At 43.0% G+C, this 60,948-nt stretch overlaps 1 protein-coding gene and 1 long non-coding RNA gene across 2 annotated transcripts; one reads left to right on the top strand and one right to left on the bottom strand.

Annotated features, from left to right (window-relative positions):
- The first annotated feature begins 210 nt into the window (after nt 1-210).
- asmt (acetylserotonin O-methyltransferase) lies at nt 211-52,683 on the top strand. Its single transcript, XM_034186231.1, has 8 exons — nt 211-703; nt 11,504-11,678; nt 11,913-12,042; nt 16,018-16,086; nt 19,600-19,718; nt 41,526-41,666; nt 51,931-52,053; nt 52,313-52,683. Exons 1-8 carry the CDS (start codon nt 614-616, stop codon nt 52,534-52,536), a joined length of 1,071 nt encoding a protein of 356 aa, XP_034042122.1. The 5' UTR covers nt 211-613; the 3' UTR covers nt 52,537-52,683.
- A 707-nt stretch (nt 52,684-53,390) lies between these two features.
- On the bottom strand, nt 53,391-54,207 carry LOC117524445. The gene is made up of 2 exons (XR_004564773.1): nt 54,152-54,207; nt 53,391-53,437 (listed from the first exon to the last, which is right to left on the bottom strand). It is a non-coding gene; the product is annotated as an uncharacterized LOC117524445 (long non-coding RNA).
- Between the last annotated feature and the right edge of the window lie 6,741 nt (nt 54,208-60,948).

Raw genomic sequence — 60,948 nt, 5'->3', positions numbered from 1 at the left:
CACCATATTTCACTCAAAAAGACAATCCCCTGCTTGATCTGTTATCTGGGTGTCATGGCGCATGAGGGGTTGGATTTTGATGCCCATGCTTGTTATTACTATATGTGATTAATTGAGGGCATTTCTGAATGCAACTGACTGAAAACGCGCACAAGCATAATGCTTTAGATTTAGTACATGCCAGATTTACCAACAGCTGATACTTGCTGATATGTGTACAAAAGGCAGACAAATTTTTTTAGTACATAAATGTATGCTAAATTTAGTTCGTACCACAGCATTTAGAACCTTTTCTACACACACAATTTGATAAATAATGGCCCTGGTGTGGGATGAGTCTATCGAAGAGAAGGTCTCCATGTTCCAGAGACTATAAACAAGGCGGGAGTGTATTGAGACTTAGTTATTTCTTTGTCTGAGCCTCTGGCTGTAATCTGGGTGTAATCAGCTTAGCCCACTGCTCCTCTGACCACTGCTGGGTGGGCACTTTCTGTCCTCTGGGGTTTAGTTCAGCCATCACTCTCACTAACTTGTACACCTGTTTAAGTGTTTTCAGAGGACAGGCGCTGTCAGCTCTGAGGTCGAGAAGTGTCTGGAGGGAGCTGCCCCGGTAATGGCGGAGCATCAAGGTGTGGGATTTGCTGCTGCCAGCGCATATCCCAAAAAGATTCTGGAATATATGGAAGGTTTCCTTATCTCAAAGGTAATGTGTCCTGTGTCCTGTGAACAAACATAATCTTTTAGGTTAGACACAGTCTGAGTCAGAATTATACAATGATGATTCTTTACCCAATATTTGCTAGATAATGTTAGATTATGTAAATGCTAACTTTAAGATGTAATTTAAGGGTAAAATTGAAAGCTAGTGTTAGCATTCACCCATCAGCACTTGACAACCTATTTCAGAACTTCTGAAGGTGTAGTATACGTATTGTACTATTTACAATTACAGGTAAAGAAGGACATAAAAATGCTTTTAACCCCACAAACTGTTGTTTTTTTAAACCTCTTTTGGGGATCCCAGTTTTAATGTGGGCGGTCAGATCCCCAGTACTCCCTGTAATTTGAACCATGGATGCAGTGATGGATTAGGAAAATGAGACCTATCATCAGGTCATACTACTTTATTTGCAGTTTTGGTTATATTTTTGGCCAAATGAATAAGTTCAGATTGTAACCTAAAATAAATAAATAAATTAATTAAATTAAACCACTGTTTTCAGTGAGTGTGTTGTCATTACAACCCCACAAACACGTTGGTGTAATGTAGGGTTCGGACAACTAATGAAAATCATTAGTCGACTAGTCGGGTACCATAGTCATTGTCTAGTCGGCAACTATTGAATGAATTCAGCCAATTTTGAATCTTCATGGTGAAACTCAAATGTGACATTTATTTGCACAAATACAAGCATAAAATCACAAATGCAAACATCAGCATTAGCATGAAGACAATACCTGTATTCATTTACTAGGTGTAGATGATCCGTTTGAGCTGACTAATTCACCTGCCAAGGTTCACACACTTTCTTCACTCAGCGAAGGAAGTGGTGGCAGCTCTAGCAGGTCTATTCTTTTAAGAGTTAAATGAATTTAATAAATGGCTTTCCACTAGTCAACTAATAAAAATAGTCAACTAGTTGGATGTCAGCCAGTCGTAGTCGTCTATTATGGCTAGTCGTCCCATCCCTAGTGTAATATAAGATCAGGACGATACAAAGCCCTATTGTAATAGTTAAAGAAAAATCATGACATGGAAAGAGAGAAATGAAATATAAATTGATAAATAATATGCATTTTAGGCTTTCAGTTTGTTTTTCAACATCATAAAATGACAAACTGATGAGTTCTTTGCTGCATGATCAAAATTCCAAATTGCTTTTCAAGAGCTCATCCACAATCACTGTGGAGATACAGTCAATTTATTATGCCAAATACCATAAACACAATGTCTGGATTATTCAAAGTGGTTTTTGTCAGTTTCATAATCCCTCTTATTTAAATTATAGGTGGCTCTATGGAGGGTTTGGTGGGGTTGAAGCTCCTCAAGTATTTCAGTAGCTCTACCAGAAAACTTACATTTGCAACTTGGACTACTGGTTTCGGCCTCAGTTTCTATCTTACCTCTAACTGATCTGATCACAGTTTCCACAGCAATCGTAAGACATTGTTTAAGCACTTCACCGGGATCCACTGAGAAACTTCACATCACTCACATTTATTTAGGTTTTTTTTATTTATTTATTTCATTATTCTTTTTGCTTTGGTATGCTAGTGTGATTAAAAATAGTTTTTCCTTGTCTCACAACTCAGTCCAGGAACCAGAACCTGGTCAAATTCAAACACAGGAGGACAACAGTCCAACATTCAGGAGAGTGAAAGAGAATAGTGGCACCTAAAGGACAGTAGCCTCCATCTGTTGTTTTATTGTTAGCTGTGTAGTTTTTTTTTTTTATGGTTTTAAGCTTGTATGTTTAACCAAATTATCCACATTTGTCTTTGTATCCTGTTGGAAAAGTAATTGTTATAATTTTTAAATAACCACAGTTGTTTTATCAGTTCTGTGCTGTTTGTGTGAATTAAAGTGTAAATAGTTGCCATTTGGAATTTACTTTAACATGCATATTCGCACACTTAGTACAAATTCTGTCACCTCCTCGTGAAAAAAATGCCCCCAAATAGCCCCACCCAGAAAAAAAAAAAAACCTTGAACCCGCCACTGGTTGAAGAGTGTATCAAAAGTTTAATTTGATCTTTTTTTTTATTTTGAAGAGACAAAACTATGCCACATATTACAAATTAAAGGAAGGTTATTGTGCAACCTTTCAGCATGCTAATGCAGGTTGTTTGCAAGTAAAAATACTCTGTAACACAACTGAAATTATTTCTAGTTTCTAAATATTTTCCTGTTATTGTGCCTGTTGCTTAAATAAAAAGGAGCTGGCGTTTGCTCTGCCCTCTTTTTGTTTGCACAGGTATGTCCTCTGTGTTTCTCCCATACATACTGTGTGGATATGTTGGTTGTATCTCACAGACCAAACAAAAATTCAGACATGGGCTCTTGTTACATATGTCACAGCAGCCTAAAATAAGTATTTTAAGGCAGAGGGTTTTTTTTTTTTTCTAGAATTGTAGGTTTTCTGGTTATTTAGCATGACACCCCTGCCATATGTAACTAAAAGATGATTTAAAAACATATTTTACACAGTATTTTTGTGAGATTTCTTTTCCAACCAAGAATGTTTTTCTTTCCATAAAAGCAGACAATGTCCAATAAAATCACACTTGACAGCAACAAAACATAAAAAAACACCAACCATCAGGACTCAGTCCCAGAGTTTTGTGCTGAAGGCGTCCATTCCCCTGTTATTTCATGTTGTAATGCTCCACAGGAAATCAAGACAAAATATTATTTCCACAAGAGAATTTCATTTTAAAATTATATTTCCTTCACTGCTCATTATCTCTAGACATTTTACTTTCATCTCGCAACCCCTGATGAGGGTCCTAACCCTCAGGGTTGAAACCAGTTGCGTAGCAACCTCAGCACGGGGCCCAGTGCAAGATATATTGATGGGCCCTACGCGCATATTACTAGTTATTATGCATAAAGTGCGACCACCCACATGCATGTGCCCACCCACATTATGAGGTGTACAGTATATAGATTTTTAACAAGTGTGCTGGATTTTACAATCAAATAAATGTCTTGGGATATTGTATTAGAAATTTTGTAAGAGGTCAAGAATCTAGATTTAACATCCCAGCTCTGAATCACATGTAGCCAGCCAACATACCTCATCGTTGCATCAGACAACAGGGGAGGAGCTGTCTAATTCATGGCGGTGCTGAAATTACTACAGGATCCTTCTTCTTGCAAAGTCAAGAGTGCACCCCTACATGATAAACCTTAAGACAAGAAGAGATGATAATAAAATGAAACCTATAGCATGACAAGACAAAAGAGAGATATTGGGTTTTTTAAAACACTTTAAAGATCTTCCAACCAAACAGCAACAGCGTAACGTGTGAAAAACACAGACCCGCTGTGAAACTGGCACACAGTGATGTTTCTCCTCTTTGCATCTCTTCTAATGAGTGGCAACATGGGAGCCCCTAAACAACTCTCAAATGACCTGAAAACCAAGATTGTTCAACATCATGGTTTAGGGGAAGGATACAAAAAGCTATCTCAGAGATTTCAGCTGTCAGTTTCCACTGTGAGGAACATACTGAGGAAATGAAAGACCACAGACACCGTGCTAGTTAAGGTCCGAAGTGGCGGGCCAAGAAAAATCTCAGATAAGCTGAAGCGAAGGATGGGGAGAACAGTCATAGTTGTTGGGAAAGTGTAGTGACACGGACCCACAACAGGGGGCATAAATGAGCGGACAATAGATGAGCCAAAAATACAACACTTTACTGTTGTGAAAAGTGCACAACGAGAATACAGACAAATGTAGAATTTGGATCACAATCAAAATATACAAGGTGATGTGTGGGTAGGCTCGAGGATAGGAGACGTCCGTCCTGAGTAGATCCAGATCCCACACAATTTCCACTGCCACCGAACCCGAAGGATACTGGAGCCGCCAAGTCCCGAGTCCCCAGGTGGTCACCGTCTCCGACTGTCGGATCTGGTACTGCTGGCAGGAAGCAGAAGAACAGATGTAATGAGTGTGTGACAACACACCCAGTAAACAGCAAGTTGTCTTTCCAGGTGGGAAACAACACCTCCACCTTTAACACAGAACACAGTTGTGCAGAGCCTGAGAGCTACTTATCATTTTGGCGTGAGGGTGAAGAACGTCACTCCTACACGGACCACAAAACGCAGCACCCAGCTGACAGCAGCTACAGAAACTCCTGCAAACACTCAGAAAAGAGATCACGTGCATACGGCACAGTCAAACGGCTGAGAGTTTACTGTAGAGGTAGATGATATCTCGACGACGAGGTTGAGATGTCGTCCGGCTTTTGTGTGTGTGGGTGATGACCTGGTGATTGGTGACAGCTGTCATAGTTGATGAGTGACAGCTGTCACCCCGGCTGTTCTTGTGAGGCGGCAGCGCCCTCTCGTGCCTGAAGCCCACACTTCAGGCAGGGCGCCCTTTGGTAGTGGGCCAGCAGTACCTCCTCTTCAGCGGCCCACACAACAATAGTCAATCCACAGATCTGCACCAAAGACCTACAACATGATCTTGCTGTAGATTAGGGATGGGTATTGAGCAGATTTGACCAATATCAGTACCATTATCGATTCCGCTTATCGATCCAATTCCTTATCAATTCCCTTATCGATACCTCCTGTGAATTTTCTGTGTACTACAAGTAGGTTTTTCAGGTTTTATATGTCAACAAAATTTTATTGAGTCTTAAAGTAAATAAATATGAAATTGGTCACTGGATCCTTGATCTCTGGACATAAATAGAAATAAACAAATCTGTAGTTTTTGTCAAAAGAATTTCCTTTCAGACATTAATGGCATGATTGTCTCTCTATACGTCTGAGCTGAGCTCAGCTGGCTGCTGGAGTCTGCAGGTCTGCAGCCATACAGTCTTGGGCTGCTGCACGTCTCATTTTGGGAGAAGAAAAACAACATTTTGATCAATTGCAGTTTATTGTTTGTATTTGGAAAGAGGTATCATTTGATTTAAACGGCGATTCGCTTTGAAGTTGAAAATTCGGAGGGGACTCGACTCAGCAGAGAGCAGCGCAGTGTTTGGAGCAACGGAACGGAGGACGAGTCTTGTTTCTTTCTCGCAAACAAGACAGGAGACCCAGTTAATCACTTTAATCCGCACAAAAGTGACTCATGATTGTGACATTTTGATGGTTTTGAGAGGGATTAAGAAGCGGAGTTGCCACTTCCAAAGAGGAGTGAAGCAATGAACCAACGAAGCAGCAGATCGAAGCACTGCTTCATTGGTTCAAGGTTCAAAGCAAAGCCACACTGCAGAAATGGTTGATTACAGATCCACTGCAGGGTCTGTAATCAATGTAGAAAAACAATCATTTTCTCCACAAACACCCTCTAAACAACAGGCGCTCTGAAGGACCGATAAGGAAATTGTTAAGCAAAAAGGCTATCAATGTCGGTGGATCGAATCATTTCCTAATGATACCTGAAAAGAACCGGTTCCCGATATTCATCCCTACTGTAGTGTTTCTGTGCATCGTTCAACTATACAGTGCACTTTACACAAGGAGATGTTGTATGATGCTGTAATGCAGAGGAGGCCTTTTCTGTGTACACACCACAAATAGAGTCGCTTAAGGTATGCTAAAGCACATTTGGACAAGCCAGCTTCATTTTGGAATAAGGAGGAATAAGAACTGATGAAACTAAAATTGAGTTATTTGGACATAACAAGGGTCAGTATGCATGGCTGAAAAAGAACACAACATTCCAAGAAAAACACTTGCTACCTACAGTAAAATTTGGAGGTGGTTCCATCATGCTGTGGGGCTGTGTGGCCAGTGCAGGTACTGGGAATCTTGTTAAAGTTGAGGGTTACATGGATTCCAGTCAATATTGGCATTCTTGAGAACAATGTTCATGAATCGGTGACAAAGGTGAAGTTGCGCTGGGGCTGGATCTTTCAACAAGACAATGACCCTAAACACTGTTCAAAATCTACTAAAGCATTCATGCAGACGAACAAGTACAATATTCTGGAATGGCCAACTCAGTCCCCAGACTTGAATATTATTGAAAATCTGTGGCGTGATTTTAAGCGGGCTGTATATGTTCGTAAATCAACAAACCTGAGTTGTTCTGTAAAGAAGAATGGGCCAAAATACCTTCAAGCAGAATCCACACTCTCATTGGATGTGTCAGGCATGGCACATACTGGGTGGACATCACTTGCAGACTGGAGTAAGAAAAAAGGTTTAATATAATGAATCAAGCAGGGATTCGGTACACAGCTGGTCCAGCAGCGAAGCAAAGGTACAGACAGGTGTAACACTGAGGCTTGGTCGAACACACAGTCTGAGGTCAAAATACACGGCACAGAGACAAAAACGTGGTCAAGGACAAAATAAGGTCTAATACCAGCAGACTGAATACAATTCAAAACGGTGTGAGGGCTGGAAAGTGAAAGACATTCAACAATTTGGCAGTGAGCTGTGAGACTGTGAGGGCTTAAATAAATGGTGGTGTAATTAGTGGAACAAGACGCAAGTGTTAGTGAAGATTCTGGAAGGGGGCATGACCAGGGAAGACAAAAATTGTGCACAGTGCAAGATAGTGAAGGCAGGAAAACACAGAGTGGACTGATGAAAGAGACAAAGACACATGAGCAGGTGCAAGAGCAGAAGTGGATGAAAGCACAGGGGAGAAAGAGTCATAGTGAGAGATGCGGACACAAGTGCTGGTGCAGGGGCAATCAAAGAAGATGAGGCAATAACAGAAACTGTGGACAGAATACAATACAACTCTGACCAGGAATGAACTAAGCATGAACATATGAACTGAAAAGTGAATCATCAAAATAAAAATAAAACTAGAATGGAAACTAATCATGGCTGAAGGAAGAAATGAAAGATAACCATGTGGCAAAACAAACTATTGGTTAAACAGCAGATAAACAAAACCGGTGACTACAAAATAGTGCAATAAATAAAAAGAACTAACTGATAAGCAATAAGTGACAAACGGAACATAATCAGAAGAAACACTTGAAGATAAATAAGAAGACACTTGAAGATAAAAGATAAATAATTGCCATGATTCATTGCTCATTCCACATATGACCTATTGTACTGAGGGGTGGGGAAATACCTATAAAAGTATTAGTAATCCAATATTTTTGTTGCAAAAGAAAGCTGTAAGAAATCACATTGTGAGCCAATGAATCCATTGTTTGCTTGTTTACATATTCTAATATTCTGGGACTTGACTGATTACATTACAATACAAATTATGTATGAAGTTAAAAATAAACTGCTCCCACAACATGTTCAGGATCTGTTGAAACTGAGGGACTCCAGTTATAATTTGAGAGGAATTTTATTTTTTAAGAAATCAAGGATCCAAACTACTGCAAAAAGTCATTGTGTTTCTGTTAAAGGTGTTAACATGTGGAACAACTGTCCTGACAATATTAAAGTACTTGGTACTTTAGTAGGCTTTAAAAGACATTACAAGAATAACAAAATTGCTTGCTATTGTTGAAGACTTAGGTCTATTGACTTGTTATTACTTTCAGGTTTGCGTGTTGTGTGCCAGTGTTTGGAAGTATTTTGTAAATTTGAGTTTGACTAACTTTGCACATTTTTTTTCTTTTTGGTACATAGATTTGTTTGTTACAATTGATCGTAAGATATGTACTGAAATTAGGTTTTTTTGTCAATTACTCTTAAAAAACACCAGATAGGCTTATTGCTACTACAGATGCTGAATATAAACTTGGGGTCAAGCAACATTTGGAGCCAAATTTCAAGTCTCTAGTGTTGTGTGGGCCGCTGAAGAGGAGGTACTGCTGGCCCACCACCACCAGATGGCGCCCTGCTTGAAGTGCGGGCTTCAAGCACGAGAGGGCGTCATAGCAACCGGGAGTGACAGCTGTTACTCGTCATCAGCACCAGCTGTCACTCATCCACATCACCACCACCATAAAGGCCGGACTGCAACTCCACCTCCCTGCCGAGAAATCAGCAACCTTGGAGGTAATTTTCTCTGCTAAACCGAAAACACTGACTAATAGTCTGAACTTCTTTGCAGCCGTTTTCCTGTGGGTGTTGCCTTATCTGTGGGATTGGCGTTTGGTGTGATCAGTGACGGCTTCGCTTCACACCCCAACCAGATAAGTGGTTAGACAGGAGCTGCACGAGTGTGTGACTGGAGGTGGAAGTGCTCCCTCCTTACAGAACACAGACTGTGGGATTACCGAGTGTGCGTACTCACACTCACCTGTGCTGTTTCTGTTCTCTGCCAGCAGTACCAGGTCTGACAGCTGGAGACGGTGACCACCTGGGGACCCAGGACTTGGCGGCTCCGGTGTTCTTCAGATCCGTTGGCGGTGAGGGCCGTGTGGGATCCGGCTCTGTTCTGGACGGGCGTCTCCTATCCTCAAGCCTGCCCACACGTCACCCAACGTGTAATTGACTATAGTCCCAAGCTGATTGTTGTCTGTATTCCATTGTGCACAATTTACAACATTAAATTGTTACTGTTTGGCTTATCCATTGCCCGTTCTTTTACGCCCCCTGTTGTGGGTCCGTGTTCCTACACTTTCACAACATCTAGGTGCAGCGGTTCTCATGATATGACATTTTTGTTGATATTTTTGGCGATTTTTGAACTCGATATCTTCACTGGCTCCGTCCATATGGGTTTTTGGAACCAAATGACCCAAAATTTATCCTGCTATGGTTTATTCTGTGTATATTTCCATATTCCATGCAAACATTTATAGATTTTGAAATAACACCCCTCCCTATTCTGAAATACCCCAACAGACATTTAGTTATTCTTTTAACTGAGTATTCTTCCTTGTAAATTTAGCCTATTATTCATTAAAAAACACATCAGTTTGGAATATATTGCACTTAACTAGTTCACCAACTGGGAAATAAGTCATAGACTTTCATTGTCGTAGGCTTTTGTTGGCCATAAAATTTTATTACAGAGATTAGAGCATGCCATAGGTATTAAAGGCACTGCGCTGCGGTGGTTTGAATCATATTTATCTAATAGATTACAATTTGTTCATGTAAATGGGGAATCTTCTTCACAGACTAAGGTTAATTATGGAGTTTCACAAGGTTCTGTGCTAGGACCAATTTCATTCACTTTATACATGTTTCCCTTAGGCAGTATTATTAGACAGCATTGCTTAAATTTTCATTGTTACACAGATGATACCCAGCTTCATCTATCCATGAAGCCAGAGGACACACATCAATTAGCTAAACTGCAGGATTGTCTTACAGACATAAAAACATGGATGACCTCTAATTTCTTGCTTTTAAACACAGATAAAACTGAAGTTATTGTACTTGGCCCCACAAATCTTAGAAACATGGTGTCTAACCAGATCCTTACTCTGGATGGCATTACCCTGACCTCTAGTAATACTGTGAGAAATCTTGGAGTCATTTTTGATCAGGATATGTCATTCAATGCACATATTAAACAAATATGTAGGACTGCTTTTTTGCATTTGCGCAATATCTCTAAAATTAGAAAGGTCTTGTCTCAGAGTGATGCTGAAAAACTAATTCATGCATTTATTTCCTCTAGGCTGGACTACTGTAATTCATTATTATCAGGTTGTCCTAAAAGTTCCCTGAAAAGCCTTCAGTTAATTCAAAATGCTGCAGCTAGAGTACTGACAGGGCCTAGAAGGGGCGAGCATATCTCACCCATATTGGCCTCTCTTCATTGGCTTCCTGTTAATTCTAGAATAGAATTTAAAATTATTCTTCTTACTTATAAGGTTTTGAATAATCAGGTCCCATCTTATCTTAGGGACCTCATAGTACCATATCACCCCAATAGAGTGCTTCGCTCTCAGACTGCAGGCTTACTTGTAGTTCCTAGGGTTTGTAAGAGTAGAATGGGAGGCAGAGCCTTCAGCTTTCAGGCTCCTCTCCTGTGGAACCAGCTCCCAATTCAGATCAGGGAGACAGACACCCTCTCTACTTTTAAGATTAGGCTTAAAACTTTCCTTTTTGCTAAAGCTTATACTTAGGGCTGGATCAGGTGACCTTATACCATCCCTTAGTTATGCTGCTATAGACTTAGACTGCTGGGGGGTTCCCATGATGCACTGAGTGTTTCTTTCTCTTTTTGCTCTGTATGCACCACTCTGCATTTAATCATTAGTGATTGATCTCTGCTCCCCTCCACAGCATGTCTTTTTCCTGGTTCTCTCCCTCAGCCCCAACCAGTCCCAGCAGAAGGCTGCCCCTCCCTGAGCCTGGTTCTGTTAAGAAGGAGGTTTTCCTTCCCACTGTCGCCAAGTGCTTGCTCACAGGGGGTCGTTTCGACCGTTGGGGTTTTTCCGTAATTATTGTATGGCCTTGCCTTACAATATAAAGCGCCTTGGGGCAACTGTTTGTTGTGATTTGGCGCTATATAAATAAAATTGATTTGATTTGATTTACCCACATTAAATAAGAAACTCTTCTTCTTCTTCAAACCGTGACAGAGATAGGTCTGCTTCAAGGCTATAAGGTAAGGAATCAGCTGTGTAATGCACATGATGTGTTGTGTGCAGTGTGTGTAAAAGTGTGATTCACTGTGATAATGTAAATTAGTCCCGATAAATTCACGGGCCCCTGTATATCCAGGCCCCAGTGAGATAGCATGTGCTGTACTGTCTGTCCCTACGCAACTAGTTGGAACCAGTGATTTAAATGTGTGTCCTCTTGCTTTCACTTCTTGTACTCTAGCGCCATAGAGTGTACAGAGATGACAGTGGAACACAGACAGATTACGCTGTGTTTATTTCAATTGATTGCATTGTGTTTTGTGGTTTTCTTTTGATCCAGGCGTTGTTCACATCCTGCGAGCTGGGTGTGTTTGACGTGTTGCTGAGTGCAGAGCGCCCCCTGTCGGCTGAGGAGATCTGTCAGGCAGTTGGAGCCAGTCTGGATGGCACCCAGAGGCTGCTGGCAGCCTGCACCGGCCTGCAGCTGCTCAGTGCACACCACAGCAACGGGCGCAGTAAGTGGACAATACACGTAACAATTAATACACCAAAACTTATTGTATTACTGATGATTATCTGTATTTTGGGATATTTAAAGCTAGAGTTAATCATCACATCCCTGAAATATGACCAAAGTACAATGAATGCGTTGATTTCTGGTTATTTTCTTCCCTATCATGTTATGTTGATACACTAAAGGTGAAGCTTAAATGTCATCTGTCCATTTTAGTTGACACACTTTGTTTCAGTGTTTTACAGTAACACAGAGCAGGCCAGTGTCTACCTGACCCGCTGTAGTCCTTTATCCCTCTACCACTCCATCCAGTACACCTCCAAATCCATCTACCTGTGTTGGCACTACTTGACTGATGCCATCAGGTCAGTACACCTGTAGAGGCTCGTTACTTTTTGCACACTACAAAAAGTTTAATGCACATTCACTAACCTGTTTATCCATTTTTGCCAACAACAACACCACATCCATTTTCTCTTTGCTATTTCCGCACCTGTTGCTTTAAGTGGAAAGGAATTGATGCTGACCCCCTTCCCTTCCCTTGCCCTTTCACTTTCGTGTCTCATGAGCATAAATGCATTTGCTTTAATGCACAGCAAAACAAACAGATGATTCTCAGCTCAGCGCCGGCTTGGTCAGCAGAGTGGGTGGTTTGTGAACCAACAGGTTAGTGGGTTCAAACACTGAACATCTGAGTGTTGGAATGTCCTTGAACAAGACAGTGAACCTTTAAAATAATCAAAATTGGGGCAAATATGTGCTTCTAATACTATTTTATCCTATATCCTATTTTATCCTAATCCAATATCCTGAGGGAGTCTCCCAAGGGATCAATAAAGTTCTATCTAATCTAATTAAAAACTATTTCTTGCTGTACAGTAATTGAATTAAGACCCCCACATGCAATAGTTCTTTTTAGTATGCAATTTTGGTGCTATATGATATGTGCTATTGCACCCCCAACCACCATGTATGCTCACACTGCCGGGGGCAACATTTAGCTAAACAAAGTGGAGTTTGTTTTGTTGGCGGACGATAATTTGAAGGATCTAATTGACGACATAAAAACAAATCCACTACGCTAAGCCATCTGGAGGCAGGAAGAGCTGTTGGGATGAAAAGCTAGGAAAATTTCTGATGTGAGTTTTTGCTGGACTGAGAAACTACACAGTCTTTTTTTTTTTTTTGGAAGTACGCAAAGTCAGTGCACAACATGACGGACTAACTTACTAACTTACATCATCACAATTTTGGACTCCAATTTAAAGTTTGTGTTGGACTGTTAAGCACCAGTGGAACACCAAAATGTAAGTTCCTTTTCTGTTGAATGAATATAATATCAAATGACAAGGATCTGTTTTAGCTGTTATATAAAACAAATAATGAATGGTTTTCATTCTTTCAATGGAACAAATATTTAATGTTTAATGTTGAATCTTACATTCAACCTGGCTTGGCCTTGTTGAATGGAACATTCCACTGAACTCATAAACATTCATTATTTCTATCACATACTATTCTAAACTTTTCCCATGGGGGTTGAGAATTTTTGCTCCCTGGTCCCTGTCCTCCTCTGATATCAAACAGATTAGTAGGCTTGTAAATACCCATGTAGACACACAATTACATTTGTCTGGTTTGTAAAAACATGTTTGTATGTATAAGCTGAGAAATAAAGGGAGCTTCTCCTTCCTGTTGCAAATACTGTAAAGGTACAAATATTCGCGTGGGATTTATTATGCTAATTTCGCGAGTTAAACAAGGTCGCCAAATTACATACCACTATTTTAATACATAACCGTACATATATGTACATATTCATAATGTAAACACGAATATTAATACCGCTAAATATGAGGTCTGTTAGAAAACTATCTGACCTTTTTATTTTTTGCAAAAACTATATGGATTTGAATCATGTGCGCTTGCATCAGCCAAGCTTGAACCTTCGTGCTCATGTGTGTTTTTTCACGCCTGTCGGTTGCATCATTCGCAACCGACAGGCGGGTATAAAGTTTGCATTAATGTTATCTTGGTTCGTCCTGGGTGGTTCTTATGGCAACTGATCCAATCCCAAGCAAGGACTATTTGTATATAAAAATGTATTTCCTAAAATTATACATTTTGGGTTTCAAATGAAATTTATATAGCTTTTTACCCCTCGAAATCCTCAAAAAGCTTTTGCTTCGGGGGGCTTCGCTCCCCTGAGCCCCCCACAAGGGCGTTGCCCCTCGACCCCACCGGGGGCCCTGCGGCCCACTGGACCCCCAACTCAAGGATTTGAACCCCCCCTTTCACATTCCTATATACAGCCCTGTGTTGTCCTTTGTCCTCTACATTAGGGATATTACAAGGACTGCTTTCTTCCACCTGCGAAATATAGCAAAGTTTCATCCTGTCTGTGGCTGCTGCTGAGTCCCTGATTCATGTGTTTGTCTCTTCTAGATTGGACTACTGCAATGTTGTATTTTCTGGTTTACCGCAGTCCAGCATTAGGGCTCTCCAACTGATTCAAAATGCTGCTGCTAGACTTTTGACACGAAGCAGAAAGTCTGACCACATTACACCCATTTTGGCATCTTTTCACTGGCTTCCTGTCCCTGTGAGAACAGATTTTAAGGTTCTACTACTAGCCTAAAACTTGTTCATGGACTGGCACCTCCCTACTTAGCTGACCTAATTAAACCCTACGTGCATGACTACTTTGTATCCCTAGGGTGAATAAAAAGTCTGCAGGTCATAGAGCTTTCTCTTATCGTGCCCCTGTTCTGTGGAATGATCTCCCTGCGTCAATAAAACAGATTCTGTAGAGACTTTCAAGTCCAGATTTAAGATGCACTTATTTTCCCTTTCGTAGGGCAAGCATACTGGCATAGTATGTTACTATGCTTTTTACTCTTTTAAATTCATTTTTATTAGGAAATGGAGTGTGCCACGGCCTCAACTTTAAGCCTTTTATTTTTGTAGTGTGGGGGAAACAATGTGAATTTGCACTTTTCTTTCTAAGGCTTTTTTTTTGTGTCTAAAAAACAAAAACAAAACCTCAGCTGGGACCAAAGTGGTTCCAAATGCAACATATTTTTTACATTTTTAATTTCAGTTTGTTCAATGTCTCCAATTGTTTTTTGTTTTTTGCAGCAGCATTACATTTGCATATTTAGCAACATCACAAAAGTTAATTCAATGAGCTGTTTGTTGTGTTCCTGAAATGTTCATTTTGAAAAATACGCAACATGAATTCTGTTCCCCAAAACATATGAGTATTTTTTATCATCATTGTTGAATCTGAAAATGTCTAAACTTTATCCCAACTTATTTTCCTGAAATTTAAAAATGTTTGCTATCAGTATTCACGCACCACGCAGATGAGCTTCCCTGAGATGGTTTATGACAGTTTATGTAGAAATTCTTTGGTTCTTCAAACCGATTGTAGCAGCAGCTGTCTGGGTGGCTGGTCTCAGATGATCTTGGAGGTGAACATGCTGGATGTGGAGGTCCTGGGCTGGTGTACACGTGGTCTGCAGTTGTGAGGCTGGTTGGATGTGCTGCCAAATTCTCTGAAACACCTTTGGAGACAGCATATGGTAGAGAAATGAACATTCAATTCACAGGCAACAACACTGGTGGACATTCCTGCAGTCAGCATGCAAATTGCACACTCCCTCAAAACTTGCGACATCTGTGGCATTGCGCTGTGTGAAGAAACTGAACATTTCAGAGTAGCCTTTTATAGTGGCCAGCCTAAGGCACACCTGTGTAATAATCATGCTGTCTAATCAGCATCTTGATATGCCACACCTGTGAGGTGGGATGGATTATCTCGGCAAAGGAGAAGTACTTTCTAACACAGATTTAGACAGATTTGTGAACAATATTTAAGAGAAATAGGTCTTTTGTGTATATAGAACATGTTTTAGGTCTTAGTTCAGCTCGTGAAAAATGGGAGCAAAAATAAAAGTGTTGCGTTCATATTTTTGTTCAGTGTAGCTGATCATTCCTTCAAGTTGATTGGGCCAGTGTTAGCACTCTTACCTCACAGCAAGAATGTCTGAAGTACAAACCCACCCATGCCCATTCTATTTGTACCTCGTGGTTGTGTCAAGAAGAGCAACCACTTTCAGTGTAAAACATGTCCCAAATCAAAATGTGGACCCATATTGGATCTGCTTTGCCAAATGGGAGTAGCCAAAAGAAATGAAAATTTTTCAAGTTTATTGGAGACTGGCTGGAAACATTTTTAGTAATATTGCTAACAGCCAGACAAACAAACAAACAAACAAACACAAATGAAACAAGGACTGCTGTAAATTTATAAATATTATTGTTTTGACATGTTTTAGAGAGGGGAGAAACCAGTATGAAAAAGCATTTGGAGTCAGCTCTGAGGACCTATTTAAAGCTTTGTACAGGTACACACACACACACACACACACACACACACACACACACACACACACACACACACACACACACACACACACACACACACACACACACACACACACACACACACACACACACACACACACAAGGTTAATAAAACACTGATCCAAATGAAGATGCTTTGTAAAAAAGGCTTGAAATGCTTCAGAAAGGATTCTGTCTTTGTCTTTTAAAATGTCAAAACACTACAATAAGTGAAACATTAGCAAAATAAAAGATTTGCTGTTTTGAATCATTTAAATCAGGGGTGAATGGCAATTTAAAGTTTAGAGAAATGGGCTTGTTACCTAAGTGTTGACACTTCATTCTCTGGGACAGATCAGTCTCATTAGGAAAGATGTAAAAACATAAGATTCTCATCCTGATGACAAATGTGCTTTTGAACAAAGTTCTGAATCTCCAACACCTCTAGTGGAACTGAGGGTGTGGTGTTTTGTTGGTTGGCACACTGACCTTCTGTGAGAAAAGTCACCCATTGAAGTCCCAGTTGCTACTAGTGCCTGATTGCTTAATTGCCCAAAAGGGCATTTGCACACTTGAAGTCTTAAGCCAATGTCTACAGTAATGGTTTATTTTATTTTTGTAATTTGTCTGGTCTCACATTGAAATTATGCAGGTGTACCCAAGATGTTTAGGACATCCTGTCAACCTGCATGAGCCGTAGACTCATATAAATGCAACTGATGGGTTTGTAGACAGATGTGCATCTGGAATCAGTATGTTGTCAATTCCAAGAGTATTGCAGTCTGATTCAAAAGTAGAAAATACGAGGTCTATTAGAAAAGTATCCGACCTTATTATTTTTTTCAAAAACCATATGGATTGGAATCACATGTGATTGCGTCAGCCAAGCTTGAACCTTCGTGCGCATGCATGAGTTTTTTCACGCCTGTCGGTTGCGTCATTCGCCTGTGAGCAGGCTTTGAGTGAGGAGTGGTCCACCTCTCTCATCGTTTTTTCATTGTTTAGGAATGGCTCAGAGACTGCCGCTTTACTTAATCAAAATTTTTTCAGAAACTGTGAGGGACATCAAAGTGGACACCATTTGAGAAATTCAGATGGTTTTTGGTGAAAACTTTATGGGCTTCAAAGAGATTACGGAGTGTTACTGTCACTTTAAGGACGGCCCAGAGTGACAGGTGGTGCGCAGCGCTCCGAAGCCGCCATCGACAGGCTGAGCGACCATTTCATTTCTAAACGGATGGCTGTATGGATCTGTGACCATCGTGTGCAATTTCTCTGGTTATCACAAGAGCTGGACATCAACCATTTTCCGGCAGATTTCACTTTTAACAAGAGATTTTGTCATGGAAAGCCGAGCGGAGGCTTCGTGCGTCACGATGGATTCACTACTGGAGTGAGACAAAACCACCTCCGTTTTGGTCTCACAGGACGGCTTTGAGATGGCGTTCAGACAGCTGTCGGTGGTTTTTCCATTGATTGATTATCCGAGAAATTGTGGATGTGCCTGGACATGCCAGAACATGTCCCGTGAGGCTTCATCACGGCGTTGCTGTGCGCCATGCGGCACCGCCGCGACACGCGGAATTCCTCCGCACGTCTGTCTCAATGTGTCAAAAAAGTGCTGATGTCCACGTCTTTTCACAATTCCTGTGCTAGCCAGATGACATCCCGGATAAAACACAGCGTCCAGTTTGGAAATGAATGGCACATTCCACTGTTACAGGAGTTTTTGTCATGGAGGAGGAGCGGAGGCTTCAAGAGGAGCGGAGAATTGTCCGTAGACCTCTGAGACAGGATTGTCTTGAGGCATAAATCTGGGGAAGGGTACAGAAACATTTCTGCTGCTTTGAAGGTCCCAATAAGCACAGTGGCCTCCATCATCCCTAAATGGAAGAAATTAAGATCCACCAGGACTTCTAGAGTTGGCCGCCCATCTAAACTAAGTGATCGGGCCTTAGTCAGAGAGGTGACCAAGAACCTGACAGTCACTCTGTTAGAGCTCCAGCATTCCTCTATGGAGAGCGGAGAACCTTCTAGCAGGACAACCATTCCTGCAGCAATCCACCAATCAGGTCTGTATTGTAGAGTGGCCAAATGGAAGCCACTCCTTAGTTAAATGCACATGGTGGCCCACCTGGAGTTTGCCAAAAGGCACCTGAAGGACTCTCAGACCATGAGAAACAAAATTCTTTGGTTTGATGAGACAAAGATTGAACTCTTTGGTGTGAATGCCAGGCATCATGTTTGGAAGAAACCAGGCACCATCCGTACAGTGAAGCATGGTGGTGGCACCATCATGCTGTGGGGATGCTTTTCAGCAGCAAGAACTGGAAGACTAGTAAGGATTGAGGGAAAGATGAATGCAGCAATGCACAGAGACATCCTGGATGAAAACCTGCTCCAGAGTGCTCTTAACCTGAGACTGGGATGACTGTTCATCTTTCAGCAGGACAGTGACCCTAAGCACACAGCCAAAATATCAAAGAAGTGGCTTCAGGAAAACTCTGTGAATGTCCTTGAGTGGCCCAGCCAGAGCCCAGACCTGAATCTGATTGAACATCTCTGGAGAGATCTGAAAATGGCTGTGCACCAACACTCCCCATCCAACCTGATGGCGCTTAAGAGGTGCTGCAAAGAGGAATGGGAAAAACTGCCCAAAGATAGGTGCACCAAGCTTGTAACATCAAATTCAAGAAGACTTGAAGCTGTAACTGCTGCCAAAGGTGCATCAACAAGGCGTCGAGTAAAGGGTGTGAATACTTACATACATATGATTTCTTTTTTCTTTTTAAGAAATTTGCAAAAAATTTTAAAAACACCTTTTTTATGTCATCATTATGGAGTGTTGAGAGTATAATTTTGATTGGAAAAAAATTAATTTACTTGATTTTGGAATAAGGCTATAACATAAAAGCGCTGTGAATACTTTCTGGAGATGCAGGGTGCGTGCGTGTGTGTGTGTATGTGTGTGTGTATATATATATATATATATATATATATTGTATGTACATAACTTACCTTATACTTTAAAGTACAATATGGCGTGCCTGCACTTCTCTTCAGTCATGGTCCAAAATGGCTGTAGATGTTGTTGTTGGGGGCATTTCGAAGTATTCTCAAATTAAAGCTGACAGCCTGTTGTTTGGCCTCACAGTCATTTCATCTTTTCACATCCGATGCAATCAGACTATGAGGAGACAATGGCACACAATGAGTCACTTTGCAAGTTCTGGAAGTCACAGCGTCCTTTCCAATTGGCTTCAAATATCAGATGGAGTTCAGATAAATGAAGAAGTGTCTGCACAGAGTGTGTACAGAGTGTCTCAGGGTGCCGCCATCAGGAGAACCTTAAAGTCCCCGTCATTCCAAGCCCATCCATATGTTTTCATGTGCGTGTTTTGCCCCTGAAGCAACAGCTTACAAAAACCTATCAGGAAACTACAGTTTTGCCTCAGTACAGAAATGCATCAGCGGAAGAGTTGGTAAATGACTAAAATAATTTGCTCTGTGTGCAGGTCTGATGAGGAGGTCGTGAAATTTATGCACTTGATGAACTCCATTTGGAACATCTGTGGAAGAGATGTGATCACAGCCTTTGACCTTTCACCTTTTAAGGTCATCTGCGACCTTGGAGGTACAGTCTGTGTTTGTCATGTGGCAACATCTAATTTTCATAAGGTTGTGAGGTCACTGATAGATATCTGCTCAGCTGCACACGCAGTCCACTTTCACTTTTATCACTACCTTCGGCTCCGAATTCACAACTCTAAATAAAATGATAGGGGCAAGATCACTTGGTCTTATGGTTATATTGTTCTTTGCTCCTGTTTCTTTTTGATTGATGACATCACTTTGATTTCTTCTCACACATTCTTTGATCCTGATCTGTGGTCTTGATCCCTTTTTTTTCATGTTCCTCACTTTTGATTGTGATTGCTGAACTTAGATACTGTACCTGAATTCTAATTGGTGGCCTTTGATCCTAATCCCTGGGCTTTGATCCTTATGCCTGAACTTTTATCACAATCATAGAATTTAGATCCTGAATCCTGATTGCTTTTGTCCTTCCCAGAGATGTCTGGGAATGTTTTTATATTTGTTATTATCACTAATTTAATTTTAAGTAAGAATAATGTGAGAATAAATGAGAGAGATGTCTCATCAGACAAAATTCTTTATTTTTGGCCCTGTGTGAACCAACAAATGAAAGAGAAGCTTACGTATTTTCTTTTCCTTTTTTCTATTTTGTTTTGATCCTTTCTCTTTGATCTCTGCTTGTCTTGTTCCTCAGCATTTCTATTCACGCTGGCGACCCCGTGTTGTGGAGTTCATGATATGCTTGTTCACTCTTGTATTTATTTACGTTTTCTTGGTCGTTGCTTCCTTTTGCTCTCTCCCTGAAACCTTTCATGAGACGCCTGCTGGTTTCAGGCATTTTAGAAATAAATCACACGCGTCTAAGGACAAACACACAAGTCACTGAGTGGCATTTATGTGTGTTCAGATAGGTTCATTTATTAAACACACACACACACACACACACACACACACACACACACACACACACACACACACACACACACACACACACACACACACACACACACACACACACACACACACACACACACACACACACACACACACAGGCGTTCTTCATACAGCTTTTAAAATGAATAATGTAAGGCAGCTAACATATCTTTCTCTTGTAAATAATCAGTTCCATTTTTACAGCAAGGCCAGAATTCAAGCCCATCAAGCGACAAAGTCAAATGTCTGTTGCCATCATTTGTAGCCAATATGACCGTAGGGTTACCCACTAAATGAAACTGACACATTATGCGAAGGTAGCAAGTGTCACTTTGAGATGGAGGAGCAAGAGGTCAAGCCATAGTTAATGGCTTAGATTTATAAAATAATTTTCTAGGTATTTTTATTTTTAAGGTTTCTAATTTGTTTAATACTTTCTGTACTGTGAATAAGTTGGATGTTAAATGGAAACTGTTTAATTAAGTGTCTTCATTTAATCAATTATCTAAATTCTGATCAGTATTTAATCTTTGCATGCTCAACTTTTTTGGGAACGTCCCTATGCTTCAACATTAAAATTTTAGGTCTGTTTTTTCAGGATTTTATAGAAAAGAAAAAGAAAAAGTCTAAATGAAATTCATATAATAAAAGGCAGCGGTAGCTTCAGGTAAATCTTTTAGTGGTTTATTTGTTTAACATTATCACAGTTACCTTTTCACTTTTCACTTAGTGGATTTGCGGTTATCAAAGCTTACTTTTAGGTTAACTGGGACCACCACTGAATTCAAGACATGGTAGTTAGCTGGAACAAATCCTTCTTAAGTCCTCTTTTGCAGCTCTTTGGTGAAATCTTTCAGTTTATAGCATAACTAGCCGATTACCTGCTCCGGGGCGGGTTCAAATCAGAGACTGAAATGAAAACTTCGTCTTCACCAACACAGCTATCACCTCCCACCTATCCCGGATTCCAAATAACTGTTAGGGTGCAACTAAAGCTGCCTCAGGTAGAGACAGCTGCTACAACTACTAAAATACTCAGTAGCCTATGCACTCCCCTGTATGTCAAAGTATATGTGTGCCATGTTTGGCTCAATTCCGAGGTGCCATTTGGACAAAAAGGGGACCAAAACACACATATAGTTGTCTCTTATTATCCTATAGATATGGATCAGGCTGCTTTGTTTATTTTTGCACAACAATAAAAAGAAAACAGGGATGAATTGAAGACATACTAAAGCGATAGCATTTGTGTCCAACGTATACAAGGCCCCAAGATATCAAATGAAATCCCCCAAAAAATTGAAAATACACACTGCGAAATGTCAAGTGAATGTTTTAACAGGTTCAACACTTCCACCACAAATAGATACTCTCGCAATGGCTGAGTCCAGAAAGTCATTCACAGTCTGAAAAAGCAGACACTTCAGTTCCTCAAGTGCTGCAATCAGGGGATTTATGGATGGATTCTGCAAAGATCACAGCACTGGATGAGCAAGTTAAGGTCAATAAACATTTCCTCACCAATCATTAATCAAACATAGTTTCTAATAAATCATGACATCACTCAAATTAAAATATATAATTTTTTACATTTATTAAAAAAAAAAAATTCCACAAAACACTTTCCATTCTACAGTTTTCTTTTCAGCTGTGTATGGCTATTTTGAGATTATCTATGAAAATACACTCACTGGGCACTTTATTAGGTACACCTGTTCAATTGCCGGTTAACACAAATAGTTACTCAGCCAGTAACATGGCAGCAACTCAATGCATTTAGCCGTCTAGACGTGGTGAAGACGACTCACTGAAGTTCAAACTGAGCATCAGAATGGGGAAGAAAGGGGACTTAAGTGACTTTGAATATGGCATGGATGTTGGTGCCAGACGGGGCTGGTCTTAGTATTTCAGGAACTGCTGATCTATTGGGATTTTCACATGCAGGCATCTCAAGGATTTACAGAGAATGGTCCAAAAAAAAGAGAAGAAATCCAGTGAGTGGCAGTTGTGTGGAGGAAAATGCCTTGTTGAGGTCAGAGGAGAACGGGCAGACTGGTTGAATGAGCGACTGTGTGATGCTATCATGTCAATATGGACCAACATCTCTGAGGACTGTTTCCAACACCCTGTTGAATCTATGCCATGAAGGATTAAGGCACTTCTGAAGGCAAAAGGGGGTCTAACCCGGTACTAGCAAGGTGTACCTAATAAAGTAGCTGGTGAGTGTACATTTATATAGTAATATGGCAGACATTATGATTCAGTAAACAAATTTTGTTTGGTAAGTGCAGAGTTGGAGAAAACTGGGATGGAGGGTTTGTCACCTTGAGCCATCAACTGATATCCTCAACGGTAGACTGAAGGATTAGAACATAAGTTGGGGTCAGTGGAGAGTCTGCCACCCCTTGGCAGGATCAGGCGCAGTGCCTCTCTAGTTTAGTGTGTCATTTTGCGTCTCCTAAATAATAATTTTGTTCAAATATTCTGGCATTTTATCCAAAGAAATCCAGCAGTTACATTTTGAGACATTTGCCCTTATAAAGTTGAACAGAAAATGCAATTACTTGTTTGTCTAGTAGAAATAATTTAATGTCAGTGTGAATGTCCCTGTTTCTGTTATAATGTTTTATACACTTTATCCTGCAGCATGAGCCTCATTTTGCTCAACATTCACAGCTGAACACAGAGGGGCGCTGTGCAGCCACAAGACACACACGCACACCTGTGGACACATCCACTCTCTTTCTCTGTGGCTGTCTCAGCAGGGACTAAGTGTGTGTGTGTGTGCGTATGTGTGTGTGAGAGAATGTGTTCATGTTTATGTATGAATACGGCTGTATTTAACATTTTAAAACCTGCCCAGCAGGGTATGCAAAGGGTGCGAGAGTAGCATCCCGTTACCGCACATCATCTTCTGTGTCTGTGCACAAATGCTGCTGAGAGGCCGCCGTCTGTTACCTGAAGCTGATTTTATTCAAAATCACGTATCATTCAGTCTGTGTCCACATCTAAAGTCTAAATCAGAAATGTGATGAAGTTGTTTGCTTCCACACAGCTGTCTGTCTGTGGTAAGCTTTCACTGAATGTTGTTTCTGACCTTTAAAACCATTTCAAAGGATTTTTTTTTGTTTAAAAGAAATGTAAGTTTTCAGCAACTATAAGGAAGAAACATTTATTATTTTTAAACTGTATCAGTTCATGTTGGTTAACAGACACTTAAGGTGATTTTTCCTTCAGATCTGTTGTATGGCTGGGGGTGCCTGGCTGCCTTTTTGTTTCTGTCTTTTGGTTTTCCTTCCAGGTGGCTTGCATTTGGGACTGAGTGGCTGTGTTGCTGAGGTTATCAGGACCTCACCCTGATCACCTGCGGCTCGTCAGGACTCACAGCTGTGGTGCATCTATATGGATTGGAACATGGTGGCATTTAAGACTGGAGTATACAGTGTGTATTTGCCAGAGACTCGACCTTGTGACCAGACGGGTGAGATCGTCGTCTCGGGAGCCATCTCATCATCAGTGGATGCAGAGAACGTCCAGGGTTTGATGCACGGTCTGTGAAAGAGGAGGGGGTGAGGTCTCACGCTCGTCAGCACACTTCCTGAGGTACGTTAGATTTTGTGACTAACGTTTATACAGTCAGTAAATGTGGTGTCCCTCACACCTTATTATATTGAGCTGTACGTTAGTCATGTATCGGCTTCCACTGCAGTGGAGTTTTGTGAACTGGATGTTCCATGCCTGCAGGTTGGGAAGCTGATTAGTAATTAAGCCAGGAAGTGTTTGCTGTTTATGTACACCTTTGAGTGGTCTCTCTGTGTGTAGAGTGTGGACTCACATAATGGTTCCTTCTTTCACAGACTCGGTTTGTTGCGGCCACCTGGGGGGTGTCGGCGGGGTCCTTGGGTCCGAACGGCTTCTGGCTCCGGACCGTTAGCGCTGCTGGGAGCGCACCGTATCACCACCACGCCAGACCGCACATTCTTTTGTTGTTTTGTATCACATCACTGTTATGTATTAAATTCAGTTAGCCTTTGTATCGTGCTCTGCTTATTTCATACTGGGTCCTTCAAACGCTGGTCGGTTCTCCGAGCTGCGTCCGACACATAACAAGATCGTTACAGCTAGCGATGTCCTGATCAGATTTTCCCCCTTGAAACAACAAGTCATTTAATTTTGGGAATCTAATGGTACTGAGGTCAATTCAATACTTGTACTACCAAGTCTTCTAACTCTTCCTGGGGGTCCTGAGAAGCCTGCTGGGAAATATAATCTCCCCAGTGTGTCTTAGGTCTTCCCCGGTGGCCTCCTCCTACTTGGGCATGCCTGGAAGACCTCCCTAGGGAGACGACCAGGCGACATTCTCATCAGATGCCCAAACCACCTCAGCTGGCTCCTTTTGATGAGAAGAAGCAGTGGCTCTACTCTGAATCGAATCTGGATTATTGAGCTTCTCACCTTGTCCCGGAGTGTAGATACCTCATGGATGAATCTCATTTCTACCCTTGTACACGTGACCTTATTCTTTCTCTCATTACCCAAACCTCATATCATAGTTGAGGCAACCCAGTCTCCAGGGTTGGGAAGGTTACTTTAAAAATGTATTCCGATACAGTTACTAGTTACCTGTTGAAAAATATAGTCAGTAACATAATGCAAGTACCATAATATTAAAGTAATGTAATTTGATTACTTTCAATTACTTCTGGATTACTCCAATATCAAATATGCTAATACAGACAAAAGAAACTAAATATAAATAGTCTTGACCACATAGTACAGTTTATTAAGCAAAAATAAAACTGTTTCTTTTACATGGCATGCTCTGTTTTACTTCACATTATGAATTAAGAGCGCCACAATATTGTTTTAAACACACCCAGTGTTCAGCTACTAAATTATCAACAAAAATGCCAAACAAATGAAGGATAATGAAAACTCAGGTGGTGGGTGGATGAATTTGTAATTAAAAGTGGCTTGTAGAACAATAACAAAACAAACAAAAAAATTCTGCTACTTGTTCAGTAAACATAAAATTATCTTAGTCTTTCACATGGCATTCGCACCATGTTTAACATATCAGTCCACTTATTGAACTTTCAAAATAAGAACAAAAGCATAATGAAAACCATTAAGTAAATACTGTCAGTAAGGAGGCGTGATCGCCATTTTAATTCCGGGCAAGTTAGTGATTTGCGTGCATAGAAGTTCAAGAAACAGGTGGAATATGCCGGAAAGCTGCACATGTTGGCAAAGCCACAAACACAGGAACAAGGGAGACTATTTCCTTCCATAAGTAAGTGGTTTTGGTTCTTCTTGTCACTTTGTCTGTTGTGTGGGCCGCTGAAGAGGAGGTACTGCTGGCCCACCACCACCAGAGGGCGCCCTGCCTGGAGTGCGGGCTCCAGGCACCAGAGGGCGCTGCCGCCGACGAAGGCTGCCAGGGTGACAGCTGTCACCCATTACTGGACACAGCTGACTGCACTCAGGACGGAGGTATATCAGCAGGACAGCGTCTCCACCTCAGTGCCGAGATATCGCCTTGAGCCTAAGGTAATCTTCTCTGCAGCTTCTTTAAGTATAATCCTATAATACTTGTTAAACCTTTCAGGACAGCTGACTACCGAAAGCCGAGTGATCGGATAAGTACTCACCTTCCTGCTTATTGTGACAAGAGGTGGAGGCGGCTTGCCCCTCTCATCTACTGGGTGCGGTCGCATCCCAACCTGTGTGTTTGTGTTCTTTCCCGCCAGCAGTACCGGATCCGACGAGCGAAGGCAGTGGCCACCTGGGAATTCGGGACTTGGCGGTTCCAGTACTTCTGGGTTTCGGTGGCAGAGGAAATCTGGGTGGTTCCGGTTCGACTAGGACGGACGTCTCCTACCTTCGGGCCTGCCCACAAGACACCAGCAGATTTCGGCTTACACCTCCAAATTGTGAATTATTGTATCAGTTGTGCTAATTTCACAACAGTAAAACTTGTTCTTACCTTTTTCCATTGTCCGTTCATTGCGCCCCCTGTTGTGGGTCCGTGTACCTACACTTTCACAACAGGATATCTCGGCCAGCGTCATGGATCCCGAGGGGCGTCAACTGGCTGTTGAACGGCCAATGGAAGACCAAGGCGCGGTGGAGGCCTCGGGAGGGGTAATCGGTGAGTTGCAGCGGATCCTCACCGCTTTCACCTCTCGGATCGATTTAATGACCGAGCAACACGTTCTCCTAAACCGCAGGGTGGAGGCTCTCGCCGCACAAGTGGAGGCACGCCCTTCGGGCGCCGCTGCGGCTCTCCCTCCCGAGGACCCTGCGCGTGAAAGTAACGTTCCACTGGTCGTTCAACGGTCCCTCCCTCCGTCCCCAGAAGCATACATAAGCCCTCCAGAACCGTACGGAGGCTGTGTGGAGACGTGCGCGGATTTTTCTGATGCAGTGTTCGCTCGTCTTCGCACAGCGTCCCGTAATGTACGCGACTGATGCTAGCAAAGTAGCTTATGTGATAAATCTGCTTCGCGGGGAGGCACGCGCTTGGGCTACAGCGCTCTGGGAGCAGAGCTCACGGCTCCTTCATACATACGATGGGTTTGTACGGGAGCTCAGAACGGTATTCGATCATCCCAACAGAGGAGAGTCCGCTTCAACCGCACTACTGTCCATACGACAGGGGCGTCGGAGCGCAGCTGCCTATGCAGTCGCCTTCCGCATCGCGGCAGCGAGATCCGGCTGGAATAGCACTGCCCTCCGCGCTGCCTTTGTAAACGGACTGTCTCTGGTCCTAAAAGAACACCTGGTAGCTAAGGACGAACCACGGGATTTGGATGGGCTCATTGATCTAGTCATACGACTCGACAACCGGTTAGAAGAACGCCGCCGGGAACGAGGCGAAGGGCGTGGCCAGGCACGCGTCGTCCCTCTCCCTTCCGGGTCCGATCGAGCTCCGCCCTCCCCACGCTCCTCTGTTCCTGCGCTCCGTGGGGTCACAGCTCCCCCTACTGACGAAGCTAGGGACACGAGTAGGGCAACATTTAGGGCACCAGATGCACAGAGGAGATGGACCCACGGAGCGTGTCTTGTTTGTGGTTCAATAGAGCACCATGTGAGAGACTGCCCCGAGCGGTCAAACGCCAAACGCCCGCCCTTAGAGACTGGGCCAGGGGTGGGCCAAAACATTCACGTGGGACACACCCACATTGCTACACGACTCCCAGTCACAATCCTGTATGAGGATTCAACCCTGAAGGCCCCAGCACTGGTGGACACGGGCTCTGAGGGGAATCTGCTTGACAGCAGATGGGCCAGGGAGATAGGGCTCCCTCTGGTGGCTCTTACCTCGCCTGTGCAGGTTCGAGCACTAGATGGCTCCCTACTCCCACCAATCACACACAAGACACCTCCAGTAACCCTGGTGGTGTCAGGTAACCACCGGGAGGTGATCGAGTTCTTCGTGACTCAGGCCACCTCCCGTGTGGTTTTAGGGTTTCCATGGATGCTTAAGCACAATCCCCGGATTGATTGGCCGTCCGGGGTAGTGGTGCAGTGGAGCGAAACCTGCCATCGGGAGTGTCTCGGTTCCTCGGTTCCTCCCGGCTCCCACGCTAAGGAGGAGGTCCGAGTCCCGCCCAATCTGACGGCGGTGCCAGCGGAGTACCATGACCTCGCTGACGTGTTCAGCAAGGATCTGGCTCTCACGCTTCCTCCCCACCGCCCGTACGATTGTGCCATTGATTTGGTTCCAGGCAGTGAGTTCCCGTCCAGTAGGCTGTACAACCTCTCACGGCCGGAACGCGAATCAATGGAGACCTACATCCGGGACTCATTAGCCGCCGGGTTGATCCGGAATTCCACCTCACCGATGGGCGCAGGTTTCTTTTTTGTGGGTAAAAAAGATGGCGGACTTCGTCCATGCATTGATTACAGGGGGTTGAACGAGATCACGGTTCGCAACCGATACCCGTTGCCCTTGTTGGATTCAGTGTTCACCCCCTTGCATGGAGCCAAGATTTTCACCAAGCTGGATCTTAGGAATGCGTATCATTTGGTTCGGATTCGGAAGGGAGACGAATGGAAGACGGCATTTAACACCCCCTTAGGTCATTTTGAGTACCTGGTCATGCCGTTCGGTCTCACTAATGCTCCCGCGACCTTCCAAGCGTTGGTAAACGATGTCTTGCGGGACTTCCTGCACCGGTTCGTCTTCGTATATCTAGACGATATACTCATCTTTCCCCGGATCCTGAGACTCATGTCCGGCATGTCCGTCAGGTCCTGCAGCGGTTGTTGGAGAACCGTCTGTTTGTGAAGGGCGAGAAGTGTGAGTTCCACCGCACTTCTTTGTCCTTCCTGGGGTTTATCATCTCCTCTAACTCCGTCGCCCCGGATCCGGCCAAGGTTGCGGCGGTGAGAGATTGGCCCCAACCCACTAGCCGTAGGAAGCTGCAACAGTTCCTCGGCTTCGCTAATTTCTACAGGAGGTTCATTAAGGGCTACAGTCAGGTAGTTAGCCCCCTGACAGCCCTGACCTCTCCAAAAGTTCCCTTCACCTGGTCGGACCGGTGCGAGGCCGCGTTCAAGGAGTTGAAACGGCGCTTCTCGTCTGCACCAGTTCTGGTGCAGCCCGATCCTAGCCGCCAGTTAGTGGTTGAAGTGGATGCCTCGGACTCAGGGATAGGAGCGGTGCTCTCCCAGAGCGGGAAGACCGATAAGGTCCTTCACCCGTGTGCCTATTTTTCTCGCAGGTTGACCCCCGCTGAACGGAATTATGACGTCGGCAATCGGGAACTCCTTGCTGTGAAAGAGGCCCTCGAAGAGTGGAGACATCTGTTGGAGGGAACAGCCGTGCCATTCACGGTTTTCACTGACCATCGGAACCTGGAGTACATCAGGACCGCTAAGCGTCTGAACCCCAGGCAAGCCCGCTGGTCATTGTTCTTTGGCCGTTTTGACTTCCGGATTACCTACCGCCCCGGGACCAAGAACCAGCGATCGGATGCATTGTCCCGGGTGCACGAAGAGGAGGTCAGAACGGAAACCGTCGGATCCCCCGGATCCCATCATCCCGGAGTCCGCTATCGTGGCCGCCCTCACCTGGGACGTGGAGAAGACCATCCGGGAGGCCCTGACCCGTGTCCCGGACCCCGGAAACGGACCAAAGAACAAACTATACGTCCCACCAGAGGCCAGGGCCGCAGTCGTAGACTTCTGTCACGGTTCTAAGCTCTCCTGTCACCCAGGGGTGCGAAGGACCGTGGCAGTCGTCCGGCAACGCTTCTGGTGGGCATCCCTGGAGACCGACGTCCGGGACTACGTCCAGGCTTGTACCACCTGCGCCAGGGGCAAGGCCAATCACCAGAAGACCTCAGGGCAGCTACAGCCACTGCCCGTGCCTCATCGCCCCTGGTCCCACATCGGCCTGGACTTCGTCACGGGTCTCCCGCCGTCCCAGGGAAACACCGTCGTCTTCACGATAGTGGACCGTTTCTCCAAGGCGGCCCACTTCGTGGCCCTCCCGAAGCTCCCTACGGCCCAGGAGACAGCGGACCTCCTGGTCCACCACGTCGTCCGTCTGCATGGCATACCATCAGACATCGTCTCCGATCGCGGTCCCCAGTTCACCTCACATGTCTGGAGGAGCTTCTGCCGGGAACTGGGGGCCTCGGTCAGCCTTTCGTCCGGGTACCACCCCCAGACCAACGGGCAAGCAGAGCGGGCCAACCAAGAATTGGAGCAGACACTACGCTGTGTGACAGCCGCGCACCCGACGGCCTGGAGTACCCACCTGGCCTGGATCGAGTACGCCCACAACAGCCAAGTGTCATCAGCCACCGGCCTCTCCCCGTTTGAGGTGTGCTTGGGGTATCAGCCCCCCTTGTTTCCGGTGGTCGAGGGAGAGGTCGGTGTGCCCTCGGTCCAGGCCCACCTACGGAAGTGCCGTCGGGTGTGGCGTGCTGCCCGCTCTGCTTTGTTGAAGGCCCGGACGAGGGCGAAGAAACATGCAGACCGGCGACGGGCCCCGGCTCCCACGTATCGTCCTGGGCAGGAAGTGTGGTTGTCCACCAAGGACATTCCCCTTCAAGTGGACTCCCCCAAGCTCCAAGAACGATACATCGGTCCCTTCAAGGTCCTCAAAGTCATCAATCCCGCCGCAGTGAGGCTTCAGCTTCCGGCCTCACTGCGGATTCACCCAGTGTTTCACGTCTCCCGGATAAAACCCCATCACACCTCACCCCTCTGCACCCCGGGTCCGGCACCACCTCCTGCCCGGATCATCGACGGGGAACCGGCTTGGACCGTGCGCCGGCTCCTCGATGTCCGTCGAATGGGCCGGGGTTTTCAGTACCTGGTGGACTGGGAGGGGTACGGCCCCGAGGAGCGCTCCTGGGTGAAGAAGGGCTTCATCCTGGACCCGGCCCTCCTGGCCGACTTCTACCGACGCCATCCGGACAAGCCCGGTCGTGCGCCAGGAGGCGCCCGTTGAGGGGGGGGGTCCTGTTGTGTGGGCCGCTGAAGAGGAGGTACTGCTGGCCCACCACCACCAGAGGGCGCCCTGCCTGGAGTGCGGGCTCCAGGCACCAGAGGGCGCTGCCGCCGACGAAGGCTGCCAGGGTGACAGCTGTCACCCATTACTGGACACAGCTGACTGCACTCAGGACGGAGGTATATCAGCAGGACAGCGTCTCCACCTCAGTGCCGAGATATCGCCTTGAGCCTAAGGTAATCTTCTCTGCAGCTTCTTTAAGTATAATCCTATAATACTTGTTAAACCTTTCAGGACAGCTGACTACCGAAAGCCGAGTGATCGGATAAGTACTCACCTTCCTGCTTATTGTGACAAGAGGTGGAGGCGGCTTGCCCCTCTCATCTACTGGGTGCGGTCGCATCCCAACCTGTGTGTTTGTGTTCTTTCCCGCCAGCAGTACCGGATCCGACGAGCGAAGGCAGTGGCCACCTGGGAATTCGGGACTTGGCGGTTCCAGTACTTCTGGGTTTCGGTGGCAGAGGAAATCTGGGTGGTTCCGGTTCGACTAGGACGGACGTCTCCTACCTTCGGGCCTGCCCACAAGACACCAGCAGATTTCGGCTTACACCTCCAAATTGTGAATTATTGTATCAGTTGTGCTAATTTCACAACAGTAAAACTTGTTCTTACCTTTTTCCATTGTCCGTTCATTGCGCCCCCTGTTGTGGGTCCGTGTACCTACACTTTCACAACATTGTCACTTGCAATCTCATTCTGTGTTAGCCAGAACATGGCCCTCAGTGAGGCAGTCGGAGTCCGTGGACATTTTTAAGTCAAGACTTAAAACCTATTTTTATTCTCTTATGAGTAGTTTTTATTTTGTTATGTTTTATTCTTTTACTTCTGTTTTTAATTAGGTATTTGAATTTTTTTAATTTTTATTTATTTTTTAATTTTTTTTATGTTGAACTGTTCTGTGTGAGGCACCTTGAGACGGGTTTTGTTGTAATTTGGCGCTTTATAAGCTGATTAAATTGAAATTGAGCAACATTTTATTGAGTCTTAAAGTAAATAAATATGAAATTGGTTACTGGATCCATAAACTCTGGACATAATAAACTCTACATGGTGGATCCTTGATCTCTGGACATAAACAGAAATAAAATCTGTTAGTTTTTGTCAAAAGCATTTCTTTTTAGACATTATTACTGGCATGAATGTATTTCCATACCTATGAGCTGCAGCTCTTGCAGATGTGCTGCAGGTCAGGTTCATAAAGAATGCTGGACGTCTCATTTTGGGAGGAAAAAATGTTTTAGTCTATTGTAGTTTGCTGTCTGTATTGCAACGTTTGTAAGAGGTGTCATTTTATTTAAAGCAGCGATTCGTTTTAAAATGATTAATTCCGAGCATTATTCATTCAGAGAGCCGCGCAGCGTTTGAAGCTGTGACAAAACGGAGGACGATTCTCGTTTCTCGACTGCAACAAGACCAGAGTACCAGTTAGTGACTTTAATCCACACAAAAGTGACTCGTGATTTTTTAATGGCTTTCAGAGGGGTTAAGAAGCGGACTTACCACTTCTGAAGAGCAGTGAATCAAAGAGCCACGAGCCATTGAATCAAAGCATTGCTTCGATTCACACTTCAAATTGGAGTCGCGCTGCAGAAACGGTTGATTACAGACGCTGTATTGAAAATAAGCGTAACGGTCCAAAATTATAGCGTAACGGGCCGTAACGCAAGTTTGCACTAGCTAGAACCCTGGATAATATCATAAAATGCATTAAAATTGTAATCCTGCGAACTAATTCCCATTTTTACTAAATATACCTGTAATCTGAATACGTCTTTTTTTCTGTAACTGTAGCGGAATACAGTTACCTTTTTTTGTATCCTAATTACGTAACGCCGTTACATGTATTCCGTTACTCCCCGAGCCTGCCAGTCTCATGGCATGTCGTGATTCATATGCATTAATCTATTTGTTTGTGATATTGTGATGAAACCACCTTATTTTCGTCACGGTAGCACAAATTAATTCTAATTCATTCCATGATATTGTCTGGAAATGGCGGAATGATTTGGGGGTTTTTTTTCCATCAGAATGTTTTCAGAAGCTGTTAAAGACTGGCACCTGGAAACTATTCGAAAAATTTATCTGGCTTTCGGTGAAAATTTTACGGGCTTCACAGAGAATAAGGTCTGTTAGTACAGCTTTATGGACCCCTTTAAGGACGCTCAGCGCGCTGCGCTCCGAGCTGCGACGACACGGCACAAGCCACCGGACTATTTCTGAGCTGATGGCTCTGTGGATACGAGACCGTCGTGTGCTCTTTCTCTGGTTATCACAAGAGCTGGACATCAGCCATTTTCCGGCAGATTTCACTTTTAACAAGAGATTTTGTCATGGAAAGCCGCGCGGAGGCTTTGCATGTCACGACCGATTCGCTTTGGAAGCAACACAAAGGAACACCTCCGTTTCGGCGTGTCAGAGGACAAGTTTGGACATGTCTATCTCGGCTTTCAATGCTTACCAGTCCAGTAAGTATCAGTGAAATTGTGGAGAGCTGGACATGTCCAAACTTGTCCTCTGACATGCCGAAACGGAGGTGTTCCTTTGTCTCGCTTCCAAAGCGAATCGGTCGTGACGCGCGAAGCCTCCGCGCGGCTTTCCATGACAAAATCTCGTTAAAAGTGAAATCTGCCGGAAAATGGCTGATGTCCAGCTCTTGTGATAACCAGAGAAAGAGCACACAGCGGGCTCATATCCACAGAGCCATCAGCTCAGAAATGGTCCAGTGGCTTGTGCCGTGTCGTCGCAGCTCGGAGCACGGCGCGCTGAGCGTCCTTAAAGGGGTCCATAAAGCTGTACTAACAGACCTTATTCTCTGTGAAGCCCGTAAAATTTTCACCGAAAGCCAGATAAATTTTTCAAATGGTTTCCAGGTGCCAGTCTCTAACAGCTTCTGAAAAAATTCTGATGGAAAAAAACCCCAAATCATTCCGCCATTTCCAGACAATGAAAATCCGACGAGGGGGCGGGACCACTCCTTCCACAAGGCGTGCTCACAGGCGAATGACGTCACCGACAGGCGTGGAAAAACTCACGCATGCGCACAAGGGTTCAAGCTTGTCTGACGTGAAAACATATGAATCAAATCCATATAGTTAAAAAAAAATAATAAAAAGGTACGATACTTTATGGACAGACCTCGTAAAAGTGAAGCGGGGTGGTTATGGTTAGGGTGGGGGGAAGGAGTAAGATTAGGGTTGGGGGTAGGAGTAGGGTTAGTATTAGTGACTTAAAAAAAAAAACCCGTCAAAAAAATTTATCTCATTTCATCACGGGAGCACACACACACACACACACACAAAACATGAGACTGGGCTGAGTTGAGGATTGGAGCATTAATTAACTGGTAAATTGAGAGCCTTCTCTTCTGGTTCAGGTTTTTCTTCACTGCCGCTGTTTGGTAAACCATTTGCTCCAATCCACCTGTCGATATCATGCTCCAACTTACCCCATTTGTGAACAAGACACTGAGATATTTGAACTTACTTGGGGTGGAAACTCTCCCTTGACCTAGAGGGGACAATCCATCCTTTTCCAACAAAGGTCCATGGTCTCAGATTTGGAGGTGCCGATCCTTATCCCAGTTGTTTCACAATCAGCCTCAAACCTGCCCAGTGCACATTGGCAGTCACTGTGGGATGAAGCCAACAGAACCACATCCATCCAGAGATGGGTGTGGTATCTGTTCCAGAAACCGTCCTGTGCACCAGCAACATTTTCTGTATGGTTGTTTTGTGAATTGTTTTGTGATTTGTGCCTGTAGCATGGCCCAAGCAGAGGGTCACCCCTTTGAGACTGGTCTGCTTGAGGTTTCTTCCTCAGAGGGAGTTTTTCCTTACCACTGTTGCTCTGGGAGTTGGTAAGGTTAGACCTTACTTGTATGAAGCACCTTGAGGCAACCTTGTTGTAATTTGGTGCTATATAAATGAAAATAAATTGAAATTGACCCTTACCAAAAAAATAGTACTGATAAGTATATAAAAAGTAAACTAGAGGTATACTTGAAACATACTTGCATATACTACTTTTTGGTAAGGGGAATGATCTGCAAAAAAGTGGAGTGTAGTCCTGAGGTCACCAAACTAGACACCTCCAGTCCCTGACTCCTCCTTGAAATCCCATTAATGACCACTTCTTGGATTGACATCTTATCATGGTGGTAGGGTTTCTGTGCTCCAGTGTTCCTGGGAGCTATGTTGTATAGAGCATTAGCTCTTGGTAGGTTCACCCTTGGAGAATTTGTCCCAAGTGAGGACATAGACAAAAGGGCGATTCAAAAAGACCCTTCATTATTGACAAAATAATAGTTACCTTGCCTGGATTAGGGAGACTGGGGCCTCCTCCTGGAGTCAGGTCCTCGGGTGGGAGCTTGCAGGTGGCCTTGTCTACAGCCATGGGTCTCAGTAGGGCTCAACTTAAAAAAAACAACATGGTGTCACCGCCATGCGGGTTGACCACCCACAGCAACAGAGTAAAGGGTCTGGTGCACTGTTCTACAGGCAGTGGACAGGGGCAAAGGCCCACACAATCTGGCACTTAATTAGTGTTCATTGTAGTTGTTAAGTTCAAACACTTCAAGCAATATCATCACAGCTGGCTGTGTTTTAGTTGTTAAAAATAGTCATCCTCAATAGAATAATAATAATAATAATAATAATAATAATATCTTTAAAATGTCTTCAAATGTGGATTCTCATTGGCAGGAGGAAAACATAGGTGAAAAACCTATTGGCTACATGACTGGTCAGTAAGAAGAGTATCACATGCACCATGGCATTTTTGAAAAATTTCAATCTGGTTTTAAGTTGCGCCATAGCACTGAAACTGCACTTTTAAGAGTTTTTAATGATTTAATTTTAACTGTTGATTCTGGTCAATGATTTAATTTTAACTGTTGATTCTGGTCATTCTATTGTTTTAATTCTTTTAGATTTAACAGCAGCGTTTGACACAGTTGACCATAAAATTCTGTTGTCGAGCCTTGAAAACCATGTTGGCATTAAAGGTACTGCCTTATGTTGGTTTACATCCTTTTTGGAAAATCGGTCATTTGTTGTGCACCTTGGCCCTTATTCGTCTGACGTTGCCCCACTAAAATGCGGAGTACCACAGGGTTCCATTTTGGGCCCTTTGTTGTTTTCTCTGTATATGCTGCCACTTGGGTCAGTTTTTAGAAAATATAATATTCCTTTTCACTGCTTTGCAGATGATCTGCAAATTTATCTTTCGCTGTACCCGGGCAGAGACAATTTTAAACTTTTGAATAATTGTTTGAAGGAAGTGAAGGACTGGTTGACCCATAACTGTCTTAATCTGAATGACTCTAAAACTGAGATTGTGGTATTTGGGAACTCATTTGATGCCACTGCTCTGGGCTCACTGAGTAACCACTCCCACCCATCTGTAAGGAATCTTGGTGCTGTCTTTGACAGTTCTTTTAAATTTGAAAAGCAAATTAACTCTGTAATCAAGTCTAGCTTTTTTCAGCTTCGTCTCTTGGGTAAAGTTAAATCCTATTTGCCCCGGGCTGACTTGGAGAGAGTGATTAATGCTTTTGTCACCTGTCGTTTGGACTACTGTAACTCCCTGTATTGTGGGCTAGATCAAATGTCCATTCACCGTCTGCAATTGGTCCAAAAAGCTGCAGCACGGTTGCTTACGGGCACCAGAAAGTGGGACCACATAACTCCTGTACTGGCCTCTCTGCACTGGCCTCCAGTCAGTTACAGGATTCATTTCAAATTGTGGTTGTTGGTTTTTAAATGTTTAAATGGATTGGCTCCGTCTTACCTCTCCGAGCTTCTGTCGGTTCATGCTCCAGGTCGAAACATGAGATTGGCCAATCAACTGACTTTGGAAGTGCCGAGATCCCGGCTGAAAACCAGGGGAGACCGTGCATTTTCAGTGGCGGCTCCGAGACTCTGGAACAGGCTTCCTTCGAATGTCCGTATGGCCCCGTCTTTAAACATCTTAAGTCTTGGTTAAAAACTCATTTGTTTGCTCTGGCTTTCGACTCAAGCTAGCCGATTCCTGATTTGGTTGTGATTATCATTTTAGCCATTTTGTTCCTGCTGTGTTTTTATTATTATTATTATTATTATTCTTGGGTGTGTCCAGCACTTTGGGCAGTTTTTCTGTATTAAATGTGCTATATAAATAAATTTGACATTGACATTCAACAGAAACGGAGTTGATGCATAGTTGAAGCCATGCATATTGTAAATATGCTTTTAAAACATTATGTTGGGAAGGTGTCGTAGCACGGACCCACAACAGGGGGCGCAAATGAACGGACAGTGAGTAAGCCAAAAGGTAACAATTTAATGTTGTGATAATACACAACTAAATGTACAGAAATTTGCACAGTCAATAAACACCAGGTGACGTGTGGGCAGGCTCGAAGATAGAAGACCCCCGACGAGAGAGAAGCCGCGTCCCACACGGCTTCCACCACCAACGGTCTGAAGAACACCGGAGCCGCCAAGTCCCGAGTCCCCAGGTGGCCTCTGTCTTCGGCTGTCGACCCTGGTACTGCTGGCAGAAAGCAGAGATATGATGTATGAGTGTGAGTCTGCACACTCAGTAATTCACAGTCCATACGCAGTTAGGAGGGAGCACCTCCACCTCCAATCACACACTCGTACAGCTCCTGGTTTAACCACTTATCTGGGTTGGGATGTGAGGCGAAGCCGTCACTGTCACACCAAACGCCAATCCCTCAGACAAGGAAACACTCCAGGAAAACGGCTGTAACAGAAGTTCAGGTTAAACACACACAGTGTCTGTCAGCAGAGAAATGACCTTTTTAATGGTAGTCGATTTCTCGGCGAGGAGGTGGAGTTGCAGTCCGGCTTTTATGATGGTGATGATGATGAACGAGTGACAGCTGGTGCAGGGGATGAATGACAGCTGTCACTTCTTCTAGGTCTGGCGCCCTCTCGTGCTTGGAGCCCGCACTCCAAGCAGGGCGCCCTCTGGTGGTGGTGGGCCAGCAGTACCTCCTCTTCAGCGGCCCACATAACACATTAATTGCAAAGCTGATAGTAGCTGCAAAATGTATTGATAGAGTGGTGGGATAGAGCTTATGAAACGAAATGATCTCTGCCAGACTTGTGTTTAATACATCTGACACCAGTCATTTAAAAAAAATGCTTTAAATGGGCCCAATCCTGATCATAGCAACTGGAATAAGACATACAAGTTCCAAATGTTAGGATGCGGTTTAATATAATGGCAGCTGACAGAGGCAGGCTGAGGGGCGTACAGATTTATACACTTAGAGGAGGGAGCATGACCTGTTCAACAGAAGCTGATGTCAGGAACCTGATTGCCACAAAAATGAGATGTGACACCAAAAGTGTGGTAAACAAAGGTGAAGAGACTGGACAGGTGGATGTGAGCAGATCTCAGGAAGCAGATTTTTAAATAAATTTTAGAGTAGGTGAAGAAGCCAAACTCGTATACACAGAGATACCAACACTAACACACACAGAGCATTGCAGCAATGCAAGGGGAAAATAAGATGGAATTTTGAATTACACTCAAAATGGTGCAATTTGATACATTCTAAGAGGAGAACATTGCTGTTAGTATTTGGGTGCACTCGCTGATTTTTTCATACAGAAACATTGGTCTGGACCCAACAATATAAAGATTGCAGACCAAAGCAATAGGTAACAAAAAGTCTGATCTTGTCAAAATGCAAGACTGTACTAAAACAAAACAAGACAAAACAATGCAATGATGCCCATGCATGCCCTTAAACCAGCCTTTCTCAACAAGTGATTTATGGGCCATTGGTGGTTCATGAGCAACCCCTAGTGATCCGTGACTATATTGATAAAATCACATTTTAAATTAATATCATATAATCTAATGGTCTAATAGATAGAAGCATATAGGATACCTATAGTTTTGGGATAGTTGGGTAGTTATTTTATATTCATTTATTTAATTATTGGTTAAATGGAACATGGTCTGAAAAAGTTTACCTTAATCGCAACACAGACCCAGCAGACAGTGACGCAATACCTCATCCAATGAGGCATGATGGTGCCAGATAAATATATTCCATGCAGCATCCAAAAGCAGAGTAAACCACTTAATGCCAGAATGTTTTAATACTTTCCATCTGTTTTCAGGAAATCTTTAATAAAAAATTGCTTTGGCCTTGTGTGCTAAGATCCCAGATAAGCGGTTGAAGATGTTAGACATATCAGTATACCTGTGGGTTTATATTTTATTTTGTTATGTTTTAGTATTAAATAATCACTTCATTTAAAGGATTATATTTTTACTTTGCTCGAGGCTTAATCATGTAACTTGGGGTTGTGTAGAAGTGGTTTTTGCACTGAGAACAAAAGAAGAGTCAAGTTACTTTAAGTTTCGTTTTACCATGGGTCAGAGCAAAGGTGGGACCTCCCTCTATCCTCTCGGGGGCCAATTAAGTTAGGAGCTGTGAAATAATGTTCACCTATTGCCACACCTAGATTGTGTTTTATAAAAACTCTTTTCTGTCTTTGCTCGTGGTTCAGATTACATGTTCTCCTGTGTGAGATACATTTCTAGAACCCAGGCCTGTTAATCTCACCAACTCTAAATATATTTTAAATTGAGGAACAGATGGAATCCAGAATCTAATTGGTACAGTACACAGAAGATCAAGGGAATTACAAAAATGAGAAGGGATGATGGCTTTCAACTTGCTGGTTCATTCCAAGACATCTACAAAACCTATTACCAGACCTCATACAGAGAGGCCAATACCTGCTGCTCTACCAATAGTGCAAAGATAAGTGCATTCAGGTGACCACGATACAAGCACCAAATTTGGTACAAATACTTCTGAGAAGTAATTTTCTTCTTCTTCTTCTTCTTCTTCAAAAAAAAAGCGATTAGCCACATTAAATTTTTAATTATTTTTTTTTTTTTTTTTTTTGGGGGGGGGGGGGGGGGTATAATGTTGAAGTCATTGTTTAATCTGTTCAACATTCCATTCTGGAAGTTTCCAGTCTTCATGCACTGATATGGGAGCAAATCAAATTCCATCACACAGAATTTGTGACCCTACCCTTAAACAATTTAGCCCTCAAGCCAATGCAGTTTACTGGGGTGCAGCCATTGCTGTCCACAAGAAACGACTTTGACGCATCAATAAGAGTTAGGTAAGCAGTGAGGACTAGTGTTCATCCAAAGGACATGGCTGACTTTAAAAAGGAGAAATACTACCTCTACTATTAAACCCTTACACCTCACACACTATCACTTTCTGCAGCATACACATTCTACAGCACAAATGTACACTTTTTAAAATATATGCAATCAATCAATCAATCAATCAATCAACTTTTTTCTTATATAGCGCCAAATCACAACAAACAGTTGCCCCAAGGCGCTCCATATTGTAAGGCAAGGCCATACAATAATTATGAAAAACCCCAACGGTCAAAACGACCCCCTGTGAGCAAGCACTTGGCCACAGTGGGAAGGAAAAACTCCCTTTTAACAGGAAGAAACCTCCAGCAGAACCAGGCTCAGGGAGGGGCAGTCTTCTGCTGAATCCACCTAAAAAGCATGAAAATAGTGCCTGAATTCATTTCAAATCCCCTCTAATCCACAGTACAGTATTTACTAGGTACTACATTGAAATAAACCAAGATTCCGCAACTACATGATGCAAATACATATTTTCCAGCACCATCTTGAAAAAATGGCTGCCATCTTGAAAACTGAAGTGGCTCATGGCTTTTTTGTTAAAAGTAGATTATTAAGAAGTACCATTGTGCCAATTTTTATGCTTGAATTACAAAATAAAAGAATCTTATGTGCATTCATCTGCTGCAGCTGGGTCAGTGTAGGAACTTTGTGACATGGGAAAAGGGGGTAGTTCTCACATCATGGGTTACCGATAATGAAATTCACAGTTTACTCAGTGCACACCCCAGGGCCCTACTCAAGGTATCAGCACATTTAGAAGAAAACAGGTCATAGATTATTAATTGTCACACTCATTCTGTGTCTGGATTGCATCGCAAGTGTTACTTGCCTTAGTTTTTTCCCCTGTGACACACACACACACACACACACACACACACACACACACACACACACACACACACACACACACACACACACACACACACACACTTGTTTCAGTTGCTTTCACTCTAAATTCACTTTAACTTAATCTGCTTTTCTGGTATTACTGCTAAATGAGCCATACTCAAATATTCTGTACATGCAAATGAATAAAACCCATGCAGATAAGCAGCATGTAGAAATTTAGAGCACCTGTTCCACCTACGTGGAACAGGTGCACTACAATGTTCTTGAATGTTCTGCAGAAAATATCAGACATTCTGTCTTCTTCCCCCTCTCACTCTCCAGGCTGCAGCGGGGCGTTAGCCAAGCACTGCACGTCAGCTTACCCAGAATGCACTGTGACGATCTTTGACCTCCCCAAGGTGGTACACACGTCAAGGGAATACTTTGTTACCGAGCCCAACAGCAGGATAAATTTCCACGAAGGTAAGAGCATTGCAGCAGGTTCAAGCCCCACAGCATTCATTATTGTACACAACATCAAGGGTAACGTCAGATTAAACAAAAAGAATGTGCAAAATTAAGAAATTAAGTGAAAAAATTTGAACCATTTTGCATATCTGATGAGGGGACTCTACGATGAAAAGTGACAATTTATAGGGTCAGGTCCATTAATATTTGGCCAGTGACATAATTGTTGTAGTTTTGCTTCTTTACACCACCACAATGGAGTTGTAATGAAACAATCATGATGTGTTTGGCATCTAGATTTTCACCTTTAATTCAAGGATTTTAACAAAAATATTGCTTTAACCATGTAGGAAGTCCGACCATTTACCCACTGGATCAAGCAATTCTCAAAAGCTTAGTGACTCTGCAACAAGGAAACTAGTGAGGGAAGCCACCAAAACATGCATAACAGTTCTGGAGGCATTACAAGCTTCTGTAGCTGTAACTGGAGAAATGGTACATAGTGCAACTTTTATCTGCTGCCTCACCAGTTACATCACTTCATGGTGGAGTGGCGCAGAGAAAGATTTTCTTTAAAAAATGTGAAATTCCAGCAACAGTTTGCCATAAGGCACAAGGAAGACTGAAGCCAAAACTTTATGTTTTTTGTTGCTGTTGTTGTTGTCTTAAAATTCTTCTTTGCTGCACTTCACAGTGAAGCTTTGACTGGTGATACAACAAAGCAAAGTTGCGCTACGCACAGTTTCTCTTGTCAAGGCTGTAATGACTACACAGTTATTACAGGCCTCTTGGTGGCTTCCCTCACTAGTTTCTTTTTGACACAATCACTCAGATTTTGAAAACCGTTTCCTGCATTTGGTAAAGGCTCCTAATTCCCATGTAGTTACAGTGATATATTTTGATAGATTTCTTGAATTAAAGATGTACATATACATAACAATCACACCTTGATGGATTCATTTAAATTGCACTGTGGTGGTACACAGAGCCAACATTACATAAATCTATTTCAATTACATTTTTTCAATTTATTTTCATTTATATAACGCCAAATCACAAGAAAGGTACCTCAAGGCGCTTCACACAAGTAAGGTGTAACTTTACCAACCCCCAGAGTAAGCACATAGGGAACAGTGGTGAGGAAAAACTCCCTCTGATGATTTGAAGAAGAAACCTCAAGCAGACCAGACTCAAAGGGGTGACCCTCTGCTTGGGCCATGCTACCGACACAATAGACAATACAGGAAATTATACAGGAAATTTTGGGAGAATTTTGGAGTCCATGCTGGTGTCCAGGACGGGAGGCCTGCAGTGGAAAACACCCACTCCCATCTCTGGATGGAGCTGCACCTTAAACAGAGAGAAAAAACAGAATCAGGGGGCAGAATGACAATAAATATAGTATAATATATCAGCATTAAGCAACAAGAAAAACAGAAGAAATAATAAGGTGATCGCCAGCCACTAGCCCTAAGCTTCATTAAAAGACCCAGACTCAGATAAAGTTCCACCAAATCTCACCGCTGTCCAAACACTTATGGACCTGACTGTATTAAGTGTATGAGCCATCACCATATGTAATAAATTTTGCGGATCCAGATTATCGCTATAAAGCATTCACTTCTACCGTGCTTTTGTTAGTGGTCATTGGGCAACCCATAATGTACACAGACTCAAAATACACAGTTATATCAAATGCAGAAAATGTATAGAAATGCATATGATGTATTTATAATACCTGTAAAGGTAGTCCAGGCACAAACAGAGACCCTGGGGGACCCTGGAGCTGACCTGTTACACTGAGGCGGTTATGTGTATATGCAGACTCTTTCCCCACGGGAGCTAATAATATGATTGCATAGAACTTGCAGTTTTGAGAAGCTAGAGGAAAAATCAGTTCCCGTCTTTTCTGCTGTTCTCTACATCTAAAACATGATGGAGCTGAGAAAGGCAGGATCTGAAACATGCACAACCAATAAATAATGTAGTACACAGACTGCTGCTCTGGCTTTCCAGGACTGCAGGTTTCAGTCTATTTTATTTCTTATATCCTGAAAATGCTGTGATCCAGTGAATGGACAGTAAGCACATGGAATTGGGTCACGGGTAAACATGGTACACTAGGTTTAACAGTTTATAAATAGTAACACCACTGCATTCTGCAACATTCTTAGTGATGCTAAACAAGGTGACATTAAACACAAGAGGGTACTCGGTGAGCGCATACCTCCGCCAAGGCCAAGAGTCATGAATCTGTCCTAATAGTGTCTTACTATGCATGAATGAATGAATGAATGAATTTTATTCAGTGCACATACACACAGATACTTAACAAAAAATCTCTTGTAAAACAAAACCAAACCAAAAAACTTAATTTCCCAGTTTTGTGCTGCCGAAAGGGTGTAGGCAGCACAATAGGCAGCTGTGAATACTTTCTGGAGATGCAGGGTGCGTGTGTGTGTGTGTGTGTGTGTGTGTATATATATATATATATATATATATATATATATATATATATATATATATATAAAGCTATCTCAGAGATTTCAGCTGTCAGTTTCCACTGTTAGGAACATAGTTATGAAAATGGAAGACCGCAGGCACAGTACTAGTTAAGGCCCAAAGTGGCAGGCCAAGAAAAATCTCAGATAAGCTGAAGTGAAGGATGGTATGAACAGTCATAGTCAACCCACAGACCTGCTCCAAAGACCTACAACATGATCTTGCTGCAGATGGTGTTTCTGTGCATCGTTCAACTAAACAGCACACTTTGCACAAAGAGATGCTGTTTGATGCTGTAATGCACAGGAAGCCTTTTCTGTGTACATGCCAGAAACAGAGTTGCTTGAGGTATGCTAAAACACATTTGGACAAGCCAGCTTCGTTATGGAATAAGGTGCTGTGGACTGATGAAACTAAAATTGAGTTATTTTCTATTCTGCCTCTACTGGTGGTTGGCTCTCACTGCGGTATTGTATCACTTCCTGTTCCGGAGCACAGCGGTGTTTTGCTGTATCTGTTAACTGTTTAATCTGCGCAGTTAGATTGATCTAGTTAACTAGATAACGATTTGTTTCACAGTGTAATCTTCATGTGCCTTAACTAAAGCACTCCCTCTGCTGAATCACCTCTAAATTATTTACACATTATTCACTTTGTGTGTTTTTAGGAATCTGCTAGCTTAGCACAGCTATTAGCTCTTAGCCAGTTTAGCATGGCGGCTTCTCCTGTCTCTCCCGCACTTTTCTGCTCTGGGTGTGAAATGTTTAGTTACTCCTCGGCCTCCTTTAGCAGTAATGGTACTTGTAATAAGTGTAGCTTATTCGTAGCTTTGGAGGCCAGGTTGGGCGAATTGGAGACTCGGCTCCACACCTTGGAAAATCCTACAGCTAGCCAGGCCCCTGTAGTCGGTGTGGACCAAGGTAGCTTAGCCGCCGTTAGTTCCCCTCCGGCAGATCCCGAGCAGCCGGGAAAGCAGGCCGACTGGGTGACTGTGAGGAGGAAGCGTAGTTCTAAACAGAAGCCCCGTGTACACCGCCAACCCGTTCACATCTCTAACCGTTTTTCCCCACTCGGCGACACACCCGCCGAGGATCAAACTCTGGTTATTGGCGACTCTGTTTTGAGAAATGTGAAGTTAGCGACACCAGCAACCATAGTCAATTGTCTTCCGGGGGCCAGAGCAGGCGACATTGAAGGAAATTTGAAACTGCTGGCTAAGGCTAAGCGTAAATTTGGTAAGATTGTAATTCACGTCGGCAGTAATGACACCCGGTTACGCCAATCAGAGGTCACTAAAATTAACATTGAATCGGTGTGTAACTTTGCAAAAACAATGTCGGGCTCTGTAGTTTTCTCTGGGCCCCTCCCCAATCAGACCGGGAGTGACATGTTTAGCCGCATGTTCTCCCTGAATTGCTGGCTGTCTGAGTGGTGTCCAAAAAATGAGGTGGGCTTCATAGATAATTGGCAAAGCTTCTGGGGAAAACCTGGTCTTGTTAGGAGAGACGGCATCCATCCCACTTGGATGGAGCAGCTCTCATTTCTAGAAATCTGGGCAATTTTCTTAAATCCTCCAAACCGTGACTATCCAGGGTTGGGACCAGGAAGCAGAGTTGTAGTCTTACACACCTCTCTGCAGCTTCTCTCCCCCTGCCATCCCCTCATTACCCCATCCCCGTAGAGACGGTACCTGCTCCCAGACCACCAATAACCAGCAAAAATCTATTTAAGCATAAAAATTCAAAAAGAAAAATAATATAGCACCTTCAACTGCACCACAGACTAAAACAGTTAAATGTGGTCTATTAAACATTAGATCTCTCTCTTCTAAGTCCCTGTTAGTAAATGACATAATAATTGATCAACATATTGATTTATTCTGCCTTACAGAAACCTGGTTACAGCAGGATGAATATGTTACTTTAAATGAGTCAACACCCCCGAGTCACACTAACTGCCAGAACGCTCGTAGCACGGGTTGAGGCGGAGGATTAGCAGCAATCTTCCACTCCAGCTTATTAATTAATCAAAAACCCAGACAGAACGTTAATTCATTTGAAAGCTTGTCTCTTAGTCTTGTCCATCCAAATTGGAAGTCCCAAAAACCAGTTTTATTTGTTGTTATCTATCGTCCACCTGGTCGTTACTGTGAGTTTCTCTGTGAATTTTCGGACCTTTTGTCTGACTTAGTGCTTCGCTCAGATAAGATAAGTATAGTGGGCGATTTTAACATCCACACAGATGCTGAGAATGACAGCCTCAACACTGCATTTAATCTATTGTTAGACTCGATTGGCTTTGCTCAAAATGTAATTGAGTCCACCCACCACTTTAATCATACCTTAGATCTTGTTCTGACTTATGGTATGGAAATTGAAGACTTAACAGTATTCCCTGAAAACCCCCTTCTGTCTGATCATTTCTTAATAACATTTACATTTACTCTGATGGACTACCCAGCAGTGGGGAATAAGTTTCATTACAGTAGAAGTCTTTCAGAAAGCGCTGTAACTAGGTTTAAAGATATGATTCCTTCTTTATGTTCTCCAATGCCATATACCAACACAGGGCAGAGTAGCTACCTAAACTCTGTGAGTGAGATAGATTATCTCATCAATAGTTTTATATTCTCATTGAGGACAACTTTGGATGCTGTAGCTCCTCTGAAAAAGAGAGCCTTAAATCAGAAGTGCCTGACTCCGTGGTATAACTCACAAGCTCGCAGCTTAAAGCAGATAACCCATAAGTTGGAGAGGAAATGGCATCTCACTAATTTAGAAGATCTTCACTTAGCCTGGAAAAAGAGTCTGTTGCTCTATAAAAAAGCCCTCTATAAAGCTAGGACATCTTACTACTCATCACTAATTAAAGAAAATAAGAACAACCCCAGGTTTCTTTTCAGCACTGTAGCCAGGCTGACAAAGAGTCAGGGCTCTATTGAGCCGAGTATTCCTTTAACTTTAACTAGTAATGACTTCATGACTTTTCTTTGCTATAAAAATTTTAACTATTAGAGAAAAAATTACTCATAACCATCCCAAAGACATATCGTTCTCTTTGGCTGCTTTCAGTGATGCCGGTATTTGGTTAGACTCTTTCGCTCCGATTGTTCTGTCTGAGTTATTTTCGTTAGTTACTTCCTCCAAACCATCAACATGTCTATTAGACCCCATTCCTACCAGGCTGCTCAAGGAAGCCCTACCATTAATTAATGCTTCGATCTTAAATATGATCAATCTGTCTTTATTAGTTGGCTATGTACCACAGGCTTTTAAGGTGGCAGTAATTAAACCATTACTTAAAAAGCCATCACTTGACCCAGCTATCTTAGCTAATTATAGGCCAATCTCCAACCTTCCTTTTCTCTCAAAAATTCTTGAAAGGGTAGTTGTAAAACAGCTAACTGATCATCTGCAGAGGAATGGTCTATTTGAAGAGTTTCAGTCAGGGTTTAGAATTCATCATAGTACAGAAAAAGCATTAGTGAATGTTACAAATGATCTTCTTATGGCCTCAGACAGTGGACTCATCTCTGTGCTTGTTCTGTTAGACCTCAGTGCTGCTTTTGATACTGTTGACCATAAAATTTTATTACAGAGATTAGAGCATGCCATAGGTATTAAAGGCACTGCGCTGCGGTGGTTTGAATCATATTTATCTAATAGATTACAGTTTGTTCATGTAAATGGGGAATCTTCTTCACAGACTAAGGTTAATTATGGAGTTCCACAAGGTTCTGTGCTAGGACCAATTTTATTCACTTTATACATGCTTCCCTTAGGCAGTATTATTAGACAGCATTGCTTAAATTTTCATTGTTACACAGATGATACCCAGCTTTATCTATCCATGAAGCCAGAGGACACACACCAATTAGCTAAACTGCAGGATTGTCTTACAGACATAAAGACATGGATGACCTCTAATTTCCTGCTTTTAAACTCAGATAAAACTGAAGTTATTGTACTTGGCCCCACAAATCTTAGAAACATGGTGTCTAACCAGATCCTTACTCTGGATGGCATTACCCTGACCTCTAGTAATACTGTGAGAAATCTTGGAGTCATTTTTGATCAGGATATGTCATTCAATGCGCATATTAAACAAATATGTAGGACTGCTTTTTTGCATTTGCGCAATATCTCTAAAATTAGAAAGGTCTTGTCTCAGAGTGATGCTGAAAAACTAATTCATGCATTTATTTCCTCTAGGCTGGACTATTGTAATTCATTATTATCAGGTTGTCCTAAAAGTTCCCTGAAAAGCCTTCAGTTAATTCAAAATGCTGCAGCTAGAGTACTGACAGTGACTAGAAGGAGAGAGCATATCTCACCCATATTGGCCTCTCTTCATTGGCTTCCTGTTAATTCTAGAATAGAATTTAAAATTCTTCTTCTTACTTATAAGGTTTTGAATAATCAGGTCCCATCTTATCTTAGGGACCTCATAGTACCATATCACCCCAATAGAGCGCTTCGCTCTCAGACTGCAGGCTTACTTGTAGTTCCTAGGGTTTGTAAGAGTAGAATGGGAGGCAGAGCCTTCAGCTTTCAGGCTCCTCTCCTCTGGAACCAGCTCCCAATTCGGATCAGGGAGACAGACACCCTCTCTACTTTTAAGATTAGGCTTAAAACTTTCCTTTTTGCTAAAGCTTATAGTTACGGCTGGATCAGGTGACCCTGAACCATCCCTTAGTTATGCTGCTATAGACGTAGACTGCTGGGGGGTTCCCATGATGCACTGAGTGTTTCTTTCTCTTTTTGCTCTGTATGCACCACTCTGCATTTAATCATTAGTGATTGATCTCTGCTCCCCTCCACAGCATGTCTTTTTCCTGGTTCTCTCCCTCAGCCCCAACCAGTCCCAGCAGAAGACTGCCCCTCCCTGAGCCTGGTTCTGCTGGAGGTTTCTTCCTGTTAAAAGGGAGTTTTTCCTTCCCACTGTCGCCAAGTGCTTGCTCACAGGGGGTCGTTTTGACCGTTGGGGTTTTTCCGTAATTACTGTATGGCTTTGCCTTACAATATAAAGCACCTTGGGGCAACTGTTTGTTGTGATTTGGCGCTATATAAATAAAATTGATTTGATTTGATTTATTTGGACATAACAAGAGGCAGTATGCATGGCTGAAAAAGAACACAGCATTCCAAGAAAAACACTTGCTACCTACAGTAAAATTAGGTGGTGTTCGCATCATGCTGTGTGGTCAGTGCAGGGACTAGGAATCATGTTAAAGTTGAGGGTCACATGGATTCCAGTCAATATCAGCAGATTCTTGAGAACAATGTTCACGAATCAGTGACAAAGTTGAAGTTGCACCGGGGCTGGATCGTTCAACAGACAACAACCCTAAACACTGCTCAAAATCTACTGAGGCATTCATGCAGAGGAACAAGTACAATGTTCTGGAATGGCCATCTCAGTCCCCAGACCTGAATATTATTGAAAATCTGTGGTGTGATTTTAAGTGGGCTGTCCATGCTCGGAAACCAACAAACCTGAGATGTTTTGTAAAGAAGAATGGTCCAAAATACCTTCAACCAGAATCCAGACTTTCATTGGAAGCTATAGGAAGCATTTAGAGAGGCTGTTATTTCTGCAAAAGGAGGATCTACTAAATATTGATGTATTTTTTCTGTTTGGGTGCCCAAATTTATGCACTTGACTAATTTTGTTTAAAGAATTATTGCACTTTCTGTTAAATCGTATAAACTTCATTTCACTTGTCAAATATCAGTGTGTTCACCTGCTATATGATATATTTAACTGAAATTTCTGATCCAGACAACCAATGATTTATAAAGGAAAATCATGAAAATTATCAGGAGTTCCCAAACTTTTGCATACAACTGTATGTGTTTCCCCAAACCTCAATGCAATTTGTCATATATGAGACAGGTAATGAATGATATAGCGTAACTAACGAATGATGGGAGAGGAAGTCTTGTGCTTTATACAGAATCACAATGGCTTTTGAGATTTTAGATTTAACATAATTTATATGAGTTTTCCAGCTTAATTTATCATCAACAAAAACTCCAAGAAATTTGGTTTTGGTTGCAATTTCAAATTCAGCATCATTCAATAATAAATTTCTACTTAAATTCCTGAGCTTATGTCTGAATATAATACACTTTGTTTTACCAAGATGAAGCAGTAATTTATTTAAATCAAACCATTGTTTGAAATATAGCAGTTCCCTCTCAATCATGTCCAAAAGCTGAGGCAACTTTGTTGTGATTTGGCATGACATAAATGAAATAAATTGAAATTGAGCAGCTGGACCATGTGTAACAACATCATGCAGCCGCTGTGAAAAAAAATACATAACACTCAGGAGATTCGAACCTGCAATTTACAAAAGCTCTGATTGCCAGCCAGAAACTTTACCACTGTGCTACCATTGCTGTCCTGTAAAAGGTGTGTAAAAATGCCTGAAATCAACAAGGACATAAACATCTTTAAAAAAAAGAAGAAAAAAGCACAGTGATACCTGATTTCTGCTGATACGTGACTGAAAGTGGAGTATTTGTCACACTGTTGGCTTGTCATATAGTCCTGCGATGCGCCGCTCACAGGACACGTGTGTCCTGTCAGACAGACATGACATTCAGATTGCCTGCTGCATGTCCACATGAACTGACGGTCCATTGCAGCTGGAAAGCCTGTCAATGTACGTGTGTATTTCCACGTGAAGACAGCAAACATGCATGCGCGTGTCTGTCCAAACACAGTATGTGTTCTGCAGCTCTGACGTCCAGGACCAGAGCTGTCAACAGCTCCTGCTGTTGGTAACCAGCCACACCCCCCTTGTCTATTCAGCTCACAGAGTAAGGTATCATGCTGTGATCAGACAAGAGGTGCCTCGCCTGCGGGGGGGGGTTGTGACTCACACGTACACATGTGTTGGGGGGGCGGGAGGCACGCAAAACAAATGCACACATGTTGTAGGGGGAGCCGACACTCTGGCACGCCACATGTGTACTTGGCAACTCCACAGTCGTGGCGGCACTTAGACAAATTTCACATCCAGCTCGAAAGTGATCGCGAATGGCCACACATTTTCTAAGTGCCAAGCGAGCAGTGTTGGATGTTGTGTTGGTGTGTGTCACCTGGAATTTGGCCGACATCTGCAGCAAGAGGGATCGAATGGGCTCTCACAGGGCACACTCTGTCTTTCAGCCGCTGGTGTGCGCAAATAGTTGTAGCAACAGGTGTACGAGGCGTTGAAGGCAGCTCCGATTTTACACATATTGCATACGATTCCTGTTTCATCCGCAGTTCAACCACATTGTACTATGTGTGAAGGGGCCCTTAACCACGGACAATATGTCCATTTTAACTGAGTTAAAGTACAGGTTGGGGGCGCTATTTTGCCAAACTTCAGTCAATATGGGAATCATCGGGAGAGGATTATCTGCCTCTAAACTGAACCAACTCTTGTTTGATCCCCGTTTTAACTTATTCACCAACATTAACAGCAGTCTTCTTGTGTTTGTTAGATGTCATGCTAAAAGTCAAACAAACACCAATCTTAGCCTTCTTGACATACAGAACAAAGTTTTTCAAAATGTGTTTTTCCTACTATAAGTGGATAATCACTGAGTGTTACTAACAACCTGATGCTTTGATGGAAACGTGTTGCTAATAACTCTTACATCACAGGCATTTGACTGATTAAAAGACATAAACCTACTGTAATTAGATGAACAGAATAACCAAAATGATTACATGATAAAATACAGCAGTGACTTTGTGTGCATATGCTGGTGTGTTTTAGGGGACTTCTTCAAAGACCTCCTGCCAGAAGCTGACCTCTACATCCTCGCCAGGATCGTCCACGACTGGACAGACCAATGCTGCATCGAGCTGCTCAGCAGAGTACACAAAGCCTGCAAACCAGGTTGGTGCCTGTGCGTAAAAGGGATTTTTTTTTTCTCCAGCTTGAAAAGAGATGGCAGATTGCATCCCACACTGCAGCTGATCCCAGAAAAATCTGTCCTCATGACTTTGATCACAGACAGACAAACACAAATGCAGGCACAATCACAAATACACATACAGCCATTGTTTTATCTCTCTCTGTGTGTGTGTGTGTGTATATACACAAAAGGAGAAAGACTAAAAAAGCTAGCAACCTGACCACTTGGTCCACCCTGCAGGGGGCGCCGTGTTATTGGTGGAGGCATTGCTCCACGAGGATGGTTCTGGCCCGCTGACTGTGCAGCTGTACTCCCTGAACATGCTGGTGCAAACAGAGGGTCGGGAGAGGACAGCTGCTCAATACGCCGCCCTGCTGGCTGCTGCCGGCTTTACAGACATCCATCACCGGCTCACTGGCAAGATCTATGACGCAGTTCTCGGACACAAAGCGACATCAAACTAAAAAATTAAGCTTCTGTTGTGTGTGTATAGTACCAGAAATTATATTCAGTTTTACTTTTTTGTCTTGTTTCTCTGATAATTCTGAGTCAGAATGTGCGCAAAACATTTTTAGCCATCCATTTTCTAAACCTGTTTATTCCAATTAGTCACAGGGAACTGGAGCCTGTCCCGGCAGTCCCAATGATAGGTGAGAGGTGAGGTACATTCCAGACAGGCTGCCAGTCTACTGCAGCCTTGAAACACATAGACAAACAAACATATTCACACCTACGGTCAATTTAGAGTCACTAACTCACCTAACCTGCATATCTCTAGTCAGAGCACTCGGAGTGGACCCACAGAAACACGGGGAGAAAATGCAAACTCCACAGAGAAAGGATCAGGTTGAAAGCAAACCTGGGAATTTGTAGCTGTGATCCAACAGTGCTAACCACTAATCCACCATGACGCCCCAAAACACATTCATAAGCGATCAATGTTAAACTGCTAGAAACCAAATTATGAAACTCCAAATAAGCAAACTGAGCAGTTCTTCTGAAAACACCATAAAATATCTTGGATATTTTCACTTACCTCCAAGTCCAATAGTGGATATCAAGCTGCAGTGTCATGAAAGTGCTGAACTGTAACAGACACCATGTTCTTATCTTTACAAACTGAACAATTTTTTCTACTTTTGTTTTAAAAAACACTCTTTTGGAGCAGGGAGTGGATAATAGCTAGCCAGCCAGTCATGTACCCACAATTAATCTACTGGGACTAAGCTTTAAGTGGCAAGTCCACTCAATTCCCTTTTCTTGGTCAACTGTCATCTTGAAATAAAATTCCACTAGCAAGAGCAATAAGAGATTTCTGACGTCCGCCATTCCGGATCTGGATCACCTCCAGAATTCAGTGGAGTCCTCCATGCCCTAATATCTATCTGTGGTGCAAATTTGGTGAGAATCCGTGAAGTAGTTTTGAGGTAGTTCTTCAAAGGATATATAAAGTGAAATCTTGATTGAGAATCTGAATATGCATCCGGATGGAGATCACTTCCAAAATTCAGTGGACTCCATGTCCCTCTATCTATATGTGTGGTAAATTTGGTGAAAATCTGTGAAGTAGTTTTGACGTAATCTTTCAAAGCCTATATTCAGTGAAATTTTGATCCAGAATCTGGATCCAGATCACCTCCAAAATTCAGTGGAGTCTTCCATGCCCCAATACCCTATCTGTGGTGCAAATTTGGTGAGAATCTGTGAAGTAGTTTTGACCCAGTCCTTCAAAGCCTATATAAAGTGAAATCTTGATCCAGAATCTGGATCCAGATCACCTCCAAAATTCAGTGGAGTCTCCCATGCCCCAATATCGATCTGTGGTGCATATTTGGTGAGAATCCGTGAAGTAGTTTTGACGTAATCCTTCAAAGCAGATATAAAGTGAAATCTTGATCCAGAATCTGGATCCAGATCACCTCAAAAATTCAGTGGAATCTTCCATGCCCCAGTATCGATCTGTGGTGCATATTTGGTGAGAATATGTGAAGTAGTTTTGACCTAATCCTTCAAAGTTTATACAAAATGAAACTTAATCCAGAATTCAGATCTGGATCACCTCCAAAATTTAATGGAGACATCCTTGCCCCGATATCTATCTGCGGTGCAAATTTGGTGAGACTTCGTGAAGTAGTTTTGACCTAATCCTTCAAAGCCTATATAAAGTGAAATCTTGATCCAGAATGTGGATCCAGATCACCTCCAAAATTCAGTGGAGTCTTCCATGCCCCAATATCTATCTGTGGTGCAAAATTGTTGAGAATTCTTGAAGTATTTTAACGTAATCCTTCAAAGCCTATATAAAGTGAAATCTTCATGCAGAATCTGTATCCAGATCACATCCAAAATTCAGTGGAGCCTTCCATGCCCCAATATCTATTGGTGGTGCAAATGTGGTGAGAATCTGTGATCCTTCAAAGCCTACGCACCTGACCGCTCTGTTTGTGCTCTGAGTGCCGCCCAGTGGATTGACCATCAACATGTCATACCTCCTTCATGCATTGGCTGATTTGCTCGAAACTTGAACTGCGTGAAGAGGGTCGGCCCCTGAACAGAAACCACACTGGTCCGGGGAGGCGGTGGCGCGGACACATGGGCCCGTATATGACTGCTTGCAGTCCTAGTTTGAATTGTTAAAACATTATTTACTTATGCTCTTAGGGTGTGACACATGAAACTGTTCAGTCAGTTGAACTACTTTGCAGTCAGGAAGAGGAAAAAAAACAAACAATTGTGATGTGCATTTAAACAACATGCTACCTCCCCGAATACTGCAGAAAACCAGTTGTAATTCTCTGCAGATGTATCTCCAAGTACCTTCCCTCACTTTTCTTCAGTGATTCAGACTCAGGTCAGTGTTTTCCATTTCAGCAGAGAACGTATTTGTCCTCTCTGCTTTTTAGTTCCATTTACTGCTCTGTCTCATGAAGCTATTACGGCGCTGGCCTCAGGTTCTGTCTGAGTGGACTTTATGGGTGACGGCAGACCGTTGGCGTTAAAAAATAGGGAATCGTGTCAGAAGCTTGATCGGTAAGCCAAGGACGCGGTCTGCTAGAAATGTAATTGATGTGCATCCGTAAAAGTACACATCAAATACTGCAAAACTGTGTGAGAATTTGATCTGCATATTTATGAGTAGTTATGGAACCACAACCCAGAAAATAAATAAGCAGATGAAAAGTTAGGGGTGATAAATATAATAAATCTTCGCCACAGTCAAAGTCTCTACAGAATCTGACTGTTTTATCTTCATAGGGAGATCATTCAACAAAACAGGGACATAAGAGAAAGCTCTGTGGCCCACAGACTTTTTATTCACCCTAGGGACACAAAATAGTCTTGCGCCTGAGAACACAAAGCCCGGGCCGGTACGTAGGGTTTAATTAGGTCACCTAAGTAGGGAGGTGCTAGCTCATGAATAATTTGATAAGTTAGTAACAGAACCTTAAAATCTGATCTAACAGGGACAGGAAGACAGTGAAGAGATGCCAAAATTGGGTGTAATGTAGTCAAACTTTCTGCTTCCTATCAAAACTCTGGCAGCAGCATTTTGAACCAATTGGAGACCCCTAATGCTGGACTGCAGTAAACCAGAAAATAGAATATTGCAGTAGTCCAGTCTAGAAGAGACAAATGCATGGACCAGGGTCTCAGCATCAGCCATAGACAGGATGGGATAAATCTTCACTGTATTTCACAAGTGGAAGAAAGCAGTCCTCGTAATGTCTCTAAAGTGGAGGTCAAAGGACAATGTGGGATCAAAAATCACTCCAAGGTTCCTCAATTTGTCAGTGCGATGTATGACACACAATAGGTTAAGCACTAGCTGGTCAAACTGATGCTGATATGTTATGTTAGGAAAGCCCAAAACTGCAGATAAGGTGTTTTGTGTGCTCTCGTCTTTTCATCAGAGCCATGGCAAAGTAATAAGCCTGCACAGAAAAGCGCACACGCATGTTACACCTCACAAGTCAATAAAAATGTCTCTTGGCTGGAAGTGGTGTTTTGTCATTTTCAGACACTTCCATAATTCAAGTGCCGCTGACAGCGGTATTGAGCTGAGGACAAAGATGGCCGCCCTGGAAGCCACACACGTGGTGTCAGATCTTCACACGTACAGACACAGGATATATAATAGCAGAGACCTGCAGAGGGGTGATGCCGCATTTTCTTCTCCACTTGATAATGACTATAATGCCTCCTTTTCTGTCCTTTCTTCTCTCTCTAATGTTCACGCCGGTCTTTTTTTCTGTATATTTTTGTCCTGCTCTTAAGCATGATGACATGTTGTTTGTCTAACACACACAACATGAGGCTGTGTTTGTCTGGCAGAATATGTCAGCCACAAGGTTATCACTTCAGCCCCCGGCAGTATGCCCCACCCACCTCCTCTCCAAAAAAGAAATGGGGACAGAAATAAATTCACATTCTGCTCCTTCTCGCTCCAGCCAGTGACCCGCATGCACATTCAGCCAAATGTTTCTCTTTATTGCAGTAATTTTTCATACGTTTAGGCATTGTCCTGTCAGTCGAGAACAGTGATGGAAGGTGTGATAAGTGTCACCACCAAAGTTATACCAGTGACATTGAACATCTTAACTAAGCTTCACTCACATTAATAGTTAAAATAAATGCTTGGAAGGTCACCTTCTCTTGGTTATGCCTCTGAGATCTTCACAGCTGTGATGATGGGCAGCCAGGAATTGGTGTACCTCTCCAGTTCTTGTTCTTGTCTTCAAGGTGGCCAAAGGTCGGCATGCTTCTCCTGTTTGTGTTCCTGTCCCTGAGGTGGCCGAGAGTCTTTGTACCTCTCCTGGCTCTCTTCCTGATAATAATGCTGATTGTCTTCTCTGCCCTGAGTTGGCTGACTGGGCCAGCCCTCCCTGGGTTCTTATCCCTGCTGTCCGGGAGTGTTTGCTTTGTTGAGGCTCCTGTACCACCCTCTGGACATTCCAGCACCACATGGGTTGACAAGCTGTCTTACAAGCTGACATCTCAATGCTGCTGTGGTGTCCAGGCTGCCGTCCAGATGACATATCAGCACTGCCACAGTCTCCGAGCTGCCCTCCAGATGATAAACCACCAACACACTTTCCCATTGGTACTGTATCTCGGTGCCTCCACAGTGGCCAGGCTGTGCTTTTGATGTCCTGGCGCTACCACAATATCCAGGCCACTCTCCAGACAATCTGGCACAGCTGAAGTGTCCAGGCCATTTTCCAGATGTCCCAGTGCCACAGCAGTTTTAAGGCTGTCTCCCAGATGTCCGATGACTTCCAGTCTCCAGACTGGTCCGGTGCACATACCGGTCCAGATTAATTTATCTAATTAATCCCGGTGTACCTGTGGTTTTCAGTCCACCCTGCAGATGACATTTCAGACCTTGTAAAGCCTCCCAACCATCCTCCAAATGAGGTCTCAGTTCTCGTTTGGCTGCCTGGATACCCCTAGATGACATCACGGCATTCACTCTGTCACTCAGTCATCCGCCAGATGTCCAAACCCTCATGTGGTCATCCAGTCACCCTCCAGACATTTTTGCCCTCAATCGGCTGCCTGTCTCCTCTTCAGTTGCTCTGCTGCTTTTAAAACATTTAGTAGCTTGCAAGTTTTAAGTTTGTAATAGCGTGACTTATCTGTCTCTGGACTCTGTTGACTCGTTAGTTCTATGGAATACACTGTACCTTCCTTTACAGCCATCATCAACCCAGTTCCAGCAGTGGACTGAATGTCAGCTCAATCAGTCAGATGCTACAATGTGTCAACTGGCAGTAATAGTCATACTAATAACATGAAAGCACCCTGCAAAAAGGTAGTCATCCAGTGACAAAAAAGTAGATTAGCACTTGTCAGCTGTCTAATGTGTCACTTCGTGTCTTATGACTCAGTCCTGAACATAGTGTTTATAGTTAAATGCAGTCATTTGGTGAGTCCCTCACAAAGGGGCGTGTGCAGCCTTTGCAAAAGAGCACAGTTCATTTCAGCCAACCACAGTTGAGCAGATTAACATATTTCACATAATTGTCGTCATTATTGTGCAAATGCCGGGGTCACCCCCTGCCTCTGAGCGAATCAGAACAGGCGCTGCCAGTTTGACATGCGGCTCATTCATATTTATGACACAGGTATAACTCCACATGCACAAACCGCTTTACACTCTGCACGTTATCTCACCAGAGTGCTACTAATCTGTATTACACTGTGAATTTAGAACATCCACAAGGGGAAATGACTCCAACTTATTTAATTCCACGGATTATTAGCCGCTTGAACTCATGTTGACTCAGTGCGTCAGTTACAGCAGCAGAAACAGAAACCAGACTCCTCTCCTCTTTCAGCTGTATTCCTGTTTATATTTCCTCATTGTTGGCATGTTTTCAACCCCAGGAAGGGTTCAAAATGCGCATGTAGCCTCAGGAAGTGGTGGAATACAGGATCAAACTTTAAGAAGAGAGAGTGGGAAAGGTGAGATTACAGGAATGTTGCTGCTGAGATACTGGAAGGTCTTCACAAGTTAAATACTTTCACAGCAGACAAATACATGACGGCCGAATTCAGGTATTCACTGAGAGCTTGATTCATCGTCTTGATCCAGGCATTCATATAGATAAAAGTTGATATATATATATATATATATATATATATATATATATATATATATATATATATATATATATATATATATATATATATATATATATATATATATATATCGTATTTTCCGGACTATAAGTCGCACCAGCCACTTTATCCATTATAAAGAAAAATAAACCATAAATAAGTTGCACTGGACTATAAGTCGCATGGACATACAGGTATGTTAACTTACAGTTTTTATTGACTGCTTTGATGCAACAGTCAACTCAAAATCCACATTTTCAAAATAGTTAACACAGAGGCCTAAACAGTGCCAATGGTCAAAATGACACATTTTGTTTGCAAAAGGCTCTAACTGTGCCAAAACATTTAAAATAAGGAGGCAAAGCAAATTTTGCATTCAAACAGCATCACTTCCCCACAAGTGTATGAGCACTTACAATCAATCATAACAGAATGGACAACAAAATACAAAATACAGCACTCAGTGTGAATCAGTGCACCACTGGTTGACATTGTAGCCCATAACTGTTGCTGTAGCTGTTTGCTGCCTTCTTGCAAAAAAAAAAAAAAAAAGGACCCAGAATCAGATTTGCTTTGATGCAAATTTTACTGATTCAGTTACATTCTTTTTTTTCAGGCTTTTTTGTGGCTGACAACTGAAATATTCCTACAGCAAGTATGCAAATCAAAATACATAAAATCCATTACTGTAGGCCTATAAGAAATTAGGAAAAAAAAAAACAAAAAAACAATCTTTTACAGTAAAGAACAAAAATCTTTAGTAGGCCTATACTATAGGAGTATAGAGTACAGTAAGAGTACAGTACGATTGATACTCAGTCTCTTCTGTCTTGATGAATGGGCCACATGGCCTCATCCACATCACATTCAATGTTCCCTCTGGCAATACAGTGAAGGAAAAACCTTCTGGCATGCCTGATCCAGCCTTGGCATGCCTCTGCATCAATATCTTGGGCTGCAGCACTCATTGCATTGAGCAAGGGCATCCGATCATAGGGCTGATGATCATAAACCTTCCATCTCCAAGCACTAAAGAATTCCTCTACTGGATTCAAAAAAGGGGAATACGGTGGTAGGAATTGCACCATCATCCGAGGGTGGACTGCAAACCACTCATTTACAATACAAGAGTGGTGGAATGCCACATTGTCCCATATGATAACGAACAGTGGCAAGCCAGGCCTCAACAACCCTCTCTCCTGAGATGGGATCAGCATGACATGAAGAGCATTCAGGAATGCTATGAGGCGCTCGGTGTTGTATGGCCCAATGGTGGGGATATGGCACAGGATGCCATCACTGGAGATGGCAGCACACATAGTTATGTTGGCGTCCCTCTGCCCTGGACCTGCAATAGTGGCCCTATGCCCAATGAGGTTCCTTCCTCGTCTCCTGACTACACAGATTGAAGCCAGCCTCATCAACATAAATGAAGACGTGATGTGCCCCCTCGGCTTCAAGCTCCATTATTCTCTAAAGAAAATAAAGTCAAAATTACAATTATGTAAAATTTACTCTAGTTGCCTCTACAAGAACTGCAGGATATGACAAGGCAGACAGTAACAGTATAGTAATGTTTCCTTACCTCCACATATTGGCATCTGGCCTCCTTCACAGCATCAGAGTTCCTTTTGAAAAGGAACTCTGTAGAGCTGTTTCATTGCCATATGGTTCCTCCTGAGGATGCGGTCTATGGTGGTCTTGCTCACAGTATTTATATTTGTAAATACTCCCTGATCTGCAATTACTGCAGCCCTGATTTCTCGCAGCCTAATGGCATTATTTGCCACAACCATGCTGACAATGGCTGCCTCCTGCTCAGCATTAAAAATTCTTCTTCTACCACCAGTGACTGGTAGCCTTTCAGTTCTATAAAAATACATGAAATGGGAATGTGGAAGAAATTACATGAAGTACTGTATATTACTGTACTGCTGATATTTCTGTATATATTGTAGGCCTATAACAACATTACCTGTTCTCCTGTTGAAAAACTCTGACAATTGAGGCAAAAGTGTTCCTGTTTACAACGGGTTGGACTCTTTGTCCAGCCTCTCTAAGTGAAAGGCCATGATTTATAACATGACCAATTATAGTTGCCCGAATTTCATCAGTAACTTGAGCCCTTCAAACGATACCTCTACCTCGCACACAGACTCCTCTTCCTCGGACTCCTCTACCTCTTACTCTCACTCTCACTCTCACTCTCGCCTTAGACCTCCTTGATCCATGCTTGCAAAAAACAACACAGGCAT

This window comes from Thalassophryne amazonica, chromosome 14, assembly GCF_902500255.1.
Source record: "Thalassophryne amazonica chromosome 14, fThaAma1.1, whole genome shotgun sequence".
In the NCBI taxonomy this organism is placed as follows: Eukaryota; Metazoa; Chordata; class Actinopteri; order Batrachoidiformes; family Batrachoididae; genus Thalassophryne; species Thalassophryne amazonica.
This window is presented reverse-complemented; position numbering and strand designations above follow the sequence as displayed.

Excerpts from the sequence above, each read along its gene's own strand:
- asmt (XM_034186231.1), top strand. The coding sequence starts at position 614 with ATGGCGGAGCATCAAGGTGTGGGATTTGCTGCTGCCAGCGCATATCCC. Across the intron at positions 41,667-51,930 it reads CAGGATAAATTTCCACGAAG|GGGACTTCTTCAAAGACCTC; the intron begins GTAAGAGCATTG and ends GGTGTGTTTTAG. Across the intron at positions 52,054-52,312 it reads ACACAAAGCCTGCAAACCAG|GGGGCGCCGTGTTATTGGTG; the intron begins GTTGGTGCCTGT and ends TCCACCCTGCAG.